The sequence below is a fragment of the Mustela lutreola genome, chromosome 6, assembly GCF_030435805.1.
Source record: "Mustela lutreola isolate mMusLut2 chromosome 6, mMusLut2.pri, whole genome shotgun sequence".
Classification (NCBI taxonomy): Eukaryota; Metazoa; Chordata; class Mammalia; order Carnivora; family Mustelidae; genus Mustela; species Mustela lutreola.
The window spans coordinates 43,943,451-44,015,539 of record NC_081295.1 but is presented as its reverse complement, the minus strand read 5'-3'; positions in this window follow the sequence as shown (position 1 = coordinate 44,015,539).

Genomic DNA, 72,089 nt, shown 5'->3' with positions numbered 1-72,089 from the left:
TGTGGAAAGATAAAATAGTGAGAAAGTAACAAAGTACACATGTACTCTCAATTAATAGCAGAGCCAGGAACTGGGGTTTCTTATCTCTCAAGTCATTTTTTTTTTCTGCCCTCCAGAGGAGTTCCAGGAGGGCCAGAGAATGACTGACTATTCCATCTACAGACTTTCAGTGAATCTCTCTGTTTTTGTCTCACACCTGTTTTCTGTTTGCTGTAGTGCCTGGATCTTTTTTTTTTTTTTTTTTTTTTTTTTTAGTCTAGAGCATTTCCCACATTAACATGCTCTACAACAGGGGTTGGAAAACTATGGTCCATGGGTCAAATAGGACCAGTCATCTCTTTTGTGTAGTTTGGTAGAGTTTAGGAGAGTTTTTACATTTTATTTATTTATTTCTTTCAAATATGTAATATATAAATATATGTGCTCTCAAACTACATATAATAATAGAGATAAATTTTCAGTTTCATTGAGATATGATTTTATTGAGATATAACTGGCATACAGTATATATATAATAGAGTATAAGGTTGAGGTTCTACAACATGATGCCTTAACTTACGTATGTTGTGAAGTGATTACCACCATAAGTTTGGTGAATATCCATCACCTCATATAGTCACAAAAAAGTGATTTTTCCTTGTGATGAGAACTTTTAGGACCTATTCTCTTAGTAACTTTCAAATATACCATATAGCAGTGTTAATGATAGTCATTATGTCCAACAGCACATTAAAAAGATTATCCACCATGATCAGGTGGGATTCATCCCTGGGCTACAAGGATGGTTCAACAGTTGCAAATCAATCAATGTGATACAACAAATTAATATGAGAAGAGAGAAGAACCACATGGTCCTCTCAATTGATGCAGAAAAAGCATTTGACAAAATCCAGCATCCGTTCTTGATTAAAACGCTTCAAAGTATAGGGATAGAGGGAACATTCCTGAACCTCATCAAATCTATCTATGAAAGACCCACAGCAAATATCATCCTCAATGGGAAAAAGCTTGCAGCCTTCCTGTTGAGATCAGGAACAAGACAAGGATGCCCACTTTCAACACTTGTTCAACATAGTATTAGAAGTCCTAGCAACAGCAATCAGATAGCAAAGAGAAATAAAAGGTATCCAAATTGGTAATGAAGAAGTCAAGCTCTCTCTCTTTGCAGACGACATGATTCTTTATATGGGAAACCCAAAAGACTCCACCCCCAAACTACTAGAACTCATACAGCAATTCAGCAACGTGGCAGGATACAAAGTCAATGTGCAGAAATCAGTGACTTTCTTATACACTAACAATGAAAATACAGAAAGGGAAATTAGAGAATCGATTCCATTTACTATAGCACCAAGAACCATAAGATAGCTGGGAATAAACCTAACAAAAGAGGTAAAGGATCTGTACTCGAGGAACTACAGAACACTCATGAAAGAAATTGAAGAAGACACAAATAGATGGAAGACCATTCCATGCTCTTGGATCAGAAGAATAAACATTGTTAAAATGTCTATACTGCCTAGAGCAATATATACTTTTAACGCCATTACGATCAAAATTCCACCGGTATTCTTCAAAGAGCTGGAGCAAATAATCCTAAAATTTGTATGGAATCAGAAGAGACCCCGAATTGCTAAGGAAATGTTGAAAAACAAAAATAAAGCTGGGGGCATCACGTTACCTGATTTCAAGCTTTACTACAAAGCTGTGATCACCAAGACAGCATGGTACTGGCATAAAAACAGACACATAGACCAGTGAAACAGAGTAGAGAGCCCAGATATGGACCCTCAACTCTATGGTCAATTAATCTTCGACAAAACAGGAAAAAATATACAGTGGAAAAAAGACTGTCTCTTCAATAAATGGTGCTGGGAAAACTGGACAGCTATATGTAGAAGAATGAAACTTGACCATTCTCTTACACCGTACACAAAGATAAACTCAAAATGGATAAAAGACCTCAATGTGAGACAGGAATCCATCAGAATCCTACAGGAGAACATAGGCAGTAATCTCTTCGATATCAGCCACAGCAACTTCTTTCAAGATATGTCTCCAAAGGCAAAGGAAACAAAAGTAAAAATAAACTTTTGGGACTTCATCAAAATAAAAAGCTTCTGCACAGCAAAGGAAACAATCAAAAAAACAAAGAGGCAACCCACGGAATGGGAGAAGATATTTGCAAATGACAGTACAGACAAAAGGTTGATATCCAGGATCTATAATGAACTCCTCAAACTCAACACACACAAAACAGGCAAACATATCAAAAAATGCGCAGAAGATATGAACAGATACTTCTGCAACGAAGACATACAAATGGCTATCAGACACATGAAAAAATGTTCATCATCATTAGCCCTCAGGGAGATTAAAATTAAAACCACATTGAGATATCACCTTAAACCAGTTAGAATGGCCAAAATTAACAAAACAGGAAACAACATGTGTTGGAGAGGATGTGGAGAAAGGGGATCCCTCTTCCACTTTTGGTGGGAATGCAAGTTGGTGCAGCCTCTTTGGAGAACAGTGTGGAGATTCCTCAAGAAATTAAAAATAGAGCTTCCCTATGACCCTGCAATTGCACTCCTCGGTATTTACCCCAAGGATACAGATGTGAAAAGAAGGGCCATCTGTACCCCAATGTTTATAGCAGTAATGGCCACGGTCGCCAAACTATGGAAAGAACCAAGATACCCTTCAACAGACGAATGGATAAGAAAGATGTGGTCCATATATACTATGGAGTATTATGCCTCCATCAGAAAGGATGAATACCCAACTTTTGTAGCAACATGGATGGGACTGGAAAAGATTATGCTGAGTGAAATAAGTCAAGCAGAGAGAGTCAATTATCATATGGTTTCACTTATTTGTGGAGCATAACAAATATCATGGAGGACAAGGGGTGTTAGAGAGGAGAAGGGAGTTGGGGTAAATTGGAAGGGGAGGTGAATCACGAGAGACTATGGACTCTGAAAAACAATCTGAGGGGTTTGAAGTGGCGGGGGTGGGGTGGGAGGTTGGGGTACCAGGTGGTGGGTATTATAGAGGGCACGGATTGCATGGAGCACTGGGTGTGGTGAAAAAATAATGAATACTGTTTTTCTGAAAATAAATAAATTGAAAAAAAAAGGATAGTCATTATGTTGTATATAATATGTGTACATTCTTAGTACTTATTCATCTTCTAACAGAAGATTTATACCCTCTGATCACCTTCATCCAATTTCCCAAAATTTAATTTTAAATTATATTTTAGCATTTGTATTTTTAAATGGAATTCTGATAAATATGAAATTAATAATACTTAGTACTCCTATGTTCATATCTCATGTGGCACTATTACTCAGGTTGCAAGATTCACAATAACAAAAAAAAGGTAAATTCTGCAGGGACTGACAATATGGATAACATGGAGGACATTATGTAAGTGACATGAGGAGGTCGTGGAAAGACGAATACTGCATGACTTCACTTATAACAGATATCTAAAATAATCAAATTCAGGGGTCCCTGGCTCAGTTCGTAGATCATATGACTCTGGATCTCGGGGTTGTGAGTTTGAGTTCCATGTTGGGTGTAGAGTTTACTTAAAAAAAAAAAAAGTCAAATTCATAAAGTTCATAGAATCAAAAAGCGGACTGCTGGTTGCCAAGGTCTGGGAGGGAAGGGAAATAGAGATTTACTAATCAAAGGGCATAAAGTTTTAGTTCAGCAAAATGAATAAGCTCTAGAGTTCTACTGTATAACATTGTACCTATAAACAATAATGTGTTGCATTCTTAAAAATTTTTTGAGGTTAGATATCATATTTTTAATCTTAAGTCTTAAATCATAATCTTAAATCATAATCTTAATCTTAAATCATATTAAATAAGATTAAAAATAAATAAAATAATAACATGTTCAGAAGAACCATGGCAGAGGGGAAGACAGTAGACTATAGGGCTCATGATCCCAGTTATTTGAAAAATTTGGAGGATCTCTGTTTTTTAAATGCTAGAAGTGTTTCCAAAAGTCGTTTGGAGAGATGGTCTATGAAAGTAAACTTCTTGGACAAATGTGTGGAAATGAGGTATACCAAATTGCTCTATTGGAGATTCAGAATTTTCATGAGCAAAGTAAATGATCTCAGAAGGGTTTGCATTAAATATTTTTTAGCCCAATTTTAAAAATGTTATTTATTGTTTTGCCTATATAATATCTGTCAACATTTTAAGGAACTAGTCTTCTGTGGGATATACTTTGGCAAATGTTATTGCCCATTTTTATCTATACAGCTAGGATTCAAATTATGGTTACACTGTACTGTGAAGAAAAAAAGTCTTTATGTTAGCTACAACGAATCTCATCTTTTCCCTGAGCTTTTATCTTTTATCTATCTTTTTATCCTTTCCTAAGGAGAAAAACAGATTTACTCAATCTGTTGTCTGGGATAAATAAAGGTCAGTATGATATTAGGAGGGTTTTTTGGCACTTCTTCAGGAAAGATACTTAGTCGGTTTCTTTCTTTCTTTCTTTCTTTCTTTTTTTCTTTCTTTCTTTCTTTCTTTCCCTTTTAAAAGATTTTATTTATTTATTTGACAGACAGAGATCACAAGTAGGGAGAGAGGCAGGCAGAGAGAGGCAGGGTTGGGGGGGGGGCGAGTGGTGGGAAACAGGCTCCCTGCTGAGCAGAGAGCCTGATGTGGGGCTTGATCCTAGGACCCAGAGACCATGACCTGAGCTGAAGGCAGAGGCTTAAGCTACTGAGCCACCCAGACACCCCTTACTTGGTTTCTTGGATGGCCTTCTCCCGTGGCTTGTTTTCTCTGGAGGCATCCAGGTGTGTAGGGAAGAGGTTCCCTGGCTCATGCTGGTCCTAGAGTAGTATCTTGTGGCTAACTGGGTGCTGCTGGCCCTGTTATAGGCAATCTACAACTACTGTCACTTAATTTGTTCTCTCTGCAAGGATCTGTTAATGCTCCTGGCTGACCTGGCCTCACTTTGCTCCTGGTTGACTTCCTTGGCCTTTGTCCAGCTTTGTGCCCCAGCAGCTACTAACCCTCCTCTGTGAGGTCACCTTGCTCTGCCCTGTAGGCCCCTTGGCAGGCCCACTGTCCTTGGCTACACAAATACAGGAACTGGGGAGATTTGAGAAAACTCATCCTTGGAACCTTCCCATTCTGCATATACTGCATAGCCAAGAAGCTGTGTCTGCATGCGAGACTGTTGTATTTGGGGGAAAGGGAACAACTTGAAAGATGCTCTTTTCCCAGACTCTTCCATTAAAAAATGAAATGGGTTACTATAGCCCATATCTTTATCATTGATTTTATCCTCACTTATATAATGCACATCTCCCTGATGTCCAGGGAGGAGAAATGGGGAGACACAAGTTTTATGGCTTCCAATCTCTTTCTCTTTTCTGTTTTCAGACCAGAAACTACCAGATGTCTTTTAAAATTTCCTCTTCATTATATCTTCCCTCTTCTGTACTAGCTGTTGGTAGGGGTTTGGGATGTCCCTTCACATAAGTAAATCCTATATTTTAAGTCATTCAGCCTACTCTTTGCTGAGGTAACATCCTATTGAACAAGGTTAACTTGCTGCATATCCAATTTGTACATAGAGTACCCAAAACTGACTTTTTCTTTGTCCTTTCTTTACATTTCCTATGTACAGATTTAAATTTCCCATAGGCAGATGTGTACCCAGTGTAAAATACGGTTTACTTGGGAAGGCAAAAGAATTAAGCACATTTGTAAAATGGAAACCATTATTTCCATTATCCATGTTCTGTCAGCTTTTACACAGATCCCATTCTAGCTGGTCAATAGTTTTCCACATTTCTTTGATATACCTACCTCTTGAATTTCCTCCTCTTGACTGCTCCTTTATTTTTAAAGCTCATCAACTTTTTTTTTTTTTAAAGACTTTTTTATTTATTTACTTGACAGATCACAAGTAGGCAGAGAGGCAGGCAGAGACAGAGAGAGAGGGGAGGAAGCAGGCTTCTTGCTGAGCAGAGAGCCCGATGTGGGGCTCAATCCCAGGACCCTGAGATCATGACCTGAGCTGAAGGCAGAAGCTTTGACCCACTGAGCCGCCCAGATGCCCCAAGCTCATCACCTTTTGCACTTCTATGAAATGTCATCTCTTTCACAAATTCTATCTTCAGGTCACTGTTCCTCTTACCTTCACAGTAGGTGATTATAATCATACTAATTCTTTTAATTGCTAAGTATGCATCCATGTCCCACATCTGTGATCTAGCCAGAAACTTGTATTCAGTTGGTCTGAAGGTTCCTAAAAATCAATCTGAATCCACCCTCCAGCTAACATTTTCTTCTCTTACATGTGCCATCTCATTTAAGGGCAGGGTGATTCAGCAAGTTCCTTCATTCAGGTTCTCACATGGGCTATTCCAATAGTTTTCTGAAGAATCTTTCTGCCGTTTCCCCTCTCATTTCCGTGTCACTGTTAGAGTGCTCTTTTAAGATCCTCCCCCATCTCCTGTTTAAGTCTTGCCTGACATCTGGCCATTCCCATATACTTGTTTTCATCCACTCAGTTTTCTGGCAGTTCTTGGAATGCTTTCTGCTATCTCATGCCCAGCTACTTTTACACAAGTGATTCCTCTTCTTGGTCATCCTTCTCTCCCGCATCCAAAGAGCTAATTTCTACCTAGGCTTTATGAATGAGTTCCTGCTTCTTTCTCTAGGAAGTCATTTCTTGAAATTCCAGCCTGAATAAGGCTATCTTCTTCTGTGCTCCTTCATGCATACCTTTTATTTACACGCTCTTGTGGAACCATCATGTGTATCTTAATAATATTATCTCTCTTTTTTCTTTCAATTCATTTGGGAGCAGAAACACATCTCGTTGATTTCTTTGTCCCTAGTGCCTTGATGGAGCCAGATACCTAGTAGGGCTCTGTAGATGTTTTTTAATATGAATGGAGGAAGTCAAATAGAATAAAGATTTATTTTAAAGATAAGAGGTCATTGGATTTGCCTAGTTGAATGTCTCTGCTGACCTTGGAGAGAGGGGCTTCAATAAATATTTAGCTTTCATAGCCTGGGCCCTGAGATGTTTATAAGAAAGGCTGCATTCTTGAACACCAGCCTTAGCTCTCTCTGTAATACTTTAAGATAGAAAGAAAAGCTGTTAAGAGCCTCTCAGAGTGAACTGTGGAACAATTAGAATGACAAAGATATGAGTGATTTGGGTGAATATGGCTTTTAGTCACAAAAAAGACAGCCAAACCCATCTGCTTCAATAAAATCCAGAGCAAAACCTTTGTAATCAGTCTGAAAACACCCAAGGCTGTTTTCCTTTCTAGGGAAAAGTAAAAAACAATTTAGCAGCTGGATACTTTATCATTTGAACAGTACTTAATCTTTCATTTTTTGAGTTACATTAAAATCCACATACAAAATTACAGTTCTTTCCTTCATGACAGACATCCCTGGACACAGTGGAGGAAGAGCTGAAACTCATGGTGATGCCCCTCTCTCTGCCTGGATTCTGTGTGAACCCCCAGCCCCTCCTTGCAACATCCCCACTCACTTTTCCAACAGACTTCTAGTACCCCAGTTGCTCAGTGTGGACTATATAAGAGGCTGTCAGCAACCAAATAAAATAATTCCAACCAGAACATGAAGGCCCTAGGCAGGCCATACCATGGTGACTAGGAGTCCGGAGATAATAAATGATTTTCATTTTCTAGTCACTCAGGACAGAAGGCTGGTCAAGGCTGGTGGAGACTTTGGGGAGTGTATAGAGCAGGTCAAGGATGTACTTAACCCAAGAAGGGGTATTTCAAAAATTGTGCTCACAACCAGACTTGGAAGCCCCAAATAGCAGTAACCAGAGATGACTTGAATTAATTTGGGGGAAGAGTATGGGTGAGGGAGGAGGCCTATGGCTTGGGGTTCTCTAGAGAAATAGAACACACACACACACACACACACACACATGCACACACACACACACACACACAGATTATTTTCATGAACTGGTTCATGCAACTGTGGGCCTGGCAAATCTGAAATTTGTAGAGTAGGCTGGCAGGCTGGAGACTCAGGGTGTATTGATTTTTCAGTCCTGAGTTTAAATTTCCACAGGTCAGCAGCCTGGAAACTAAAGCAGGGTTTTTATATTGTAGTCCTGAGGGAGAATTCCTTCTTCTTTAAGAAAACTCAGTGTTTGGTCTTAAAGCCTTCAGCTGATTGGATGAGGCCTATGCACATTATGGGAGGGAGGATAACCTTCTTTATTCAAGACCCACTGACTGTAAATGTTAATCACACATCTAAAACATAATTTCACAGCAATATCTAGAATAGTGTTCGATCAAAAAGTTGGGCATCATAGCCTAGCAAAACTGACACATAAATTTAACCACCTTAAGGACAGAAAAGAGGGACAGTGAAGCTCCAGATGAGGAGCTAGAGCTAGAGCAGTGGCCTAAGAAGGGCCACAGACAAACTCAGTCTGTGACTGGAGAGAAGTAGGATATGTCGGGTTAGTCAGGGCTGGGGAACATGAGATACAAGTTATACCTATGGTGAACTTGGCTCCATGCTGCCTCTTCTGACTTAGTTTCACCCACTGAGTGATGGTACAGTTGATGCAGGTTTCTACTGCAGGCCTTGCTCAAGTGAGCAGAGGCTAAGATTTTGCTTCCCTTGTTTCTCCAGTAAAATGTACCTATCCTGAAAAATCTCATTTTATAGGATGCTCACTTAGTGGGTGGCTTAGCCAAGTTTTGGCAATCTAATAGCTTAAAATAGTAAATTTCAACCTTTTGTTAATAAAAATAAAAATAAAAATAAATTATAAGCTTCTTTGACTGAAGGCAGTTGGGAAAATTCATGCCTGGGTCCAGGTACCTCTGTAGTACCTTTATTTGCTTGAAAAGTATCTCCTGCAAAAAACTTTGAAAGTATCCTCATAGTCTTATCCACCAGTGACACATTTTCTTTTTGTACTGTACTAGCTACTAACCTGTTATTTCTTCTTTTTTTCATTAGAGGATTTTATATATTTATTTGAGAGAGAGAGCACGAGCAGAAGGAGAGGAAGAAGCAGACCTGTCTGAGCAGGGAGTCTGACATGGGGCTCGATCCCAGGACCCTGGGATCATGACCTGAGCCAATGGCAGACACTTAATCAATGGAGCTACCCAGGCGCCCCTAAACTATTATTTCTTAACTCATGCCCATCCTTCTATACATGGCTCTGTGATAATCAGGCTAAGAGTCTGCAAACTACATTTTCAAGACTCCCTTGCAGCTTCAATGGGAGGAACTGATTAGAGACTGGAAAGCCAGTGACAAGTAGAAGAGACCTTCATGTTGTGTCCAAGTCCTATAAACATGCTTCCAGTGGCAGAAGCTGCAGGAACAGCAGACAGCTCTAGCTCCTGCATTTTTTTGTATGCTCAGTAATGGCTGCAAATATCCCCTTCAGAGATATAAGCACCAGATGTGTAGTACCTTCCCTGAGTACTGAGAAATGGCCCCTGAGCAGCTTCAACTCAAAGCTTTGAGCATCATTAAGAGGCACGCACAGCCCCTCCAGTGTCCAATGATTAAATGGGAAGGGCACTGGCAGAGAAACGGGCACTAACAGTTCAAGGAGGCCCGGAGGAATGCAAGATCAGATGAGCAGTAACTTCCTTAGAGTCAGCCATTGTGGCACTCTCCTCAGGAGTCCAAGCACTGGATTGCAGTGTTGTCTCAGAGGTCTGCATGCCAGCTGTGTGGACCCTTCCCTACCCACAGATCTTTGCACCAGCTGGGGCTCTGCTTCACTGGTCAGAACTAAAGCCAGCTCCATGGTAGCACCTCTTCTGAGCTCCTGGGATCTGGCAACACCTCTCTTTTCATTTTTGTTCTTCCAGCCCTAGAGATGAGGGCTGCCTCCCAGAGTTACCTCAAAGTCCAAAGGCAAAAGAGTATGAAAGTCCAACCCCTTTCATACTCTTTTGCCTTGATTAAATTTCTGGTGTTTGAAACAACTAATTTGGGTTTCCTTTCAAGTCTGGACCCTTAACCATATATGTACTCCCTTTCCCACAGCTTTAGTAGCTGGAATGTTCTAGGATTATTGCCTTTAGGGTAGGACAATAATTAGGGTAGGATTTCTGTCAAAGTCTAGAAAGAGAGAAAGTTTAGGGATTAATGGAGTTTTTAAAAATGTTCTTTTGAATCCCAAGACAGACAATAATTTTGAGCTTTAAGAGCTTGAATTTTGGTTTCTCAAAAGCAGGGCTCTCAGGTCATTGTTTTTTTGTTTTGTTTTGTTTTTGGTCTTAAACTGTAAGTACTCTTTTCTTTTTCTCCTAGACTATATAATTATTCTGAATGGTAGGGAAGAAGCATAAATTGCCAGATCCCAGTATGTGGCAGTTATTCACGGTTTCTGAAGAGTAGCCCTGTTTCTTGCCCCTCCCCTTTCAGATGAGCAATACAGCCATCAGTAGCAGTGGGAATCTGAGCACAGAGCGAAGTGAAGCTTCTTGCCCGGAAAGCACTGCATTGGATTTCCTGTGTGGGGACAGCAGAGTGAGACAATCAATGTGGACAGTAAATACAGAGGGCCTCAATATGAGGCACCAAGGGGTCCCAAGACCACTGCATCAGGTTTTCTGCCACTCCAGGCTGAGAAAGAGATTGGGCCAAACTATGGTGGTCTAGAGTTGTTGCTTTTGGTAGAAATAAAGTGGAAGATGTCATCAGAGTCTGCCCCAAAGTATGGGCATTTGTGTAGATGCCAGAGTAGAGAAAAAAATGACTATATCCAAAGGCCATAAGGGTGCTAGTATAGAAAGTGAATCCAGCCTGTACAGGTAATCTGCCCGAACAGTGAATCCAATTCCTAGGACAGGGAATTCAGGACATGTAGGGAATCCAACCTGGACAGAGAGTTCAGCGTGGACAAATGCCCCATCCTCATGCCATGATATTAGATAGTCTCTGCCTCCAGAACTTACAAGTTCCTAAGTGGGGAGAAAAATGGTGATGAGGATCCTATATTAACCTTTTAACTAAACTTTATTGAATTTTTTAACTGGAATGCTTAACTTTAGCAGAATTGACCTAGATTATATTATCTTTCATTAGATGGAATGGGGCTGGAAGGAAATTATTTTATTATATTATAATTTATTTAAATTATTTATATCAACATATAATGTATTATTTGCCCCAGGGATACAGGTCTGTGAATCATCAGGCTTACACATTTCACAGCACTTCTCATAGAACATACCCTCCCCAATGTCTAACCCAACCACCCTATCTCTATCCCCCAACCCCCAGCAACCCTCAGTTTGTTTTGTGAAATTAAGGGTCTCTTATGAGGAAATTATATTACTACTAAGGAATATATAGCAAGGTTGCTTTTTGCATGTCTGAACACATGGGCATCTATCCCACTTGATATGTTTAGAGTATCCCTCCTTTACAAGGAAGTGCTAGTCAAAGACATTTTTAGGCAGGGGTACTTTTTCCTGTATGAAAGAGAAGAATACTTTTGTGACTAGGACCAGAAATGATGTTTTGTTGCTTGCAATACAAAACAGAACAAAGGAATCATGAAGTTTCTGAGTTTGCTCCTCAATTAAAAAGAAAAAGAAGAGAAACAACTGGAGGCATCCAATATAATCTAGGAGGCCAAAAACATAAACCCAAAGCTACTTTTGAGTTACTTTTGAAAGTCCTCAGTTCAAGAATTTTTCCTCTTTTGAAGAGAATATTTTTGTCTACTTAGGTAATATAACTATGCAGTATTTTTGAGTTCCCATGTTATTTTAAGATGTTAGACATTATGAAATTAGATTCTAAAGAAAAAAAATTCCAATGGAAATCAGTTGTAATACTGTGTGATGAGAGGACTCTTAGTCAAAAGCAATAGATTTGGTCCAATGTAACAATCAGTGAGTGGGATCTTGCTTTATGTCAGGTGTTGTACTGGACATTTTGAGGTAAAAACCCTTGCCTTGAATTGCCCACCTTGGCAAATTTTGGCAGATTTGAGATTGAGGAAAATATTATTGATTGAAGAAAAAAACTGTATACTCATAGCAAACCAGCTTTGGATGAAGATTAGGAAACTAGAAATTTAAATAGTATCATATTTCCACATGCATAGAAGAAAAAGAAATGGTTTTCACCTCCCTTCCCTTCAGTTCTTCTGTTTTCAATAAGAATTAAAGAAAGTTGGGTAGGACTTATGTGATGGTTGTTTATTGGTCTTCTAATTGGCCTTCCCTGATAACTCTATTAAAATATGTATGTTTTTATCCTCGCAAAAAAAAAAAAAAAAGTCTTACTGAGTTATACTATATGAAAGCTTCTTAATAATTTTTCTTTAATTTAAAAGGAAGAATTCAAATATCTATGGATAAATACAAAAGTATTTTTAATTGTAATGATTCAGAAAGGGAAATGTTAAGAAGCATTAAGATCAGAACAGCCGTCATTTGGTATTTCACTGATTTATACTAACCAGCATCAGTCTCAGTGCTGATGCACTGAGTGTGAAAAGCTATGAGTAAGTTTAGATCAATGCACACTTGATTGATACAATAATTGCACCCAAATACCCATTTACAAATAGCATCGTTATAATGGAACTTCATTTAGAAATGAACTTCTACTAAAAATTCAATTCATTTCCACAATCATTTCTTTAGCATCTATTACACATATCTGAGGTTCCAAGCAAGATGCTTTTATGGATGTTATAATGAGTAAAGCATGGCCTCAATTTTTAAAGATGAAGTCAGAGACTTCTTCTGTCTTCGTATCCACTGTATTCCAGCGTTTAGATAGTTCTTAATACATAATTGACATTCAGCTAAAGCTATGTATGTTATGTTATAATGTGAAGCTTTATATGTGAAGTACTTCAAGCAGAAAGTGGAATTAGGTCATAGAAGTGTGGGGCAGCAAAACAAATATCTTACCTTGCTTTTGTCTAAGTACATTGAAACCCGAAGATAAAGTATGTGCACTCATGTGTCCTTGCACACAGTCACTGTATTTCACTCTATTCTGCAAGATAGATGAAGCCTTGAGCGCCTTCACTAGAAGCTGATGACTTCCTAACTAAATGCAGATATTAACAGATATGTAAGAACCTTGCAGTTACAATAGTTATGTGGGTAGCTTTATTTCCCATCACTGAGAATTATAAGCAGACTAATTGAAACAATGAGGTTCTTATTAAAAAATATTTAGCTATATCTTTTATTGAGACACCAGTTTTTCTGAGATATAAATATAAAGTTAAAAATAAAACTACTCTTTAAAGCTGACCTTTATTTCTGAGTTTTCCTTGCCCAGTTACTGTGGATCTACCATGGATCCATGAGGCAGGTCCCAGTAAGCTCACCCAACTCTGGGAGTCATTTACCTCGTGTTGTCTGAAATATGCATCTCATGGGCCCCAAGAATGCAGATTTGACCTGTTCAGCTCTCAGAGTGAGTCTTATCATCTGGTAGTTAAAGATTTTACATTCACTCACTCCAATTGTAGATTAAATCTGGTTTTGTTTTTTAAAGCAGCTCTTCCATTGCCTTCATTAGTAGAGGAAACATTGGAATATGTTGTTTTGGTTCTTGATCTTACTATCAAAGATGGGTAAATTCTTTAAGTGTACGATAGAATGATCCAACAATTCTATGCATTACTCAGTGCTCATACCCTTCATCTGTTTTACCCATCCCCCACCCACCTCCCCTCTGGCAACTACCAGTTTGTTCTCTAAAGTTAAGTCTGGTTTTTTTGGTCTCTTCTTTCTTTGTTCATTTTTGTATTTCTTAAATTCCACACGTGAGTGAGATCATATGGCATTTGTCTTTCTCACTTATCTCACTTAGTAGTATACTCTCTAGATCCATCTGTGTTGTTGCAAATGGCATAATTTAATTCTTTTTTAATGGCTGAATAATAGTCTGTTGTGTATGTGTGTGTGTGCACATCTTCTCTTATCCATTCATCTATGGATGGACTCTGTATGTGAATTATACTTTAAAAGTGATAGGGCAGTTCTTTTCCATGGGTGGGAGATAGCAAGAAATCTAGATGACTCTTTATGTATGACCTCGTTGTTTTCTATTGAGAATTTTCTTATTTCCTGGCATTTGGCACACCTCTTTCTGCTACAGGGTCATTAGACTTGGATTATTCAAAGCAGGAATCTTTCTCAACTTTGGGGTTAGCAAGGTATTGTTCACATCACTCCCTGTGCCATTGAATATTTGCCTTTCCAGCTGCTGATAAAATCATCTTTGCTATTTGGTCTCAAGAGAAAAAAAAAGTGTATTCACCTCACAAGCACGGAAGGTAATGAAGAAGCATTTCTGGGCCAAGAAATGTCAAAGCCAATATAGCTTTAAGATCTTCTGCATCTCCCTGATTCTCATGTTCTGCTGCTGCTACTGCTGACTCTTGAGTTTTTAATGAGTGGCAGGTGTGTTCAATTTCAGAGTTCATGCGCTAAAGTCTGATGGCCATTGAACTGTCCCTCTGTCTTGGTTAAATGTCTTTATTATTTTAAAATTAGAAACAAAGAGAACGGGGGAGGAGTCAAGATGGCGGAGAAGTAGCAAGCTGAGACTGCTTCAGCTAGCCGGAGATCAGCTAGATAGCTTATCTAAAGATTGCAAACACCTGAAAATCCATCGGCAGATCGAAGAGAAGAAGAACAGCAATTCTGGAAACAGAAAAACAACCACTTTCTGAAAGGTAGGACCGGCGGAGAAGTGAATCCAAAGCGACGGGAAGATAGACCCCGGGGGGAGGGGCCGGCTCCCGGCAAGCAGCGGAGCAACCGTGCACAAAATCAGGACTTTTAAAAGTCTGTTCCGCTGAGAGACATAGCTCCAGAGGCTAAACCGGGGCGAAACCCACGCGGGGTCAGCGTGGCCTCAGGTCCCGCAGGGTCACAGAAGGATCGGGGGTGTCTGAGTGTCGCAGAGCTTGCGGGTATTGGAACGGGAAAGCCGGCTACAGAGACAGAGCCGACAGTAAGCTCGCAGCTCGGTGTTACCTTGAACCGGTCGCAGGCTCGGTGAGCTCGGAGCGCGGCCGGAGGTCAGGCAGACGGGAGTAACTGGGCGCTGTTCTCTGAGGGCGCACTGAGAAGTGGGGCCCTGGGCTCTCGGCTCCTCCGGGCCGGAGACCAGGAGGCCGCCATTTGTATTCCCGTCCTCCGGAACTCTACGGAAAGCGCTCAGGTAACAAAAGCTCCTGAAAGCAAACCCTAGCGGATTACTCACCCCGGCCCCAGGTAAGGGCGGTGTAATTCCGCCTGGGGCAAAGACACTTGAGAATCACTACACCAGGCCCCTCCCCCAGAAGATCAACAAGAAATCCAGCCGAGACCAAGTTCACCTACCAAGGAGTGCGGTTTCAATACCAAGGAGAGCAGCAGAATTCCAGAGGAGGAGAAAGCCAAACACGGAACTCATGGCTTTTTTCCTGGGATTTTTTTTAGTCTTGCAGTTAATTTGATTTTTTCTTTTTCATTTTTTTTTTTCTCGCCTTCGGGTAAAATTTTTTTTTTTTTTTAACTGCTACCTTTTTCTTTTTTAACGATTTTTTACTAGTTTATCTAATATATATATTTTTTCTTTTTTACATTTTTCTTAGGTGTTTTCTTTTTTAAAAAATTCTTTTCTTTTCTTTTCTTTTTTTTTTTTCTTTTCTTTTTGTTTTTTTTTTTCTTTCTTCCTTTTTGAACCTCTTTTTATCCCCTTTCTCCCCACTCACGATTTTGGATCTCTTCTAATTTGGTTAAAGCATATTTTCCTGGGGTTGTTGCCACCCTTTTAGTATTTTACTTGCCCCTCCATTTACTCTTATCTGGACAAAATGACAAGACGTAAAAATTCACCACAAAAAAAAGAACAAGAGGCAGTACCGAAGGCTAGGGACCTAATCAATACAGACATCAGTAATATGTCAGATCTAGAGTTCAGAATGACAATTCTCAAGGTTCTAGCCAGGCTCGAAAAAGGCATGGAAGATATGAGAGAAACCCTCTCGAGAGATATAAAAGCCCTTTCTGGAGAAATAAAAGAACTAAAATCTAACCAAGTTGAAATCAAAAAAGCTATTAATGAGGTGCAATCAAAAATGGAGGCTCTCACTGCTAGGATAAATGAGGCAGAAGAAAGAATTAGTGATATAGAAGACCAAATGACAGAGAATAAAGAAGCTGATCAAAAGAGGGACAAACAGCTACTGGACCACGAGGGGAGAATTCGAGAAATAAGTGACACCATAAGACGAAACAACATTAGAATAATTGGGATTCCAGAAGAAGAAGAAAGTGAGAGGGGAGCAGAAGGTATACTGGAGAGAATTATTGGGGAGAATTTCCCCAATATGGCAAAGGGAACGAGCATCAAAATTCAGGAGGTTCAGAGAATGCCCCTCAAAATCAATAAGAATAGGCCCACACCCCGTCACCTAATAGTAAAATTTACAAGTCTCAATGACAAAGAGAAAATCCTGAAAGCAGCCCGGGAAAAGAAGTCTGTAACATACAATGGTAAAAATATTAGATTGGCAGCTGACTTATCCACAGAGACCTGGCAGGCCAGAAAGAGCTGGCATGATATTTTCAGAGCACTAAACGAGAAAAACATGCAGCCAAGAATACTATATCCAGCTAGGCTATCATTGAAAATAGAAGGAGAGATTAAAAGCTTCCAGGACAAACAACAACTGAAAGAATTTGCAAATACCAAACCAGCTCTACAGGAAATATTGAAAGGGGTCCTCTAAGCAAAGAGAGAGCCTACAAGTGGTAGATCAGAAAGGAACAGAGACCATATACAGTAACAGTCACCTTACAGGCAATACAATGGCACTAAATTCATATCTCTCAATAGTTACCCTGAATGTGAATGGGCTAAATGCCCCTGTCAAAAGACACAGGGTATCAGAATGGATAAAAAAACAAAACCCATCTATATGTGGCCTCCAAGAAACTCATTTTAAGCCCGAAGACACCTCCAGATTTAAAGTGAGGGGGTGGAAAAGAATTTACCATGCTAATGGACATCAGAAGAAAGCAGGAGTGGCAATCCTTATATCAGATCAATTAGATTTTAAGCCAAAGACTATAATAAGAGATGAGGAAGGAAACTATATCATACTCAAAGGGTTTGTCCAACAAGAAGATTTAACAATTTTAAATATCTATGCCCCCAATGTGGGAGCAGCCAACTATATAAACCAATTAATAACAAAATCAAAGAAACACATCAACAATAATACAATAATAGTAGGGGACTTTAACACTCCCCTCACTGAAATGGACAGGTCATCCAAGCAAAAGATCAGCAAGGAAATAAAGGCCTTAAACGACACACTGGACCAGATGGACATCACAGATATATTCAGAACATTTCATCCCAAAGCAACAGAATACACATTCTTCTCTAGTGCACATGGAACATTCTCCAGAATAGGTCACATCCTCGGTCCTAAATCAGGACTCAACAGGTATCAAAAGATTGGGATCATTCCCTGCATATTTTCAGACCACAATGCTCTAAAGCTAGAACTCAACCACAAAAGGAAGTTTGGAAAGAACCCAAATACATGGAGACTAAACAGTATCCTTCTAAAGAATGAATGGGTCAACCGGGAAATTAAAGAAGAATTGAAAAAAATCATGGAAACAAATGATAATGAAAATACAACGGTTCAAAATCTGTGGGACACAACAAAGGCAGTCCTGAGAGGAAAATATATAGCGGTACAAGCCTTTCTCAAGAAACAAGAAAGGTCTCAGGTACACAACCTAACCCTACACCTAAAGGAGCTGGAGAAAGAACAAGAAAGAAACCCTAAGCCCAGCAGGAGAAGAGAAATCATAAAGATCAGAGCAGAAATCAATGAAATAGAAACCAAAAAAACAATCGAACAAATCAACGAAAGTAGGAGCTGGTTCTTTGAAAGAATTAATAAAATTGATAAACCCCTGGCCCGACTTATCAAAAAGAAAAGAGAAAGGACCCAAATAAATAAAATCATGAATGAAAGAGGAGAGATCACAACTAACACCAAAGAAATACAAACTATTATAAGAACATACTATGAGCAACTCTACGGCAATAAATTTGACAATCTGGAAGAAATGGATGCATTCCTAGAAACATATAAACTACCACAACTGAGCCAGGAAGAAATAGAAAGCCTGAACAGACCCATAACCAGTAAGGAGATTGAAACAGTCATTAAAAATCTCCAAACAAACAAAAGCCCAGGGCCAGACGGCTTCCCGGGGGAATTCTACCAAACATTTAAAGAAGAACTAATTCCTATTCTCCTGAAACTGTTCCAAAAAATAGAAATGGAAGGAAAACTTCCAAACTCATTTTATGAGGCTAGCCTCACCTTGATCCCAAAACCAGACAAGGATCCCACCAAAAAAGAGAGCTATAGACCGATATCCTTGATGAACACAGATGCGAAAATACTCAACAAAATACTAGCCAATAGGATTCAACAGTACATTAAAAGGATTATTCACCACGACCAAGTGGGATTTATTCCAGGGCTGCAAGGTTGGTTCAACATCCGCAAATCAGTCAATGTGATACAACACATCAATAAAAGAAAGAACAAGAACCATATGATACTCTCAATAGATGCTGAAAAAGCATTTGACAAAGTACAACATCCCTTCCTGATCAAAACTCTTCAAAGTGTAGGGATAGAGGGCGCATACCTCAATATCATCAAAGCCATCTATGAAAAACCCACCGCAAATATCATTCTCAATGGAGAAAAACTGAAAGCTTTTGGGCTAAGGTCAGGAACACGGCAGGGATGTCCATTATCACCACTGCTATTCAACATCGTACTAGAGGTCCTAGCCTCAGCAATCAGACAACAAAAGGAAATTAAAGGCATCCAAATCGGCAAAGAAGAAGTCAAATTATCACTCTTCGCAGATGATATGATACTATATGTGGAAAACCCAAAAGACTCCACTCCAAAACTGCTAGAACTTATACAGGAATTCAGTAAAGTGTCAGGATATAAAATCAATGCACAGAAATCAGTTGCATTTCTCTACACCAACAGCAAGACAGAAGAAAGAGATATTAAGGAGTCAATCCCATTTACAATTGCATCCAAAACCATAAGATACCTAGGAATAAACCTAACCAAAGAGACACAGAATCTATACTCAGAAAACTATAAAGTACTCATGAAAGAAATTGAGGAAGACACAAAGAAATGGAAAAATGTTCCATGCTCCTGGATTGGAAGAATAAATATTGTGAAAATGTCTATGCTACCTAAAGCAATTTACACATTTAATGCAATTCCTATCAAAGTACCATCCATCTTTTTCAAAGAAATGGAACAAATAATGCTAAAATTTATATGGAACCAGAAAAGACCTCGAATAGCCAAAGGGATATTGAAAAAGAAAGCCAACGTTGGTGGCATCACAATTCCGGACTTCAAGCTCTATTACAAAGCTGTCATCATCAAGACAGCATGGTACTGGCACAAAAACAGACACATAGATCAATGGAACAGAATAGAGAGCCCAGAAATAGACCCTCAAATCTATGGTCAACTAATCTTCGACAAAGCAGGAAAGAATGTCCAATGGAAAAAAGACAGCCTCTTCAATAAATGGTGCTGGGAAAATTGGACAACCACATGCAGAAAAATGAAATTGGACCATTTCCTTACACCACACACAAAAATAGACTCAAAATGGATGAAGGACCTCAATGTACGAAAGGAATCCATCAAAATCCTTGAGGAGAACACGGGCAGCAACCTCTTCGACCTCTGCCGCAGCAACATCTTCCTAGGAACAACGCAAAAGGCAAGGGAAGCAAGGGAAAAAATGAACTACTGGGATTTCATCAAGATCAAAAGCTTTTGCACTGCAAAGGAAACAGTTAACAAAATCAAAAGACAACTGACAGAATGGGAGAAGATATTTGCAAACGACATATCAGATAAAGGACTAGTGTCCAGAATCTATAAAGAACTTAGCAAACTCAACACCCAAAGAACAAATAATCCAATCAAGAAATGGGCAGAGGACATGAACAGACATTTCTGCAAAGAAGACATCCAGATGGCGAACAGACACATGAAAAAGTGCTCCATATCACTCGGCATCAGGGAAATACAAATCAAAACCACAATGCGATATCACCTCACACCAGTCAGAATGGCTAAAATCAACAAGTCAGGAAATGACAGATGCTGGCGAGGATGCGGAGAAAGGGGAACCCTCCTACACTGTTGGTGGGAATGCAAGCTGGTGCAGCCACTCTGGAAAACAGCATGGAGGTTCCTCAAAATGTTGAAAATAGAACTGCCTTATGACCCAGCAATTGCACTATTGGGTATTTACCCTAAAGATACAAACGTAGTGATCCAAAGGGGCACGTGCACCCGAATGTTTATAGCAGCAATGTCCACAATAGCCAAACTATGGAAAGCACCTAGATGCCCATCAACAGATGAATGGATCAAGAAGATGTGGTATATATACACAATGGAATACTATGCAGCCATCAAAAGAAATGAAATCTTGCCATTTGCAACAACATGGATGGAACTAGAGCGTATCATGCTTAGCGAAATAAGTCAAGCAGAGAAAGACAACTATCATATGATCTCCCTGATATGAGGAAGTGGTGATGCAACATGGAGGCTTAAGTGGGTAGAAGAAGAATAAATGAAACAAGATGGGATTGGGAGGGAGAGAAACCATAAGTGACTCTTAATCTCACAAAACAAACTGAGGGTTGCCGAGGGGAGGGGGTTTGGGAGAAGGGGTTGGGATTATGGACATTGGGGAGGGCATGTGATTTGGTGAGTGCTGTGAAGTGTGTAAACCTGGTGATTCACAGACCTGTACCCCTGGGGATAAAAATATATGTTTATATAAAATAAAAAAATTAAAAAAAAAAAAGAAACAAAGAGAACATCTTCCTTTAAAACAACTGTTGTGTGGTGTGGTGCAAAAATAATGAATGCTGTTATGCTGAAAATAAAAAATAAATTAAAAAAATTACTGTTGTTTGAAAACTGACTAAATGATTAAAAGACATCTTCTTTTTCTGTTTAAAAAACAGTCTCGGGGCGCCTGGGTGGCTCAGTGGGTTAAGCCGCTGCCTTTGGCTCAGGTCGTGATCTCAGGGTCCTGGGATCGAGTCCCGCGTCGGGCTCTCTGCTCAGTAGGGAGCCTGCTTCCCTCTCTCTCTCTCTCTGCCTGCCTCTCCATCTACTTGTGATCTCTCTCTGTCAAATAAATAAATAAAATCTTTAAAAAAAAATAAAAAACAGTCTCACGTTCTAAGCATCCTGGTCCGAATGCCAAAAACTGTAGGGGGAGACCCTAGAGGACCTGGCTGGACTTCCCAACTAATTCACTGACTTTCTTATTTTTTTCTTTCTTATTTTCTTATTCTTGTCTCTGGGAGACTTTCTCAACTTTATTTTCCAGTGTTTTTTTTTTAATTTTAATTTTTTTTTTTTATAAACATATATTTTTATCCCCAGGGGTACAGGTCTGTGAATTGCCAGGTTTACACACTTCACAGCACTCACCAAAGCACATACCCTCCCCAATGTCCATAACCCCACCCCCCTTTCCAGTGTGTTTTTTCGTGAATTCTTCATCTCAGCTATTGTATTTTTTTCATTTCCAAGGGCGCTCTTGTGTTCTTGGAGAGTGTGCTTGTTTTTCAGCCTCCTTTTTTTATTTCACGGGTGCAATATCTTCTCTTCTCTTCTGAGGAGAATTAATTATTATATTTTGAAATTTTCTTAGCTACCTGCTCTGTTCCTTGGAGTTTTTCTTTCTTTCTTTAAAAAAAATTATTCCCATATGTCCATTTTGATTGCTGTCTTTAGTGAAAAAGGATGATATTTTTTAAGATAGAAGCCATAAAAAGCAGACTGGAAACTATATTTGGATAGAGGAGGTTAACCAGTGAGCCTTACTCTAGGAAGGTCTGTCTGGACAGTTTTGTTGGGTGACCACCAACTCAGCATCTTTAGATCTTTTTTCTAGGATTGATCCATTTCTCCAAAGAGAAATCTACCTGTGGAAAGTGCCCAAGCCTGCTTGCTGGCCTCTGCCAGCTGAGTGGGGACTAGGGTTTCAGACTTTTTTTTTTTTTTTTTTTTTTTTTTTAGCTAATCTCTTGTTTTTAGTAAGGCATCTCACACCCACCTTCATACATACCCAAGCGAGAATCTCCTGAATTCAGTTTCCTGGACAATAGTTCTCTAGTCTTCTGGCAGGGTGTGAGAGAGGCCTTTATCTGGCTATAGTTGGTGGGAAAGGGGTTCTAGGGTCCTAGCTCCCTCTTTTATACACTCTTACTACTATTTTCAGACCCATTGCTGTGTTACTTTTGGAGAGATCTGATGCCTTCATCCCTGAGGTACTCTACAAGACTTTGGCAGACTGGTCTGCTTGCCAAATCACAATCCTTTCTCCCTCTATCCCTGCCTCTTTGTTATAAATAAGGCTTTACTGGAACATAGCCATTCCCATAGATGTGTATTGCCTATTGCTGCTTTTGCTTTACAAAGAAGACTTGAGTAATTGTGACAGAGACCCCATGACCTGCAAAGCTTAAATCTGGGCCCTTAGACCAAAAAAAAAAAAAAAAAATTGCGGACTCCTAAACTGCATTACAATGTGAATCAATCTACTTCTTGAACTTCTCTTGTTGACTTGGGCTTCAGTGTTTTCTGATTTGCTAAGTTGATTATCATTTGGTCATCCATTTTCTGGTTTTCAAGATTTTATTACCGATTTATGTTCTGCCATTTTGTTTGTGTTTAATGGTTTATACCTCTCTTCTCCCTTAGAGAAATTTTAGCAGAGTTTTAGGAGTGACATAGAGGTAAGCCTTTGAAGATACTCTCCATATTCAGTTAGAAGTATGAGGTAGAAGTTAGCAACTTGTAAAAGAAAAGCAAGTTTGCAAGAAGTTGACTGCTCAAGGTCACAGGACATAACTGGGATGCAAACCCACATCTCTTAGACCCCCCGAAAAGGTAATTGTGCAGGGGTAGCTATTTTGTTTTGTTCTCTGCTATAGCTTTAGGACCTTGCCTGGCATTTAGGATGTACAGGGTAAATGTTTATTTTAGTAGTTGTTTTAAATTCACATTTGTGACCATACTGTTCCTCTGTTGTCTCCAAGAAATGCTGATCTTAGGGATACTTGTTTCAGTCTCAGGACTCTTCACATTATGGATTTGGATTCATGTAAGCGTGGGTTTGTCACTCACTGCCATATGGTATCAGAGTAGAGGCTATAACTCTTTGATTTTTACTGCTTTTCAGTTTTGTTCTTACACAACTCACTGTGCCATATGAGACATGGTGTCTGAAAGCTCATTGAGAAGTGTAAAGTGTGAAATATAAGGTTCTATTTCCATATGCATAAAAATATTAAGTATCACTAAATGTATAATATAAGATTAGTATCAAATAATTTGTGCTCCTTCTTCAAACACTTATTGACTTGACTTTAGGATATTGGACCCTTGGTCTACTTCTACATCATTGTCTATTTGTTCTCAATCTTCTGAGCTGGCTTTTCCTCTTCACTCCAGTCTCATGGTTGTGAAAAAAAAAATTGTATCATTATAGTGGAGAAATTAGATAACACCTTGAATGGGTAATTAAAATCAACATTATCAGGAGGGCACCTGGTTGGCTCAGTTGGTTAAGTGTCCGACTCTTGATTTTGGTTCAGTGTCATGAGATCAAGTCCCGCATTGGGCTCCACACTCCTGTGGGAAACTTGCTTGAGATTCTCTCACTCTCTGTCCTTTTGCCCCTCCCCCCTAAAATAAATGAATAAATATTTAAAATTAATATTAACAGTAAAGGGCAGATGGGCATTGAGTTCCTCTAGATATGCTAACTTGGGAAGGATACAACATCATTTAGATAGTGTTCTGGCTGGGATCCATTTCCTGAGCCAAATAACTAAGGAACCATCATACAAACCCAAAATGAATTATATATTGTTTGGGACATAACAACTAATGAAATACCTGATCCTAGACAGGATTCTGTACTAGAGGGAAAAAAGGCTGTAAAGATGTTGTTGGGTCAATAGATAAAATTGGATCACAGATGGTAGGTTAGGTAGAAGTACTGTATCAGTGTTAAATTTACTGAAGTTGATTACAGTGGTTATATAAGAGAATATTCCAATTTTTATTATTTTATTTTATTTTTCCCATTTTTAAAATAGATTTTATTTATCAAAGAGAGAGAGCAAGAGTGTACAAGCTGGGGGAGTGGCAGGTAAAGGGAGAAGCAGGCTCCCCACTGAGCAAGGAGTCTGATGTGGGACTAGATCCAAGGACCCCGAGATCATGACCTGAGCAGAGGGAAGATGCTTAACTGACTGAGCCACCCAGGTGTTCAGAGATAATTCCCATTCCCATTATTATGAAATAAATACTGAAGTGTTTAGGGGCAAAGGGCAATGATGCATTCCACTTTCAAATGGTAAAAAAAAAATTGTACACACACATACATACACATACACACCACAAGTGGTAAAGGAAATGGTGTAAATGTCAACAATAGGCAAATCTAGATTAAAGGCATATAAATTGTCTTTGTACTATTATAGTTTCACCTTTATGTAAGCTTGAAATTATTTCCAAATAAAAAGATTTTAAAAAGTAATTTTAAAAACCATGTCCTATAAGGTCTTTTGTTGTCTGCTCTTACTAGTTCCCTTATTGTCTATCTGGTGTTCACTCTTGCCTCCCTGGGACCTGGAATACACCAAACTTGTTCTAGACTTTGGGATTTTATATCAGCTTTTCCCTCAGCCTGGAATGCTCTTGCTGCATCTTTTCAGGGCTGTTGCTCTCACATCACTGAGATTCATGTCTTTGTCCAAATGTCATCCCCTCAGAAAGGCCTTCCCAGAAGTGCTGTGCATTTCTTCTTTATGCTCATCACTACCTGAAATTGTTCACTTTTTAAAAAATATTAGTTATTTATTTGAGAGAAGAAGAGAGGAGACGGGCAGAGGGAGAGGGAGAGAGAGAATCTCAAGCAGACTCCATGCTGAGCATGGAGCCCAATGTAGGGCTCAAACGCACAATCCTGAGATCATGACCTGAGATGAAATCAAGAGTCATACACTTAATCGACTGAGCCACCCAGGCGCCCTGTTCACTTTTTTGTTGTGGTTTTTTTTTTTTTTTTTTTCCAGGTGAATGCACATTCCATCAGAACAGGGACATTGTTTTGTCCTTGATGCCTAGAACACCCACTCGATAAATATTTTTTGAATGAATAAATGCATGTCAAAGAAATTTCTTTTATATTCCCTATGGCCTTCACTTTATCTTTAGTGTTCTGTCAGGTTGGCATTCATTTACGATTCCTCTGGGAGCTAGCTCTGGGTCTTTTGTACCTTAGCAGTGACATTGAAGAGTTTATGCCAGGAGTCAGATGTCTCAGGTTATAGCACTAGCTCTGTCATTCATCTGTCCTTGCCTCTGGTGAAAATGTAATGAGATAATGAATATAAGGTGTTTAGCACAGTGCCTAGCACACAGTAAAGAGTCAGTGAAAAGTTGCTACATTAATTATTATTGTATTCTCCTAACATAAAGCCCACGAGATCATAGGTATGTAAGGACTATTGGATTGCCAAATCTAAGAATGCCATTCTCATCTCTTTTTGTTCTTTTATTTTGGAAAATGCTTCCTAATTTTGGAAGTGCCATCCAGTTGCTATCTTTTGTTAGCAGCGAAACAAACAAGTCAAACATTGAAAACACTTTATGTACTTATGAGTTAAATTTTCAAAACGTTTTTTAGGGATTTATTTTATAATATTGTTTGCAAGATTCTAAATCTTAGATTTTTATGTGTGTATATTGTTCTGATTACAATAGATTTTTTCCACAGTGATTTAAAAGCATAATTTAACTAAACTATGCATTTAGCGATGGTATTATCTTTTGTTTTCCTGTGAATTGCAACAAATACATAGCTAAGTTTACACTATCTTTAATGCTCTTTTTTCCTTTGCTTGTTTTCTTTAGCTTTTCTTCACTAAAATCTCAATAGCTCTTTTTAAAGAGAAAAGAACATGTATTTTATTTACTATTAGTGATATATTATTTTTCAGTTTCAAACAAATCAGTTTCACATTGTGATTAATTGATTGGTTGAATGATTTAGAGAGAGCATGAGTGGGGGTTGGGGAAGGCAGAGGAAGACAGAATCTCTTTTTTTAAGCTTTTTATTTAAATTCAATTAGCCAACATAAAGTAAATCATTAGTTTCAGATGTAGAGTTCAGTAATTCATCAGTTGCATATAACATCAGTTGTACATATAAGTGGACATCACATCATGTGCCCTTAATGCCAGTCACACAGTTACCGTATCTCCCAACTTCCCTCCTCTCCAGCAACCCTCAGTTTATTTCCCATTGTTAAGAGTCAAATAGAGAGAATTAAGCAGACTCCCTGCTGAGTGCAGAACCAGATGTGGAGCTCAGTCTTATGACCCGGAGATCATAACCTGAGCCGAAATCAATTTTAGTATATGTGCTGCCGAAGCGAGCACAACCTGAGCCGAAATCAAGAGTCAGATTCTTAACCAAATGAGCCACCAAGAAGGCCCCATCAGCTGTGATTTAAAATTACTATTGGTATGTACTTTCAAACTTTTAGATAAATTTTATTTTTATATTTTTATAGATCTTTATTTATTTATTTGAAAGAAAGAGAGAGCACAGTGGGAGAGTGAGAGGGAGAAGTAGACTCTGCATTGAGCAGAAAGCCCAGTGTGGAGCTTGATCCCAGGACCCTGAGATCATGACCTGAGCCAAAGGTGGATGCTTAACTGACTGAGCCACCTGGGGCCCTTTAGAGCAATTTCGATATTTTGTTCCGGGTGTGAATAATTTTTTATTAATTCAGTGGTGAATTTATATCTCTTTCCACATATTTAGGTTTTATTTTGCTATCTATATTTTATATATTTTAAAATTCTTCATAAATATGAATTTTACTCCCTCTTATTTATGTGGCCATTACTAATTCTGATTTATAATATATTATTAGTATACTTTTGTTACTTTTTGTTTTCATTACTGATATCATGAATGAGAGAGGAGAGATCACAACCAATACCACAGAAATACAAACAAGTATAAAGGAATATTATGAAAAACTTAATATGCCAACAAACTGGAAAACCTGGAAGATGTGTACAAATTCCTGGAAACATGTAAACTACGAAAACTGTTGAAACAGGAAGATATAGAAAATTTGAACAGATTTGAATCAGTAATCAAAAAACTCCCAATAAACAAAAGTAATCAATAAACTCCCAATTAAAAAAAATTTATCTGTGAGGCCAGGTGGCTTCACAGATAAATTTTTAAAAATATATATATTTTGTTGTCTGATTGCTGAGGCTAGGACCTCTAGTACTATGTTGAATAGCAGTGGTGATAATGGACATCCCTGCCGTGTTCCTGACCTTAGCGGAAAAGCTTTCAGTTTTTCTCCATTGAGAATGATATTTGCGGTGGGTTTTTCATAGATGGCTTTGATGATATTGAGGTATGTGCCCTCTATCCCTACACTTTGAAGAGTTTTGATCAGGAAGGGATGCTGTACTTTGTCAAATGCTTTTTCAGCATCTATTGAGAGTATCATATGGTTCTTGTTCTTTCTTTTATTGATGTGTTGTATCACATTGACTGATTTGCGGATGTTGAACCAACCTTGCAGCCCTGGAATAAATCCAACTTGGTCGTGGTGAATAATCCTTTTAATGTACTATTGAATCCTATTGGCTAGTATTTTGTTGAGTATTTTCGCATCTGTGTTCATCAAGGATATTGGTCTATAGCTCTCTTTTTTGATGGGATCCTTGTCTGGTTTTGGGATCAAGGTGATGCTGGCCTCATAAAATGAGTTTGGAAGTTTTCCTTCCATTTCTAATTTTTGGAACAGTTTCAGGAGAATAGGAATTAGTTCTTCTTTAAATGTTTGGTAGAATTCCCCCAGGAAGCCGTCTGGCCCTGGGTTTTTGTTTGTTTGGAGATGTTAATGACTGTTTGAATCTCCTTACTGGTTATGGGTCTGTTCAGGCTTTCTATTTCTTCCTGGTTCAGTTGTGGTAGTTTATATGTTTCTAGGAATGCATCCATTTCTTCCAGATTGTCAAATTTATTGGCGTGGAGTTGCTCATAGTATGTTCTTATAATAGTTTGTATTTCTTTGGTGTTAGTTGTGATCTCTCCTCTTTCATTCATGATTTTATTTATTTGGGTCCTTTCTCTTTTCTTTTTGATAAATAGAGCCAGGGGTTTATCAATTTTATTAATTCTTTCAAAGAACCAGCTCCTAGCCATCAGACAACAAAAGGAAATTAAAGGCATCCAAATCGGCAAAGAAGAAGTCAAATTATCACTCTTCACAGATGATATGATACTGTATGTGGAAAACCCAAAAGACTCCACTCCAAAACTGCTAGAACTTATACAGGAATTCAGTAAAGTGTCAGGATATAAAATCAATGCACAGAAATCAGTTGCATTTCTGTACACTAACAGCAAGACAGAAGAAAGAGAAATTAAGGAGTTAATCCCATTTACAATTGCACCCAAAACCATAAGATACCTAGGAATAAACCTAACCAAAGAGGCACAGAATCTATACTCAGAAAACTATAAAGTACTCATGAAAGAAATTGAGGAAGACACAAAGAAATGGAAAAATGTTCCATGCTCCTGGATTGGAAGAATAAATATTGTGAAAATGTCTATGCTACCTAAAGCAATTTACACATTTAATGCAATTCCTATCAAAGTACCATCCATCTTTTTCAAAGAAATGGAACAAATAATGCTAAAATTTATATGGAACCAGAAAAGACCTTGAATAGCCAAAGGGATATTGAAAAAGAAAGCCAACGTTGGTGGCATCACAATTCCGGACTTCAAGCTCTATTACAAAGCTGTCATCATCAAGACAGCATGGTACTGGCACAAAAACAGACACATAGATCAATGGAACAGAATAGAGAGCCCAGAAATAGACCCTCAACTCTACAGTCAACTAATCTTCGACAAAGCAGGAAAGAATGTCCAATGGAAAAAAGACAGCCTCTTCAATAAATGGTGCTGGGAAAATTGGACAGCCACATGCAGAAAAATGAAATTGGACAATTTCCTTACATCACACACAAAAATAGACTCAAAATGGATGAAGGACCTCAATGTGCGAAAGGAATCCATCAAAATCCTTGAGGAGAACACAGGCAGCAACCTCTTCGACCTGAGCCACAGCAACATCTTCCTAGGAACAACGCCAAAGGCAAGGGAAGCAAGGGCAAAAATGAACTTTTGGGATTTCATCAAGATCAAAAGCTTTTGCACTGCAAAGGAAACAGTTAACAAAATCAAAAGACAACTGACAGAATGGGAGAAGATATTTGCAAACGACATATCAGATAAAGGACTAGTGTCCAGAATCTGTAAAGATCTTAAGAAACTCAACACCCAAAGAACAAATAATCCAATCAAGAAATGGGCAGAGGACATGAACAGACATTTCTGCAAAGAAGACATCCAGATGGCGAACAGACACATGAAAAAGTGCTCCATATCACTCGGCATCAGGGAAATACAAATCAAAACCACAATGCGATATCACCTCACACCAGTCAGAATGGCTAAAATCAACAAGTCAGGAAATGACAGATGCTGGCGAGGATGCGGAGAAAGGGGAACCCTCCTACACTGTTGGTGAGAATGCAAGCTGGTGCAGCCACTCTGGAAAACAGCATGGAGGTTCCTCAAAATGTTGAAAATAGAACTGCCCTATGACCCAGCAATTGCACTATTGGGTATTTACCCTAAAGATACAAACGTAGTGATCCAAAGGGGCACGTGCACCCGAATGTTTATAGCAGCAATGTCCATAATAGCCAAACTATGGAAAGAACCTAGATGCCCATCAACAGATGACTGGATCAAGAAGATGTGGTATATATACACAATGGAATACTATGCAGCCATCAAAAGAAATAAAATCTTGCCATTTGCGAGAACATGGATGGAACTAGAGCGTATCATGCTTAGTGAAATAAGTCAAGCAGAGAAAGACAACTATCATATGATCTCCCTGATATGAGGAAGTGGTGATGCAACATGGAGGCTTAAGTGGGTAGGAGAAGAATCAATGAAACAAGATGGGATTGGGAGGGAGACAAACCATAAATGACTCTTAATCTCACAAAACAAACTGAGGGTTGCTGGGGGGAGGGGGTTTGGGAGAAGGGGGTGGGATTATGGACATTGGGGAGGGTATGTGCTTTGGTGAGTGCTGTGAAGTGTGTAAACCTGGTGATTCACAGACCTGTACCCCTGGGGATAAATATATATGTTTATAAAAAATGAAAAATTAAAAAAATATATATATATTTTATTTTTAAGTAATCTCTGTACCCAAGGTGGGGCTTGAATTCACAACCCTGAAATCAAGTGCAGCATTCTCCACCAATTAAGCTAGCCAGGTGCCCCTTCACAGGCAAATTCTACCAAACATTTAAAGAAAAGTTAATATCAATTCTCAACTATCCAAAAAAACACAAAAAGAAGGAAAACTTCCAAATTCGTTAGCCTGATACTAAAACCAGATAAAGACTCTAGTAACTACAAGCCAATATCCATGTGAACATGGATGCAAGAATTTTCAATAAAATAGTAGAAACCAAATCTAACAATACATTAAAAAAAAATCATTCACCATGATCAAGTGGCATTTATTCCTGAGTTGTATGGGTGGTTCAATATTCACAAATGAAACAATGTGATATATCACATTGATAAAATAAAGGATAAGAAACATATGATCATTTTAATAGATGCAGAAAAAACATTTGACAAAGTATATTATCCATGATAAAAACCCTCAACAAAACAGATTTAGAGGGACCATACCTTAACATAATAAAAGCCACCTATGGGGCACCTGGGTGTCTCAGTTTCTTGGGCATCTGCCTTCAGCTCAGGACATTATGCCAGGGTCCTGGCATCGAGGCCCACATGGGGATCCCTTCTCAGTGGGGAGCCTGCTTCTCCCTCTCCCTCTGGCTGCTGATCTCCCTGCTTGTGCTGTCTCTCTCTCTCTCTGTCAAATAAATTAAAAAAAAAAAAAGTCGCCTATGAAAAACTCAACATCATACTACATGGGGAAATAATGAGAGCTTTTCCATTTGTCCTTTAATTAAGGCTTTTTGTTTTTTTGATCAGACATTTTTATTGTTAGAGAACATAAGAAGTTTTAATACCTTGTGTTGCATATGTTATAGTACATATGCTTAAAATCTGTGAGGACTAAAGATGTTTAAAAAGAATTTAAGAATCTGTACCCATTAGGTTATTTTAATCTTTATTCTAAGTTAGAAGTCAGAACGTATGTATGACAAAAGATTTCACTCCATCATCCATTATCCATTTTAGGATGTGTGGATACAAATCGATTTTTAAGGATATTAAATATTCAATTGCAGATTTAGTAAATGTAGTGAGCTGGGTAAGGTATTATACATTGGGGTATTCTGATAGCCACACTAGCAAAATCAACCCTCAGATTTGTTCCGTGACCTCTCATGTTCATTTTGAGGATTCAGTAGGATAATACTGTTGAAGCTGTTGGTGTTTCCTCAGTATTTGAGAAATACAGCTTGGTTAATTGCTCTTAGTTCTTTTTTATTTATTTATTTTTTTTTTTTAAAGATTTTATTTATTTATCAGAGAGGGGGGTTGGAGAGAGAGCACAGGCAGACAGAATAGCAGGCAGAGGCAGAGGGAGAAGCAGGCTCCCTGCCAAGCAAGGAGCCCGACGTGGGACTCGATCCCAGGACGCTGGGATCATGACCTGAGCCGAAGGCAGCTGCTTAACCAACTGAGCCACCCAGGCGTCCCTCTTAGTTCTTAATTTTAAAAATATCTCTTAGCAAGTGTTATGGGATGAAATGTATCCCTTCAAAATTCATACACTGGAAACTGAATGTGCCTATATTTGGAGATAAGACTTTCAAAGAAGTGATTAAGTTAAAATGAGGCCATTAGGACCCTAATTCAATATGGCTGATGTCCTTATAAGAAGAGGAGATTAGGATGCACAGAGAGACAACAGGGATGTGCATGCACAGAGGAAGCACCATGTCAGGACTCAGCAAGATGGCAGCCATCTGTAAGCTAAGGAGAGAGGCCTTAGCTTTGATCTGTTGACAGCTTGATCTTGACTTCTAGTCTCCAGAACTGTGACAAAATGTATTTCTGTTGTTGAAGCCACCAAGTCAGTGGTTATTTTTTATGGCAACCTTAAGAAACTAATATATCATGTCTCTTATTTCACGAAGAAATTTTTTGGTTTTAATAGTTGTTGAGAATTTTTCTCATTCCCCAAATTTTGTTAATCAGGGAAGAACAGTCTCTCAGCTGCACATATATACCTGAAATGGAGGACAGAGATAGACTTTTAAAATGTGTGGGCTATTAATTTTTTTAAATTTAACCTACATTCTGTTCTCCCTTTGTCCAATATGATTATATTATTCTCATTTAAGTGAGACTTAGAGCTAGAAAGTATATTAAAAACTTCATTATATAATAAGTAAAGTGAGAATAGTATGTTTCAGAAGGTGTTAAACCGTTTCTGGATTATCCCACTGAGGGCTTTAAAAAATGGAATACAGTTTAATGGGAGAGACACTAGTATGACTTAATATTCCAAAATTTCACCTGTTTCAGGCAATTATCAAAGAAAGTCTCCTTTACCAAGTTCAAGATTCAAGCCACAATCTACAAACTTTTTTTCTACTCTATGATGTGAGCATTATTGTTATTCAAAGTACATACCCAGTTTTACCAAATGAGTTTACTTGATGGACTAAGTTTTAAATATATACTTTAATATTTTTTCCGAGATTCAATTTTTTTTTTTTTAAGATTTCATTTATTTATTTGACACACAGAGAGAGACAGCAAGAGAGAGGGAACCAGCAGAGAGAAGCAGGCTTCCCGCCCAGCAGGGACCCCAATGCGGGGCTTGATCCCAGAAACCCCGGGATCATGAACCGAGCGGAAGGCGAATGCTTAAGGACTGAGCCACCCAGGCTTTCCAGAGATTCAATTCTTAAGTATGGTTGCTTATCATACATTTAAAATTTGAATCTATAAATCATAAATCATCCATTATTAGTCTTCTGGTCTTTTTATTTGGTTATGTTATTTACTTCTATCAACAAGCAGCTTATGGAATTTGCAGAGGAAGCATGGGCAACACTGACATTTTCTTAGAAGCAAACTGAAATGTTCGACAACTTTGAGCTTTGAGTCATACTCAATAGTTTCAATGAGCCCTTCGAGTTCTCATCTTAGAAGCAAATGAGCTAATTTCTCTGAGACATTTATTTGGTTAATAACAGTCCAGTAGACGAAAAGGTAGGAGTGGCTAAGACTGGGACTCAAGTAAGAGATCAGAACCAGGGTTGGATAGGAGAGTGTGGAGATTCGTAGGGAGAGAGAGATTAAGGTAAAGAAATAGATCAACAGGTCAAGAGAACATTTGCTTCAGTTTTTTTTGATTGCTTCTTTATTTCTAGCTCCATGTGCTTTGAGGTTCCCTTTGTTTGAATTAGCTTGAATAATGTTTATTCCTTGCCTCTAAATTAACTTAATTAAAACAACACAAAAAGTTAGGCCCAAGAAATGACCTCAGGAGAGGTCAATTTTGAAAGTAATCAAAACTCATGAAGAGAATTTGACATGAGTAAAAACTCTGTCAGACTATGAGGCCAGCAGGTACGAAACTATAAACAATATTGTTCTCAGAAGTTATTTCACTGAAATATTTTCAGGGTCAGCAGTCAGCAATTTTAGAAATTTCTTGCAGCATATCAGAGATTTTAGCCAAATGTCAAACACTTGGCCAATACTTTTAATGTCTCCTTTTTTGGTATTTTACACCTCCTTAACTGGAGATGTCTGAGGATAGGAAAATGTATTCATAATATTATGGAAGAGACAAAAGCTTTTGTTTATCCATTCTCAGAAAGGATCTTGTCACACACCCAAGTAAAGGAAAAGTCACTTATTCCTTTCAGACTGTACCTAAGAGTTAGGGTTATGGTTGATTCGTCTACTGGTCCTGATATATTTCAGTGATATTTGTGGAATATTTATTTACCTTTGGTGTTATTGGGTACTAGAATTTTGTAGAAAGAAGTGCAATACAGAATTCTGTGTGAGGATTTTGTTTTGTTATTGCCTACTCATACAATTTAATAAAAAAGAGGTACATAAATATATTGTGTGTGTTAACCAGACATTTCTGTTGAAATTTAAAGAAAAGAAAGAAAGAAAAAAGTATCAGCTTGGATGAGGATTTGGAAATGATTTCAAAACAAGAGTTCAAATGGTAGGGGTAGTAAGGTAGATAATGCTACAGCCACTGAAAAAGGCCTTTCTCCCGCTTTATCTAGACTAATGACTCTCATTTTTGGAGAAAAACTCCTGTAGGGATATGCTAATGATCAAAGTTTTTATGAAATTCTCAGAATATTATTGAATTTTATGATATTAAATTTAAAGAAGAAACTATGTCTTCAGGAGAATTAAAAGGGACATTATATGTGAAAGTCTGTATCTCACTGTCTGCTATGTGAAAGGTGTTCCACAAAAGGATTCTCAATTTGAGAAAAGGTGTCAGTAATTAAAAAGCCCAGGCATCATTGTTCTGTGATTGTAGGAGATCCTTAAACTTGGATAGTGAATTAATAGGACTTTGGGAAAGAGAACTGAAGCTTTATCTGAGATCCTTGAGCATTCATCATTGCAGAAATTCAGTATTATTTGATCATTTAAGTGATTAAAGTTTTCATATAATAAAGCTATTTTCACAGCTTAAAGAATGTGAGTTTGTTATCAACAGGTCTTTGTTGATTTGGTAGTGTTGGGAAGGAAGATATTTATTTTATCCTTCAAGATTTTTCTGGCTGGCCTAAGAATTAAACTGACATGAGACGATTAACAGAAGAATATAAAATTTAATTGCTTATGTATAGTGAATCCATATAAACATGAGAAATAGCAAAGATAGGCCAAAAATAGCATATATGTTACCCAAAGCAAAAAGATTGGAGTACATGTTTGGGACTTCAAAAGGAAAGGAAGATAATTCACAGAAAGAGAAAAAAGCAAATGTTTGCTATTGCCGGGCCATAGAGAAACAATGGAACACATGAATTTTATTTTACTTTATTTTTTAATTTTTTAAAAGATTGTATTTATTTATTTAACAGGGAGAGAGAAACAGTGAGTGTGTGCACAGAAGCGGGGAAGAGGGTCAGAGAGAGCAAGGGAGAAGCAGACTCCTCACCAAGCACAGAGACCCTGTGGGGCTTGATCCCAGGGTCCTGGGATCTAAGCCAGAGGCAGATGCTTAACTGACTGAGGTGCCCTGGGACACAGGAATTTTAATAAGCAAAATTTGCTAAGTTCTTCCTTGTCCATACTTATTTCATATAATACTATAGTTATCTGTGGTGATAGCTCCCTTCCTGGAGCAGGTCTTGTATCTAAATTTTTTTAGCCAGTTAGTGGAAAGATGAAAAGTTCTTCCTGAGTTTTCTGTTGTTTAAAAAAAGAATCAGCCCCAAATAATCCACATGCCAAAGATACACATTTTGGGTGGGCAAATTTTGCTCCCCTAAAGTAGCAAAAATTCTCTAAAAGAGGCAGTACACTGCTAATCCTTTCTTTAGTCTCTGCCCATGATAAATTTAGTCTCTGGTGAAAAAAACATGTACCCATGTGTTGCTGGGAAGCTCCTGCTCTTGCTGATTCTTTGAAAGAGGGAAACCATAAAACTTGAACCCAACCCTCTCCAGGCTAAAATGTAAGCTCTTCACAGTGGCACATAGGGTCTTTTTGATCCAGCTCTACTTCAGCCTCATCTTCCCTAAAAGTTTGGGTCTTGCAGACATACTATACTGTATAAGCACTAATGGCTCTCTGGAAACCCAGTTATCTCTCTTACATCCATGCTCCCTCTCTCTGAAATGATCTCTTACCACGTTTCTTTTGTCTGTTCTTCCAGAATCATCCCAGACACCCCTGAGCAGCCCTCCTTGACTCTTTTGGTCCGCAGTCCTTCTTACGGGTATCATTTCGTTTGATCTTCATAGTAATACATGATTTAGGAAAGACAGTTATTAGTCAAGAGCATTCCCATTGGGAAAGCAGATCAAGGGAAGCAAATTGCCTTAGGCCTTAAAGCTGATAAATGATGGGATCATGACTGCTGCCCAGATCTTCTTACACTAACTCTAATGTTTTATTCTGATATTTCACACTGATTTTGGAAGAGTGAGTCCAGGGTAGAATTTACTTCTTGTTTTAGTTGCTGCAGTTGGCAAGTTTAATAAGACAAAGCAATTTTTGGGTGAGAATGAGGGACAATTTCCTGAGAAAAATTGTTTTACTTTATGAATACACATTTATTTTGAGTTTAGTAGTTATCTCCTAATATAAATATAGTTTTAGAATGAATATCTATTCACAACCTTCTTTATAAATTCTTTGGATTAGGGAGTTGCCTGTTTTAAGATATAATCACACCTACCTAGATCAGAGGTTAGCAGAACCTGATTCCTAGAGGAATAAGTGTAATGTTGCCCTTCACCTCTCTCCTCCTCAAAGGCTCTGTATATGTAGCGATTGCTATTGGGCAAAGCTTTATTAGGAGACAGTTTCCCATATGTAGGCAGTGGACATGATAGCAACTAACTTTCCTTGGAAAGCTAAATTTTGATATTTAATTCACAATTATTATTATTAGTGACTATACTGTTTATTTCTTAAGGTTTTTATTTAAATTCTAATTCATTATCATATAGTGTAAAATCAATTTTAGGTGTACAATTTAGTGATTAAACACTTACATTCACCACCTGGTGCTCATCACAGGTAGACTTCTTAATCTCCATCATCTATTTAATCATCCCTATTTATTATTATTATTTAAGATTTCTTTATTTTAGAGAGACAGTGTGGGTGGGAAGGGTAAAAGGAGAGTGGGAGAGAATCTCAAGCAGATTCTGCACTGAGCATGGAGTCTGATCCAGGGCTTGATTTCATGACCCTGAGATCATGACCTGAGCTGAAACCAAGAGTCCAAAGCTCAACCAAGTGTGCCACATAGGCTCCTCTGTTATGTTTTTCTTAATTCAGTTTTGTTTCTCCAAACACTTCTTCACTTCTTTGCCAAATTTATATTTTTAAATGCTCATGGACACTTCTTCTATTAAGTATTTTCTGAGACAGCGACACCTGGGTGGCTCAGTGGGTTAAAGCCTCTGTCTTCGGCTCAGGTCATGATCCCAGGGTCCTGAGATTGAGCCCTGCATTGGGCTCTCTGCTCAGCAGGGAACCTACTTCCCTTCCTCTCTCTGTCTGTCTCTCTGTCTACTTGTAATCTCTGTCTGTCAAATAAATAAATAAAATCTTTAAAAAAATAGTATATTCCGAGACATATAACATATCCAGGTTTTCCCCCCATTAATCAGTCTCTCTATGTTTGTACATAGTTTCATTTTTATTAACTTGCTTTAGATTCTCTTTAAAAATACTAAAAAAAAGAAATCGTGGGCACGATTTTATCAGTCAGATGCAAGGGTAGAGAATATAGGCATTCCCTTCCTTAGTCTTAATTTAATGTGGTTTTACTGCTAATTTGAAGATTATTTATGCCCAAGTACCATAAATTTCCCAGGATGATCCTTACAGTCTCTTTTCATGACAAAGGTGAGGAAAAGGTTGGGGTTTGTTGACAGGTAGTTTGTCTTGGGATTCAACAGAAGTTGCTGGACTAAAACTTGAAATTGTATCCATTGGAGACTGCAACAGAGGTCAGAGTTCTGGCAGTTTTCAGCAAAGAGTTCAAGATGAAGTACCTACATGTCCCTTGAAATGGGCAGAGAGTATTAGGGGGGACTCTGGTGCTGGAATGCTGGAGATCCAGGGCTGAAGTTGGGAAGGAAGGTGACTATGAGCAGGAGCAGACTGAAGACCAAGAAGTGGAAGAGGCAGAGTTGGCACTCAGGAGAGTGGGGCAGGCTGTTTGCACTGGGGTTCCATTACAGTGGGGACTTGGGAATGAGGCCATTATTATAACTGGAACATGGATTAATGGATGGATCAATGGAGGGATAACTCAGTGTTGGACTTTTCTTGACCACATTACATGGCACCTTGTGTTCCATTCTCCTAGAAACTTCCTGGGAAGTGATTCTCTGTGAATGCAAGGAGAGATGACTATAACTTTACTCAGTTTCTTTTCTCTTGAAAACTAAGGTATTTTTGCTATTTTCATTCTTGGGACAATCAGTATTCTGTCTTTGTTGATTAATCTAGAGAAGCAGTTATGTTGTTTAGAATTTTCCTACATGAAGGAGAAAATGATGTCTCATTGGAAAACTTGAGAGCTCTGTTACGGTGAGGAGAACTGATTTAGAGAAACTTCACCCTGTCAATTGAAAAACAAGTGGTATGTCTCTAAGGCTGTTTCTAAATCCTGGCCATCAGCTCCATCTGTCCTTCTCCCCCACCCCTCCATATTTATGTAATGAATAACTCCCTGTCCTTACCATAGGACTAAGAGCACTCTAGTTTCTGAGCAGGTAATAAATTAGCAATTCTATTGCTTATAGTAAATAAGAAGTAGAACTTTTAATTTAATTCTTGTTCCCTGAAGGGCAGATGCTGGGTGCCCATGATAGCAGGATTTCCTTAGACAAATACAAATTTGCAAGACTGTCTCTCTTCAACCATTGAGAGACCCTTCAGTCTTACCCTCCTATGAGGTCCATGAACCACTGGGTCTCTGGGATATTATGGCTCTACCGCTGGGGTCATTTGTGATTGTTTCCTAGTCCCATGTTACCTGATCCTTGTCAAAGATTCTTTCTTACTAGTTGGTATTGCCAAGTTCAGGGATGGCTCATACCTAACACAGTTGCTCATTATGGCAGGTGATGAATATGTCTAAAATCATCGCCATCATGACCATTATCACCACCAAAGCACAACAAAGCAACTGGGAAGAAGTAGATTTAGGTAGAAAATAATAGGAAGCTTGCTCTCTTTGAATGAGAACTTGAAATTTGCCACCTGTTTCTAGAGCAGGTTTATTGGCTGCTTAATCTATATTTGTTTATTTTAGCTAACATCTCCTCCTGGAAATGAAATATAGATTAGAGTAGCACTCATAATTTGGAGAGGAATATGCAATAATGCCTTTGCCTGTGCTCTTAAAACGTAAAAACAAACACAACAAAGAACAACAATAGAAACAGCATAAAAGACCAACACCAACAATAAAAACCCTCGAAACAACCCCCCCCAAACATTTGATTCATGGATTCTTTTTTCATACTCTATGTGAAGACAGGGATATGTTCCAGAATTAAAAATTTACCCTTTAAATGATGGAATTCTTAATAAATTTATATCTTCAAATTTCAAAGGATAATCAATAGAAAAAAATTTATTAAAATTGTGGATGATGGGTCATGAAAAGGACCTTTTACAATGAGAAGATAATTTTATTTTCCTCCAGTATGTTTCAATACAATTTAAAATATCTTGTCAATCTTATCTTCAAATTATTTGGACTTGCAGGCAAATATCCCTGCAGCTCAAACCTTTAAAATGCTCTCAAAAATAAATAACATTGATCTTGATGAAGTCCCAAAAGTTCATTTTTGCTTTCGTTTCCTTTGTCTTTGGAGACATATCTTGAAAGAAGTTGCTGTGGCCGATGCCGAAGAGGCTACTGCCTATGTTCTCCTCTAGGATTGTGATAGATTCCTGCCTCACGTTGAGGTCTTTTATTCATTTTGAGTTTATCTTTGTGTATGGTGTAAGAGAATGGTCACATTTCATTCTGCACAGCAAAGGAAACAGTCAACAAAACAAAGAGGCAACCCAGAGGATGGGAGAATATACTTGCAAATGACATTACAGACAATGGTCTGATATCCAAGATCTATAAAGAACTCTTCAAGCTCAACACACACAAAACAGATAATCATGTCAAAAAGTGGGCAGAAGACATGAACAGACACTTCTCCAATGAAGACATGCAAATGGCTAATAGACACATGAAAAAATGCTCATGATTACTAGCCATCAAATCAAAACCACATTGAGATACATACCTTACACCAATTAGAATGGCCCAAATCAGCAAGACAGTAAACAACAAGTGCTGGAGAGGATGTGGAGAAAGGGAAACCCTCTTACACTTTTGGTGGAAATGCAAGCTGGTGCAGCCACTTTGCAAAACAGTGTGGTGATTCCTCAAGAAATTAAAAATCTCTCTTCACTATGACCCTGCAATTGTACTACTGGGTATTTACCCCAAAGATATTGATGTAGTGAAAAGAAGGGCCATCTGTACCCCAATATTCATAGCAGCAATGGCCACAGTCGCCAAACTATGGAAAGAACCAAGATGCCCTTCAACAGATGAATGGATAAAGAAGATGTGATCTCTATATACTATGGAGTACAATGCCTCCATCAGAAAGGAGGAATACCCAACTTATGTATCAACATGGATGGGACTGGAAGAGATTATGCTGAGTGAAATAAGGCAAGCAGAGAAAGTCACTTATCATATAGTTTCAGTTACTTGTGGAGCATAAGGAATAACGCAGAAGACATAGGGAGATGGAGAGAAGTGAGTTGGGTGAAATTGGAAGGGGAGAGAAGCCATGAGTGACTGTGAACTCTGAGAAACAAACTGAAGGTTTTGGAGGGGTGGGGGGGTGGGTGAGACTGGTGGTGGGTATTAAGGAAGGTAGGTATTGCATGGAGTACTGAGTGTGGTGCATAAACAGTGAATTATGGAACACCAAAAATAAATAAATGAATGAATGAATGAATAAATAAATAAATAAATAAATAACATTAAATCTCTTTAGCAATGTAAATGTGCTTTTGACATTAGTGGAAACATTTTCAATGTGTTGATAAACTGCAATTTAATTAGCAAGCTGCTGTAACTAAGTCACATTTAATGAAAAGTAATGCTGATGTATATTTACTCAATTCCTACCTGTACCTCAAGTAAAAATGCACTGTAGTTAAGTTTTCTCATACAGCTACCATAGCTACATGAAATATATAGATTACATTCTAAAAAAAACCCCAAATATTAAAGCTTTCTGACTAGGCATTTAAAGATGTTAATTGTGAACAGTGAGACTATCTCACTAAATTTTGTATTTAAACTTCAGCATCTCACATGGATGTGCTATCCTCCTCCTAGAATCGTCTGGGTGAAACTCATCCATCTTTTAAAACACAGCTCAGATGTCAGCTCCTTCAGGTGAACTTTCTTATTCTTCTTCCTTCCTTTGAATACTCACCTCCTTTTCTTTTATTTCTCTTAAAATATTTGACTATTTCTGCCTTTCTTGCCTCGTAGACTTGTCCTACTTGTACTACTAGGTAAGCTTCCCGAGAACCACAGAACCACAATTTATTTCCTTCACTTTTTCAAGTCTTATAATGAGGTTATCATAGAAGCTGATCTAAAATAAATGCCTCTTTTTTTTGTTTAAAGATTTTGTTTATTTATTTGACAGACAGAGATCACAAGTAGGCAGAGAGGCAGGCAGAGAGAGAGAGAAAGAGAGAGAGAGAGAGAGACTGGGAAGCAGGCTCCCTACTGAGCAGAGAGCCTGATGCAGGGCTTGATCCCAGGACCCTGGGATTATGACCTGAGCTGAAGGCAGAGGCTTTAACCACTGAGCCACCCAGGTGCCCCTAAAATAAATGCCTCTTTATAAATAAATGCCCCTAAGAAAATGCCTGCATTTCTTCATCGATATTATACCTAGCTAAAATCACTGCATTTTTCTGTGGCTATTCTTAGTCATTAATCATCTAGTAGTCTCAACCTAAGTGAAGCCCCACAAAGAGCAGGGACTTACCTGTCTTGTTCATGTCAGTGTTCCCAGCACTTAGTGTAACTGATACATAGTAGGAACTCAGTAAATGTTGTTGGCTGATTAGGTAATCGAATATAGAGAAGTATGAATTAAGCCGTAATTTGAATAACAGAGGAAAAGCTATGTTAGGGGCCCAGTTATCTTTATGGATTCACAGGTGTACCTCAAACCTCAAGTTCTAACAAGTCATTTTCATGATAATACCAAGGCCATTCTCTTTTTCACCGCATCATGTATTACAAACACTATTGGCCAGATAAGATATGGAATGTACAGTGAAAATATATAACTCACTCATAAAGAATTGATGGGAGAGACGAGATCAGAATTTACAGCTATTGAATTGGGGCCCATAAATCTATTCCTTTGTCTTTTATTTGTGGTAGATCTACTATGAAACTAAAGGAATGTAAGCTTCAGTGTCCCTCCCTTACACAGGCCCCTTCCAAAGACCTGGGCCCAATTTTGTGTTTGTAATTTTTTTTTTAAAGATTTTATTTATTTATTTGACAGAGAGAGAGAAATCACAAGTAGGCAGAGAGGCAGGCAGAGAGAGAGGAGGAAGCAGGCTCTCTGCAGAGCAGAGAGCCCGATGCCGGGCTCGATCCCAGGACCCTGGGATCATGACCTGAGCCAAAGGCAGAGGCTTTAACCCACTGAGCCACCCAGGCGCCCCTGTGTTTGTAATTTTTAATTTCTTTTCTTTTAAAGAGGTCTCTCTCATCTTCCATTATATGAAGCTTATGCCCCACAAAATCTAGATCCATCCCTCCTCCACCTCTGAGTTCTAAATTTTCCCTAATTTTGCACAATCACTACCCCTGTGTTCTTTGGCATCTGGATGCTATTGTTTTCTTCATTTCTTGAGATTTCTGACTTCCTTCTGTGTTGATATTCCACCAAAGCTTTATCTATCTCAGAAATCCTAAAAAAGACAAAGATTTGTGATCCACAAGCTCAAATACACATGTTGATTTTATAATTTTCCCTGGCCTTTATTTATAAGGATATTCTGAATTTTTTTATGTTTTAAGACATATCCAAAGTCTGGATTTAGAGAGGATTTTATTATATTTAGTCTGAAAGCAGGTTTGTTTTTCTCCATAACAAGCCAGGTCCCTAAGTGTAATGAAAAGTGTGTCTCATCTTTAATAAATACCTGAACAGACCTAGATCATTGTTGCAAACACAGAAGTCCATCAATTTTAAGAAAAAGTAGCATAGCTTTGCAGGAATTTGGGAGGCATCAGATTCCCATGATGTTTTAGCTTTTTTTTTTTTTTTAAAGATTTTATATATTTATTTGACAGAGAGAGAGATTACAAGTAGGCAGAGAGGCAGGCAGAGAGAGAGAGAGAGAGAGAGGAAGCAGGCTCCCTGCTGAGCAGAGAGCCCAATGTGGGGCTGGATTCCAGGACCCTGGGATCATGACCTGAGCCGAAGGCAGAGGCTTTAACCCACTGAGCCACCCAGGCGCCTCCTGATGTTTTAGCTTTTAATTCCCCCCAGGTCCAAGCATTGCATTTTCATTAAAAAAAAAATTTCCAGAATGTATTGGAAGCCCAAAACTGTCTTTTCCATCTTTACCATTTTCTCTAAACATCCCCTTAGATTTTAGAATTTGTTCTTTAATTGTTGAAAATTCGGTAGAGAAAAACACCTTTTCTTTTTTGTTCCTTACTTTTATTTTTCAGCTTCTAAAAATAAGGCACATGAGAGCTGAAGCTGTGAGCATAAATAGAAACTTAATATTAAATGAGTTGGAGTGCACACAAACCATTCCAGGCCAGTTCTTGCATCCCCTGTGCCAGCCTTGGAAGCACATGGAAGCAGAGTTCATATGATTAACACATTTGCTAAACACAAAAAGCCTTCTCATTTCATCAGTTGTCCTAAAAAGGCATTTCTGTTCTTTCTCTGAGAATTTACTCCTGTGTATCTCACAGCCTCAGATTTCTCCCTGAACATTCAGCAGTCATACTCAATAATTTTTAATTAATAAGCACATGCACCTACTTAATAATAAACATTTTTGATTTCTAGTTGAAAAAACTGGAGCAGTGAATCTCAGTGCTGCTAAGGGACATACTGGAATAGAAGTTTTAAAAAAGGATATTCAGTATGTAATATAATTTCATCCCTGGAAAAAGATAAAAATAATGATTAAAAATATCAACTACACAAAAGTAAATAAATTGGAAAGTAAAAGTCCACTATAGTTAGAATGGGGGTTCAGGATAGAGCAAGAAGCAGTGAGAGCTGTATTTATTATTTACCCAGTGACCCAAAACAACAATGAAACAGTGATTTTCTGCAATGAAACAGGCAGAGTAAAAATTCTTGCTCCATCTCGGCAAGCTAGAACTTATACACTGTATTTCGTAGACCTTGTCCCAGGTCATATGACTTTGTAAGCATCAGTGACAAATCTCTCTGATTCACAGGCCATGCCCTTTTCAGCTATGTTTTTTTTTGTGCCATGCAGAAGATCTGATACAAAGTGACTAAGGGAATAGCAGCTGAGTACACTCAGCCTCTAGTGCAAGGTGCTGGTATTGACCGACATTGGCTGATGGCCCTGGCTGCACTGGCTGGGGCATGGGTTAGGTTGGGGCTACATGCAGTTCCTGCAGAGAGAAGATGTCCTGAGACCTCGGTTGGCTGATGCTGGTGTTTGTGGAGATACTTGCTTCCTTGGCTGAGGTTTTATGATTCTGTCACTTTTTTTTTTTTTTTTTGAAAATTTTATTGATTTATTTGACAGACAGAGATCACAGGTAGGCAGAGAGGCCCGCAGAGAGAGAGAGAGAGGAAGGAAAACAGGCTCCCTGCTGAGCAGAGAGCCCCATGCGGGGCTTGATTCCAGGACCCTGGGATCATGACCTGAGCCAAAGGCAGAGGCTTTAACCCACTGAGCCACCCAGGCACCCCATGATTCTGTCACCTTGTGGAAGTTTTGGCCGGTGTCATATTACATTGTTATCTATGAGGAAGGATGGAGGGGAAGCGACCACACTTGGCAGAGCTGTTTGTAGTTCTGTAATGCTCGCGCAAAAATGGGCCATTGTCTTAGAAGAAAATCCATAGCAACAGCAAACTGAAATGATATTGTGGTCTGTTAGTCTGTCTGTCCTGCTTAGGGAAAATGATATTTATGGAACGTTCACTCTGCCTCCACCAAAAGATCGCACTTACCAGAGCCTGCTGGGTTTGTATATATTGTAAGATGTGATGTGGGTAATTGCTTCCCTTTTTCTCAAAGATTCCTTTTGTTGTTGTTTAATAAATAAGCAAACCCACTAAAGACTGTAGTCAGTTGATCTGGTTATGGTGAAAATCTTTTCTCTCTCAGCTAGAGAGGCTTAGGGAATTATGCTTTGTATTTTAAGATTATAGAAGCAAACAGGTTTAGCTATCTCTGCTGCCAGAGGTGGAATATATTTGGCAGAACAATTCCATGAAATGATTACAGAAATTCCAGGGACTAGAATTATAAAATATTAGAATTGGAAGGGGAGTTGGAGAGTAACTACTTCTTTTAAAATTCATTCATTCATTCATTCATTCATTTATTCAACAAATACTTATTGACTGCCTACTGTGTACCAACTATTGTTCTGGGTCCTGGCCTACATAAAGCAGACAAAAATATCTTTCAACCCTACTACCATTTTACAGATGAAGAGACTGAGTTCCAGAAAGGTCTTATGCCTAAAAACACACAGTTACCTAAGGGGAGAATTTTATTTAAAGCCCAGTCCTCCCACTTTCAGCTTTGAGCTCTTTCCACGATATCACATTGTCCTAGTTCCAGTATATACAAAATAAGTCACTGTCCACATTGAATAAAATGTGTTTATAATTTGTGGCAAGACTTTTGTTTATTGAAACAACAGAGCTGTGACTGGGACTGTTTCTTTTCTTCCTCTCTCTTTTCTTTATCAAAAATACTTTTTGAGTGCCTAGCCTATACATATTGCCTGGCATGTATCAAATACTCTACAAATATATTTTATGTTTTTTTAAAGTTTTATTTAAATTCCAATTAGTTAACATACAATGCAATTATTACTTTTCAGGTATAGAATTTAGTGATTCAACAGTTACATACAACACTCAGTGCTTATCACAAGCGTACACCTTAATCCTCATAGCCTATTTCACCCATCACCCCCAGCTGGTAGCCATGTTTGTTCTTTATAGTTTATAGCAGTCTGTTTCCTGGTGTTCTGCTTTTCCCCTCTATATTCATTTATTTTGTTCTTAAATTCCACATCTGAGTGAAACCATATGGTATTCATCTTTCTCTGAGTTTTTTCACTTAGCATAATACTCTTTAGCTCTAGCCTCGTCATTGCAGCGGGCAAGATTTCATTATTTTTTATGGCTAATATTTCATTGTATGTATATGCTACCCCTTCTTTATCCATTCATTAGCTGATGGATATGTGGGCTCTTTCCTAATTTGGCTATCATTGATAATGTTGCTATAAACATCAGGTTACATGTCCCTTCAGATCAGTAATTTTGTATCCTTTAGGTAAATACCTAGTAGTAAAATTGCTGGACCATAGGGTAGCTTTATTTTTAATGTTTTGAGGAACCTCCATACTGTTTTCCAGAGTGGCTGCACCAGCTTGCATTCCCACCAATGGTGTATGAGGGTTCCTCTTTCTCCACATCCTTGCCAACATATGTTGTTTCCTGTGTTGTTGATATTAGCCATTCTGACCAGTGTGAGGTGTAGTTTTGATTTGTATTTACCTGATGAAGAGTGATGTTGAGCATGCTTTCATGTGTCTGTTAGGCATCTGTATGTCTTCTTTGGAAAAATGTCTAATCATGTCTTCTGCCCATTTTTTAACTGAATCATTTGTTTTTTGGATGTTGAGTTTTCAAGGTTCTTTATATATTTTGACACTAAAACTTTGTTGGATATGTTATTTGCACACATTTAATGCACTTCCTATCAAAATACCAATAGCATTTTACAAAGAGATAGGATGAACAATCCTAAAATTTGTATGAACCCGCAAAATACCCAAATAGCCAAAGCAATCTTGAAAAAAAACCAAAGCTGGAAGCATTAAAATTTCAGACTTCAAGTTATATTACAAAGTGGCAGTGATCAAAACAGTATAGTACTGGCACAAAAATGAACACAGAGATCCAATGGAACAGAATAGAAAACCCAGAAATGAACCCACAATTATAAGATCAATTAATCTTTGACAAAATAATATCCAATATAAAAAAGACAGTCCCTGAAACCAATGGTGTTGGGAAACTGGACAACAACACGAAGAAGAATGAAACTGGACCATTTTCTCACACCATACACAAAAGTAAATTATAAATGGATGGAAGAGCTAAATGTGAGGAGTGGAACCATAAAAATCCTACAAGAGAACACAGGTAATAATTTCTTTGATGTTGGCTATAGCAACTTCTTTCTAGATATGTCTCCTGAGGGAAGGACAACAAAAGCAAAAATAAACTATTGTACTACATAAAAATAAAAAAACTTCTGCACAGTGAAGGAAACAATCCACAAATATATTTTGAGTAAATGGGGTTCCAGCAATAAGCAAGAGAGACATATTTGCTGCCTTTCTGGAGTTAGTATTCTAGAGTCAGTGTGGGATAATAAACATGGTCACAAATTACTTTATAACTCCTTCTATCAAGAGAGAGAATCTAGGGGTGCCTGGGTGGCTCAGTGGGTTAAAGCCTCTACCTTTGGCTCAGGTCATGATCCCAGGGTCCTGGGATTGAGCCCCACATCGGGCTCTCTGCTCAGCGGGGATCCTGCTTCCCCCCTCTCTCTCCGCCTGCCTCTCTGCCTACTTGTGGTCTCTGTCTGTCAAATAAATAAATAAAATCTTAAAAAAAGAGAGAGAGAGAGAGAATCTATTTTTTCACACCTAGAATCTGGGTTGACCTTATGACTTACTCTATTAGAGGACTTCTGGTCTTCCTTCATGGGAGCTTCTACTCTTCCCTGATTAGAACACTTCTGCTATCCTGTGAAGAAGCTTGTTTTAACTTTCTTGAGGATGAAAGATCACATGGAGAGGGAGTTTCAGCTCTTTCAGCTATCCTAGTCAAGCCTAGTCTCTAAGTTATCCAGCAGCTGAAGGGAGCAGCAAGAAGAACCCTCAGCCAAGCCTCAGGATCATGAGGAATTATAATAATTATTGTTTTAAGCCACTACTTTCACAGCAATAGATAATTGGCATAGGAGGAGCTAGTCATTAATTGAATAATCCTGTAAGTTATGATTATAGATAAAAAATAAATGCTATAGAGAAAAGGAAAATGGTTCTATGGAAGTGTAACAGGAATGGAGAGTCAGGGGTTTTAGGAAGTGTAAATCTCATGTTCAGTTTTGTAAACTGAGTGAGAAGAGTGAGGCTAAAGTGTTTCAAAAACGGAGGAGCACATGCAAAGGCTCTGTGGGATGGAAACTGTTGTGTATTCAAAGATCTGAGAGAAGGCCAAGGCAGCTAGATGATTGAGGGTAAAGGAGAGAAAGGCAGGAGTTTTGTTCTTTTAATACTTTGCTTTTTATCCTAAGAGCAATGGGAAAGTTTTTAAGATGAAGTAGGGGTGGGATGGGGGTGGTGTTGACAGGATTGGATTTACATTTTAAAAAATCAGGGTGAGTGTGAATGGAGAATTGTGAGCAATTAAGACTACACAGAAGAGGACTGGTAATTATAACTACCAGTTAATACAGTAGTGGAGGTGGGAGGCTGTCCCCAATGAGTCAGTAGAGGTGGAAAGAAATAGACAAGTAAAGATCTATTAGATTAGGTGTGGAAGACAACAGGGAAGTCTCAAGGATGAATCGTAGGTTTCTGGCTTGGTGACTGAGTGTGTGGTCGTGCCATTCAAGAGAAAATACAGGAAGAGGACTGGGTTTTATATTGTGTGGGAGGCAGCAGGGAGGCAGGCAGCAGGGAACAGGAGTGACCGTGAGATAATTTTGAAATGTTTAATTTGAAGAGACTTAGTTCTTTTATACCCACATGTAGAAGTCAAGGGAATATTTAAATCTGAAACTCAAAGGAGAGATTGGGCAAGAGATCTATTTGAGAGCAATTGACTGTAGATAGAAATTGAAGTTGTGAGTACAGATGAGGTTGCCCCTGTACTGAGGTCAGAGGGAGAAGTGGAGAGAGCTTGAGCTCGAACCATAGGGAGCTCCAACATTTAAATTAAATCTCAATTAACAGCCGAGCATGGAGGAACATGCTGATGATTTTCAGTTTGCCTGTTCCATCTACTCCCAGCCTTTCTCTGCCCTGCTTGGGAGAGGGGAGTTTCTCTCTTCTGACAGTGCCATCTGGCTTCATTTAGGCCAGGTAATAGGAAGCATTGGTGGACTTTGAGGCTAGGAAGAGAAAGAGGTCAGGGGATTTATTTCCCATCCCCTCTTTGTTCCCTCACTGCGTGGATATGGTTCTGGTGAGGCTGTGCTTCTTTATTATAACTCCTCTCAGGTATCATCTCTTCCAGGGATCCAAGTGGTCTTCAGGACTGGGTAACAGCTTTTCCTCCTCTTGCCCCTTTAAACGCAGAGGTCATGACTTCCTGTCGACTGGTCCCTGGGTGCTCTGCTTTAACCCTGCCGCACCTGGAAAGAGACTTCTGTTAATTTCAGCGTATCATGTGCTTTCTGCCAGGATCCTGGCTATGGAATGCACAAAAGTGCAAAGGAGATGGGGTGGGGGGACATGAGGGTCATTGGTATGATGGAAACCAAAGGAACAAAAAGACTTGAGGAAGCCAGATGATCATATTAAATGATACTGAGAGTAAAAATAAGATGAAGACAAAAAGAATGCTTGCAGTGTTCAGCGACTTTGTTAGTGACCATTGCAATTTGCAGGAGCTATTTGGTGATGTGATGGTGGCAGATGACTTAAAGCAGGACTATCCAAACCATTGCCACAGACCCTACAAGGTGCAGAGTGTGATCAAGCATTGAATAAGTTGACTCTTTAGATAGCACTTTGCAAACATAGGAGGGGCTTCTTTTAATATTTTCTCTGACATTCTTATTTACTTTGAAAAATTAGATCTCTTTTCAGTTCCATACTTCTGTTTGCCAGGTGTGGTGTTGCTCACCACCTGGAAGAGCATACGGGCTGGGTGGGTGGGAAGTGAGAGGAGAGAAGGATATTGTCTTTCTCCCTCTGTCTTTTCTTCTTCTCTTGAAAGACTTCTCCTGTCCCTTGTTATCTTGTGGGAACCTCCCCAGTGTGGCAGCCTCTTCCCAGGCCTCTGGGTTTTGTTTGATGGTGCCTTTACTCTTCCTCAGGTGCTGTGCCTCTGAGCTTAGCCTACATGGTGGACAGGATAAAAGGCAACATGATAGCTTGAACACTTCATGCAATTATTATTTCCTTTTTTAAAAAAAGATTTTATTTATTCATTTATTTATTTGAGAGAGTGACAGAGTGGGTGGTGTTGAGGGGCAGAGGGAGAAGGACCAGAAGACTCCTTCCTCACTGAGTGTGGAGCTGGGCACAGGGCTGTGTCTCATGACCCTGAGATCATGACCTGAGCCAAAACCAAGAGTCTGAAACTCAATCGACTGAACCACCCAAGAACCCCCAATTATTATTTTTGAAATATTATATCCATCCTCCTGATTTTTGTCAAATGTCTAATGATTATCGATTATCTGTTTATATTTATAAATAAAGGATTAAACACGTGATTAAAGGTTGCTGGTGTGGATTTTCCCAAGTAATTCTTTTTGCTGAGGACTTTCCCCTGAATTAAAAGACTGATTTGTCAGCTCTGGGTAAGCGGGCAGAATTTGTCAATCAGGGAAATTTCCTTTTATGGTATATGAGAGTAGAGTAGCTAATCCCTCATAGACTCCTACCGTTGCCAAACAGAAAACAAACAAACATTTCATTTCTTTGTTAACTGCTTTTATACATTTAACTTTTGTTGGAGTTACCTTTATTTTTCTTTTTTACACTGATATGTGGAGTTCCTTCCGGGGGTGGGGGGAACCCAACTCTACCCTTTAGTCATCAACCTGTTTTTTTGGAAAGCAGTTTTCACTGCTTAATCTTGGAGGCGTATACCACATCCGGCCAGTTATCCAGCAAGCAGTGCTTAATAATGATCCCCTGTCACCCTCCCCTATGGCCACTGATGCCACACTTGGTCAGAATGGCTCTCACTGGGGCCCCTGGGTTGCTCAGTTGGTTAAGCATCTGCCTTCAACTCAGGTCATGATCCCAGAGTCCTGGGATTGAGTCCCACGTTGGGCTCCCTGCTCAGTGGAGAGAACCTTCATCTTCTCCCTCTGCTTATGCTGTCCCTCCTCTGTCAAATAAATAAATAAAAAAAGAATGGCTCTCATCTCAGTGGTGGTGCCCCTTAGGCATTTGTTGTTGTTGGGGTTTTGCCTGCTCTGTTTATTATTTATTTATTTTTTAATTTTAAGATTTTACTTATGTGTTTGTGTGAGAGAGAGAGCTCAAGCATTGGAAGCAGCAGAGCGAGAGGGCAAGCCTGTCGCAGGGCCTGATTCCAGGACCTTGGGATCATGACCCGTGTGGAAGGCAGATGCCCAACTGACTGAGTCACCCAGGAGCTGCCCACCCCCCACCCTCATGTTTTAATGCAGTCTTATTTGCTTGTTCTATTCCATGAATTATTTATAGCATTTTTGATTAGATAAGGCAACTTCCTCTGTTTTTCAGAGGAAGAGGTTTTTATCTTTTGTGCATTTCTAGGGGATTTGGGGAGGCAAGAAGACATGTGTGTGTTCTGCTCACCATGTTGAACTCGCCCTTACTTCCTTATGCATAGTAATGAAAGATGGAACTGCAATAGTTTTCAGGCAATCCCCTCAAACTTCTTTTAGTCAGAGCTACTAGTCCTGGACAAATGGATTGATTTAAATATAATTTCTTCCTTTTACTCTTGCAGAGTGAGAAATCAAAAGAACAAACAACAGGAAGAAGTCTGGCCAGTAACCAACAGTGTGTAGTTAATGACCTATGGCACAGACTGCTAGTTATCTAAGTGTATTCATTTAATCCTTCTTTGACAATGCAACATCCACATTTTAGTGGGGCACACAGCCCCAGTTGACAATGTGGATAGATTGTGGGCATGAAGATGTGAACAGATAGCTTCTGTGGTATGTCCCTTGAAAGGACAGCTGCATTTCACTGGATTCTTTCTCGTTTCCTGTTGGCTCAGAGAACCCCTAGCTAGAGCAGCTCCCTTGAATGCAAAATTAAAAGCAGCATATTGAGGATTGAAGGTCACCTCAAGGATTTAGGACCACCCACTCATGAATTATGTGAGAGTTTTTTTTTTTTTTTTAAAGATTTTATTTATTTATTTGACAGAGATCACAAGTAGGCAGAGAGGCAGGTGCAGAGAGAGGAGGAAGCAGGCTCCCTGCTGAGCAGAGAGCCCGATGCGGGGCTCGATTCCAGGACCCTGGGATCATGACTCGAGCCGAAGGCAGAGGCTTAACCCACTGAGCCACCCAGGCGCCCCATTTTTTTTTTTTTTTTTTAAGATTTTGTTTACTTATTTGACAGAGAGAGACATAATGAGAGAGGGAACACAGGCAGGGAGAGTGGGAGAAGGAGAAGCAGTCTTCCTGCTGAGCAGGGAGTCCGATGTGGGGCTTGATCCCAAGACCAGGATCATGACCTCAGCCGAAGGCAGATGCTTAATGACTGAGCCACCTAGGTGCCCTGAGAGAAATAAGTTTGTATCTTATTTAAACTACTGTGTTTTGGAGACTAACTTGTATAATCATTAATATATAAATTTTCATATATAGGTTAATTTCACAGACCAACTGGTAGAATGGGAAAAGGCAAAGGTTTGAAATTAAAGGGTCGGGGCTAAAGTCATGATTCTGTCACTCACTAACTATACAAACTTGAGCAAATCACCTAACTTTTTGAGTCCAGTTTTCTTTTTGGCAAGATGAATATTGTAATTCCACCACTAGTTGTTTTCTACATACACTCATTATACATCATTATACATATATTTGTGCTATACACTGCAAATATAAAGGTAGGACTAATCTTTACTTGTAAAGGGCTCATACACTATGGGATTTATCATGTCTGGCATATATTAAGTGCTCAATAAAATTTTGTTAGATAATTATTTTTACTTATATAACCATATAGTATAGCTTTGGTGTTCCATGACCTTGATATCTTCCCAACTCTTCAACATGTTTCAGTGTCAAAACCAGTGATAGAGAAACTACGCTATGAAAAAGAAAAACTAGGATTCAGTCCTTAGACTTTGGACTTCTGGTAGCTCTATCTATGTCTTTGGTATATAGACTTGATCCTAGAAATGAACCAAACATATCTTTAGTGGTACACTATGATTGAGTCAAAAAATTATTTATTTATTGTGAATCCTTAGTAGGCCTTAGTATAATTTCCTCATAACTCTGTATACAGTAGTAAAACAACTGGAAACAGAAAGGACAGACATATAGCAGTAGACACTGTCATGGCTGATGGCAGAGTCAGAAGAAATACAAAAGCGAATCAAGTGAAGGAAGATGGTTCTACATTCCCTGGTAACTTCTAGATGCTCCTCCATATCACCACTTGTACAGAACAGTAATTGATGTTCATAGGATGAATGTCCACATCATCCAGAACGCATGACACAAAGAGCAGCATTTTCTGTGTAGTGAGGCAGGGTGTTGGTGAAAGCTTTCTAATAAGAATGATTCTAATAACATCTTGCTTGAAGGAGCAGGCTTCAGTTGGCCAGACTCTCTGCTTTGGTGCAGTTCCACTTTCCCCAAAGGTTTTGGATCAATGGGGAATTACTGTTATATATATTGAGATGGAATCAGCTAACGGTATTCTCTTGAGAAAAATCACCACTTTCTGACCTTTTTTTCCCCTCAAAAAGGCATTATGATATTTGAGTTTCTATCTCTTTGTTATTCCAAAATGGTAACCAGTCAGCAACAAGGCCTTGAGAAAACATTCAGAAGCTGATGAACCTTGGGTCCCTCTGTTATATAGTTTTGAGAACTATTTCTTAGCAATATTTAGATTTACCAAGAAGAGGCTTTCAGATATCTTGCCCATTTAATAGGGGATTGCTGAGCTCAGCTTCATATTGACACTATGCTATTTTCTTTGCTTTTCTTTTGTTAATTCTTGATACCTCTGGGAGCCAAGCTCCACATTTTACACTTGGAAAAATTGGATAATTATTTCTAGGGTTCTGGCAGTTCACATTCATGAGCAAAAGCACATAGCTTGGAGGAATTATATAGGTTGAAAATGAATAGATGATTTAAAATTTAATTATGAGTCATAAAGATATTCAAGAGGAGACATGTACTTCAGAGGCAGACAGACACATTGGTTCAGAGAATATACAACACTAAATTTTAGCCTCAAATCAAGCACAAAATAAAGACAGTCAAATTCAAAGGACAAGCTGCATCTTCATGCAAATTCAAGGTACTCATGTGAAAAAAGGGAAATGAGAAAAAATGATTTAAAACTCCCAGTGCCAATTTCTTCCTGACAGCCTTAAGCCTTAAAAAGAATAGAGTCTAGCCATTCTGATTTATGATTTTATAGTTTTACAAATTGAAAATCTTTCATTTGAAATTTAGACAGATATGACTTAATTATATAATGATATGGTACTATTTCTCAAGTTAGTTAATAGGGATGTCTAATATTTCCATATAGGCATAGTTACTAATGCTTCTCTATGACTTGTTTATCTGTAAATATCATCTCCTCTCCTTTTACTCTGATTACTCCTGTGTTTCTTTCACCAGTATTATTTTATCTTCCTGTCTCTTAAATGGAAGTATTCTACAAACTTGACTCAAAATCATCTTCTCTTTTTCCCCATGTTGTACAGTGAAATCCTCACTCACTAAACCTTGCTGTAACTCTTTCCTCTATATGCACAACACATGCACACACACTGACACCTCCACAACCCTTACCCTGACCTCTAAGTCAAGTGCCTCTGAGTTCTCAATCCCTTAGTGAACATGCCTCTTATAGATAGAAGGGTTGAAGGGTTGCTAGGGGTCACCTACTTGAACCTTTATCCCACAACCCAGTTTTCTAGCCTCTGCTTGAATTCTTCAGTGACAGAACTTTTGTGTCTGATAGAGACAAGTTAGAATTTTAGCTCATCAGTTACAAACTGTATCACTTAGAGTAAGTTACATACCTTTTCCCAGCCGTAGTCTCCTCTTTCCTCACTGGGAATGAGGATAGTAACAGTACCTACCATACAGGTCCTGGCAAGCAACTGGCATGCCACAAGTCATCAATACACATTAACCGTTCCTAACTTGCCTTTCTTTTGGCAGTTCTTGTTGTTTACAACCAGCATGTTCATTTAATTTTTTGTGCCTTGCTCTTATCTCTTTCATACATTTTAAATTTCTTTAAGGCAGAAATGGTATGTTACTCATCTTTTTACCCCACAAACCAGGGTTTTATCAAGGACAATTTCCCTGACAAGTACTGAACTGGGACAAAATTTATTCCAATCCTGAGCCAAATAAGAAAAAAAAATTTTTTCCTTATATCTGGTGATACAGAATTTTAAAAAACTAATTTATTCTGAGACAATTTTTCCATATTTTGGCCAAAATCTTCTATTTTAAACATGAAATGATGTTGAAATTAGATAGTTATTCCTTTCAAATTTTTGTCTTTACTTAGATAAATAAAGAGGTGGCAGGCAGTATCTTGTCATTCTCCACCATTTAAAGAAAAGATCACTAGGTTTTTAAAATTAAACACGTTTGAGGATGGCGCCTTACAGGTAGTTGGCTCTCAATTGATGTCAGTTAATATCTAGTTTTCTTGATGCTTACTTGGTGGTCATTTGCTTCTTCTGTTGCCTCCACTAGAGGTCAGGGATGAGAAATAAAGACTATGAAGCAAAAAGAGACTAAAATATTCAATACTTCCACTTAAAGACTTGGTTGGAAAATTGGAAGGTGAGAAAAGAAAAAAAAAAAAAACCAACTGCACCAGTGATTAAAAAACACATTTTGGAATTACCTGTGTATTTCAGTTTTTAAAATTATTATTTCCTGGTAGCAAAATTGCTTGATTTGTAGTTAGAAACACATTTAAAAAGCAGTGGATAATTTTTCAGTGACCATCTTTCAGTGACCATCTGTCTGTGGTATGATAATAAAATGTATTTAAAGGAAATGCCAATATATTAAAAAATGATTTTAACAACTCAAATAGTTTAAAAGTTCATTCATAATTATGCAGGATTTAAAATAAATAAATAGCTTACAGAAGTTAGATAAAAGAGGGATTTAATCCCTTGGAGAAATATGATGTAAAGTTTCTGAGGTCTGTGATTATCATTTTCTTTTCTTTTTTTTTTTTTAAGATTTTATTAATTTATTTGACAGACAGAGATCACAAGTAGTCAGAGGCAGACAGAGGGAGAGAGGAGGAAGCAGACTCCCCGAGGAGCAGAGAGCCCAATGCGGGGCTTGATCCCAGGATCCTGGGATCATGACCTGAGCCGAAGGCAGAGGCTTAACCACTGCGCAACCCAGGCGCCCCTGTGATTATCATTTTCAATGAAAAAAAAAATGATCTAGTCATGAGACACTAAAGACTAATTATGGTATTGTCTTTTTTGACTGTGTGTTAGAAGAAAATGTTGCTTATGATGAGGTTTGTTTCACTGATGATAAACACAATAAGAAAAAATTTGTGTCTTTTCCACATTCTTCTTTATCTGTCAAATACTTTTCCATTAAGATTAAAGGAATTTTTTTATTTAGAAATTTCTTAAAAGTTGGGAACGTGCGTTTTTTTTCTTAAGGATTTATTTATTTATTTATTTTCTTTAAATTTTTTATTTTTTATAAACATATATTTTTATCCCCAGGGGTACAGCTCTGTGAATCACCAGGTTTACACACTTCACAGCACTCACCAAAGCACATACCCTCCCCAATGTCCATAATCCCACGCCCTTCTCCCAATCCCCCTCCCCCCAGCAACCCTCAGTTTGTTTTGTGAGATTAAGAGTCACTTATGGTTTGTCATTTTACCAAAATTTACCAAATGGTCACAGCTAACTTATGGAAGGATACTATCACAGGATAAGTACCAGTCATTTTCCCAGCCACTTCTCATTTCCATAGATCAGAAATCAAAAGGTGATTATATGAAAACTAATTTGGATAAAGTGTTGACTTTTCAAAGGTTGACAGTCTCAATCAAGACATATTCTTGAATGCCTTGTATAGAGCAAACATTGTTAAGCTACTTAAGCTTCAGTGGTGGTCAGTATTAGTGAAGAAAAGCACAAAAACTCAAGCAGAAATTTTGAGTTGCACAGAAATTGTCTTTTGTTCAGACAGGCATTTCTTATCTTGGAATGATGACTGCACTTGTGGTCGTAACTGCAATATTTAAAAATCTGACCCCAAATCAAGTTTTCCATCAAGAATATGAGGCACAGGGGCACCTGGGTGGCTCACTCATTAAGCGTCTGCCTTCCATTTGGGTCGTGATCCTGGGTTCCTGGGATCGAGCACCACATTGGGTTCCTTGCTCAGCAGGAAGCCTGCTTCTTCCACTCCTGCATCCCCTGCTTGTATCTGCTTGTGTTCCCTCTCTCGCTGTCTCTCTCTCTGTCAAATAAATACATAAATAAGAACCTTAAAAAATTATATGAGGCACATATGTGTTCTTTCTCACACCCCGTCTCTTCCTTCATCCCTTTCTTTTTTCTCTTCTTCCTTCCCTCCCTTCTTTACTTCTTTATTTTTTTTTTGCTATCAGAATGTATAAAACCTCTTCTTCCAAAATGATAATCTTACTTTTATTTGTTGTTTGCAAAGGGACTTAACATAAACCTTGAAGATATATTTCATGTCAGCAGAAGTATTAATAGTTATAGTTTTCCTTATATCAACCCCAATGATCCATACCTTTGATATGTGCATGAAAGTACAAATATCTCCTCAACTCCGTGGAAAAATCACAGGCCCACATCTTTGTAGCATACAGATTGGACTGAAGACAAGAGAAGCCAATACTCACTACCATCTCTACCATCTCTACAAGACAAGAGAAGCCAATACTCACTACCATCTCACATTTCAGAGTAATTAACTTTCTTCTTCAATACAGCTTGAAAAAAAAAAGTAGAAAGAAAAGAAAAGGACTCAGGAAAGGTATGAGTTTGAATTACTGCTTCAAGCTAAAAAATAATCAGGTATTCTTCAAAGTGAATAAAAACATAATGGATTCAGTCAGATATGGATTTCGATTATAACAATGATTAAAACTATATCTGATATATCATTTTCACATTTTGTAAAAAACTGAATTTTTCCTGCCTTTTGGATGAGTTACCATCAAGTATTGGTTATTTATATCACAAAACATGTAAATTAACTCTTTCTTGACATATTTATTTTGTGTGATTCTCTTTTATCCTTGAAAACCACTGCTGATTCATCACGCTAGGGTTTTATTGTTAATGGAATAAAAACTATGTCAAGCTCTGACTCAAGATCCAGTTTTTCTCTTGAGTTAATGCTGTTTCTCTTTTTTTCTGTCTTGACCTGGAAACAGATTTTTTTTTTTAAAGATTTTTATTTATTTATTTGACAGAGAGAGAGATCACAAGTAGGCAGAGAGGGAGGTAGAGAGAGGTGGGGAAGCAGGCTCCCTGCTGAGCAGAGAGCCTGATGCGGGACTCGATCCCAGGACCCTGAGATCATGACCTGAGCTGAAGGCAGAGGCTTAACCCACTGAGCCACCCAGGCGCCCCTGGAAACAGATTTTTAAAATTTGTAATCAAAAGTAAGCTTAAGTGGGTACGAGAAGAATAAATGAAACAAGATGGGATTGGGAGGGAGACAAACCATAAGTGACTCTTAATCTCACAAAACAAACTGAGGGTTGCTGGGGGGAGGGGGTTTGGGAGAAGGGGGTGGGATTATGGACATTGGGGAGGGTATGTGCTTTGGTGAGTGCTGTGAAGTGTGTAAACCTGGAAAAAAAAAAAAAAAAAAAAAAAAGTAAGCTTTACCTTGTGTTCAACCAACATGTTAACTTTGATTTATAATATTTTGTGACAATTTTTGTGTATGTTAATGATATTTGATATTATTCACTGCTAAAATTTTTTTTCTTACAGATAATGTAAAATAATTAAAATTAGAGTCTGCAAACCTGAGGAAATCTGCCCATTTAGTATCATTTTGGTATGGACTCTTAAATCTGTTGTTCACTGAAGGTCAGAATGATAGCCACAGCCATAGCCAAAACCAGGTACTGTATAGTGGATATGAAGACTGTATGTAATTTTCTTAAAACTGATAAAATGTATGTCACATTTTGCATAATAATTTTGGAAATTATAAAAATCTAAACAAATATGTTTCTCATTACATTTACCTCCTAGTGAAAGATTAACAACTTATACTTTATGTGAAAAAATAAGAAAATATAATCAATTACATTGTCCTACCAATTTCGTTTTTCTCTTTTATTTCCATTCAGATACAATTTCAAAAGCAATAAATCAATTCTTACTCTCTTATTCTTATGTTTTCCCCTTAAGTGATAAAGCATGATCTTCTCAAAATTCAGAAGAGTTAGAATAGTCTTCTTCCCAGAGAACTGCAGAATAAAATGCGGGTAGTTTTGAATGTTATTTGCTGGTTATTACTCAGTTTATGGTTTTCTTTCAGAAAATGCTGGAAAAGTGAATCAGCGGTAAACTTCTAAAGACCACCAGCCTTTTCCTAGCCCTTGAAATTGCCGCGTTTGTCAGTACCTCTGAATGTAAGGTGGAATTCATTAACAAAGTTGTCTGTACACAACAGTCTTCACGTTGTGTTAAAACCCTTTTTTTGAATTTTGTCATGCATTGATAATTTCAAAAACAACCACAAAATTAGGTTTACACTTGTAGAACTAGAAAACTCCTTTCTCTATTTTAGGATAAGGAAACAGAGGAAGATTATGATGACACTGATTTTAAAAAATTTAAGTTGGTTCCACAAAAATTAATGGTAATCAAAAAGACTATCAGGTATTCTGGCTGCCTTTCATTCCTCTGAGGTGAAACATTGACAGCTTCTGGCACTGCCAGAGTCAGACTTGCTTGGGTGATAAATCAGTTGTAGAAATGAAATGTTAAGTTTAGAGAAGAGGTGGTAGTTTCTGAGACCCAGAGTCAGTACATTTAATGAAAGACCAAGGGCCAACCCCACTTGATTTTTCAAAATCAAGTTTTGGGTAATTGCAGTTGAATGATTTTGGAATTGCTAGGTTTTCTCTCTTTTTACTTTACTCTTAATTCTGCTTATACTCAAATAGTCATAGAACTATTTTCTCATCCAATGAAAGTCTTGCCAATAGATAGTGGTTCTGAAAATGTGGAATTTGTATCACTTACTTCAATTAAAAAATTCTAACAAAATGATTAAGATCAACCCATATATTTGCCTCAGTGTTGGTAATTTAGAGTCATTGGTCTTGAATTATCCAATAGTGCACTTACCACAAATGTGGAGTCAATAATGGTGTATGCCAGCACCCTTCATACATGACATCACAGAAGGTTGTGATTGCTTTTTATGCTGTTAAAAGTAAAGGAGGAGTTCCACAGAAAATCTGGAAAATATTAAAGGGGTCAGAAGAAATTATTTGTTCTTCGGGTGTTGAATTTGATAAATTCTTTATAGTCTTTGGATACTAGCCCTTTATCCAATATGTCGTTTGCAAATATCTTCTCCTATTCTGTCAGTTGTCCTTTGGTTTTGTTGACTGTTTCCTTTGCTGTGCAAAAGCTTTTGATTTTGATGAAGTCCCAATAGTTCATTTTTGCCCTTGCTTCCCTTGTATTTGGCGATGTTCCTAGCAAGAAGTTGCTGTGGCTGAGGTTGAAGAGGTTGTTGCCTGTGTTCTCCTCAAGGAGTTTGATGGATTCCTGTCTCACATTGAGGTCTTTCATTCATTTTGAATCTATGTTTGTGTGTGGTGTAAGGAAATGGTTCAGTTTCATTCTTCTGCATGTGGCTGTCCAATTTCCCCAACACCATTTGTTGAGGAGACTGTCTTTTTTCCCATTGGACATTCTTTCCTGCTTTGTCAAAGATTAGTTGACCATAGAGTTGAGGGTCTATTTCTGGGCTCTCTATTCTGTTCCATTGACCTATGTCTGTTTTTTGTGCCAGTGCCATACTGTCTTGATGACAGCTTTGTAATAGAGTTTGAAGTCTGGAATTGTGAGGCTGTCAACTTTGGCTTTCTTTTTCAACATTCCTCTGGCTATTTGGTGTTTTTCTGGTTCCATACAAATTTGGGGATTATTTGATCCATTTCTTTGAAAAAAAATGATGGTATTTTGATAGGACTTGCAGTAAATGTGTAGATTGCTTTAGGTAACATCGACATTTTCACAATATTTGTTCTTCTGATCCGTGAGCATGGACTGTTTTTCCATTTCTTTGTGTCTTCCTCTATTTCTTTCATGAGTACTCTATAGTTTTCTGAGTACAGATTCTTTTCCTCTTTGGTTAGGTGTATTCCTAGGTATCTTATGGTTTTGGGTACAATTGTAAATGGGATCGACTCCTTAATTTCTCTTTCTTCTGTCTTGTTATTGGTGCCTAGAAATGCAACTGATTTCTGTGCACTAATTTTATATCCTGACACTTTACTGAATTCCTATATGAGTTTTAGCAGTTTTGGAGTGGAGTCCTTTAGGATTTCCACATAAAGTATCATATCATCTGTAAAGAGTGAGAGTTTGATTTCTTCTTTGCCAATTTGGATGCTTTTAACTTCATTTTGCTATCTGATTGCTGAGGCTAGGCCTTCTGGTACTATGTAGAATAATAGTGGTGATAGTGGAAATCCCTGCCATGTTCCTGATCTTAGCAGAAAAGCTCTCAGTTTTTACCCATTGAGAATGATATTTGCTGTGGGTTTTTCATAGATGACTTTGATGATATTGAGGTATGTACACTCTATCCCTTCACTTTGAAGAGTTTTGATCAGGAAAGGATGCTGTACTTTGTCACTAAGACTTGTAAATTTTACTATTGGATTATGGGTTGTTGACCTATTTTTATTGATTTTGAGGGGGGTTCTCTATGCCTCCTGGATTTTGATGCTTGTTCCCTTTGTCATATTAGGGAAATTCTATGCTATAATTTGCTCCAATATACCTTCCACCCCCCTCTTTCGTGTTCTTCTGAATCCCAGTATTCTAATATTGCTTTGTCTTATGGTATCACTTATCTCTCGATTTCTCCCCTCATGGTCCAGTAGTTGTTTGTCCTTCTTTTGCTCAGCTTCTTTATTCTCTGACATTTAGTCTTCTATATCACTACTTTTCTCTTCTGCCTCATTTATCCTAGCATTAGGAGCCTCCATTCTTGATTGCACCTCATTAATAGCTTTTTAAAAAATTTCAGCTTGGTTAGATTTTAGTTCTTTTATTTCTCCAGAAAGGGATTTTATTTCTCCAGAGAGCATTTCTCTAGTATCTTCTATGCTTTTTTTGAGCCCAGCTAGCACCTTGATAATCATCATTCTGAACTCTGTATCTGACATATTACTAATGTCTATATTGATTAGGTCCCTAGCCATCAGTACTGCCTCTTGTTCTTTTTTTTGTGGTGAGTTTTTCTGCCTTGTCATTTTATACAGATAAGAATATATGAATGAGAGAATAAAATACTGAAAGTTTGAAAAGACCCCAGAAAATGTATGCTAACTAAATCAGAGGAGATCCCAAACTGGGGGAAAAGAAAGGGAGCAAATAGAAATGAAAAAAAGAAATACACACACACACACACACACACACACACACATGTGTATATATATATATATTACTGGTGAATAGAACAGAGTCACCCACTTGATTTTGGGTATATTGGTCTCTTAGAAGAAACTACCTCCCAAAATTTTATAGAAAGAAAAACTTATATATGTCCAAAAATAAGGTAAACACAATGAAGAGATAGAATATGAGTGTAAAGATGAAAATTAAAAAAAAATTCTAAAAAAGGAATCGATAGGATAAGTTGGCTGGGGAAAGAAAGAAGGAAAAAAAAGGGGGGGGGTGGAGAGAATATGCTTAGGCTAGAGAATAGAACAAATCCCTGTGCTATATTTAGGGTATATTTTGATCTATTAGAATAAATTGTATCCCCATTTTTTTTTTAGAAAAATAAACTCCATATGTATACAAAAATAAGTTTAAATACAATGAATGATAAAATATGACTATATTAATGAAAGTTTAAAAGATTTTTTAAGAAAGGTATTGTTAAGATAAAATAGTTAAAAAAAGTCAGAAGAAGAAAGAGGAAAAGTTAAAAAAATTAGAATAAGAAAAAAATTTTAGAAATTTAATTTAACTTTGCAAGACTAAAGGGTCATGGGGAGAAAGCCATGAATTCCATGCATTGCTTTTTCCTATCTCTGGAGTTCCACTATTCTCCTTGATCCGTGAGAATGTTCTTGGCTGGATGTTCTTGCTGATCTTCTTGGGGAGGGGCCTGTTGTAGTAGTTCTCAAATGTCTTTGACTGAGGCGGAATTGCACTGCCCTTGCTAGGGGCCAGGCTAAGAAATCTGCTCAAGTTTGCTCTCAGGAGTTTTTGCTCCCTGAAAGCTTTTCATAGAGCTCTGAAGGGCAGGAATGGAAATGGCGGCCTCCCAATCTCTGGCCCAGAGGAGCCAAGAGCTGGGGCCCCACTCCTCAATGCGCCCTCAGAGAAAAGGGGTTAGGGGTCAATCACTCCTGTCTTCCTGGTCTCCCACTGCGCTCTGGGCTCACCTGGCCTGTGACTGAGCTTTTCTGTCTTTGAACCACAGCCCCATTTGGAGTCTCCAAACCCAGCAGATTCCTGCCTTTAGAGGAGGAAAGTGAGTCTCCCTGGATCTGCCACTTGTGGGGTCGCTGCTCAATGAGCAGTGGTCTGACTGTGCTGTGGATCACAGTTTGAGGTAACCCCAAGCTGAGAGCTCATTACTCAGCTCTGTCTCTATAGTTGGCTTCCCCGCTCTGATACCTGGGATCTCTGCCACATTCAGACACCCCCAATCTTTCAGTGGCCCCACAGGTCCTGAGACCACAGTGTCCCCAGGAGGGCTCCACCCTGCTTAGCCTCTGGAGCAATGTCCCTCAGTGGAGCAGAGTTTGAAAAGTTCTGATTTTGTGCTGCACTGCTCCACCACTTGCCAGGAGCTAGCCCTTCCCCTGGGGTCTATCTTCCTGTCACCTCAGATTCACTTCTCTGCAAGTCCTACTTTTTAGAAAGTGGTGGATTTCTGTTCCTAGAATTGCTCCTCTTCCTCTTTTCAATCTCCTGTTGAGTTTGTAGGTGTTTGGAATGGTTTGATAACTATCTAGCTGAACTCCTGCAACCTGATGTCATTTCAGTCTGCCTCTCCTCTGCCATCTTGCATCTCCTCCAAGATTTGCCTTTTCTAAATTGATCTAATTTGTATGGATTTTACTTAAACTCAATATTTTAAATTGATTTTTGGTCAGTTTTCTGAAACCACTGCATAGTATAGACACGTGGCCAAGCAGCATGTGTTTTTTAGGTAAATAATGACATTGCCTTCAAATGACATTTGCTTATGAATGTCATTATACCTCTTATTTCTTTTTCACTTCATGTCATCGAACAGAACTTCCAGGAAAATGTTGATGAATTATGACATTCTTGAATCTAGTGGTAATACCTACTTCATTTTACCATCAACTTCAATGTCAGCATGTTGGTTTAAGATAGAATTTTTTTATTACTTCAGGAAAATATTTACATTTTTTGGAGCTTTTGGTTTTATTACAAATTGGCATTGGAAATTTTACATAACATATTTTTGGAAAAATGAAGTTGGATTATAATTAGTAAACCTAACATAAAAACCATCTGTCAGAGGAGAAATGTCTATAGGGCACTGAAGTATCACAGAGCAGGACAAAGAAAATGGAATTACAGCTAATAGGAGGAAAGTTGTAACTGCTCCAATCTATTCACTTCACTCCTTAGCATCATTTGTATATCTCTACATTTATCTGAACTTCCATACAACCCTCTCTACACTTCTACCTTACAAGAGGCAGCCTTCCATCATATAAGAAAGAATCTTTTCACTCCTCTCAAAATGAAGAGTTGTATCATCCCAATGGGTACTGTGCTAATCAATGGTTATATTATAACCTGAACTGAAATCGAGTCAGATGCTTAACAGGACTGAGCCATCCAGGTGTCCTAAATTGTTACTATTCATTGATATATTTTGCCTTTTTTCTAATATCTTGATGCATGCTTTCTGTTTTTATGTTCTTTGTTTTCCTTATATGCTCTCTTTGTATTGTGTAATATATTTTATTTTTTATCATATCCAGTACCTCATGAAATTTATATCCAGTGTCATCTTTTGAGTGTTTTAAAATAGTTTATTTAGTATTAAATCATCAATTAACAAAGTCAAGAATGTAGAGCTGGCACTAGAATGTAGAATGCCCCTTAGCTGAACCACTGCATAGAATAGACATGTGATTTGGCTCTGTCAGGAGAAGTCAGATGAGGGTAAGAGTCTGATTTCTCTATGTATAGAAGTTCTTACTTGCCTCTCTTTTCATTGCATGCTCATTGCACTTAGATATATATCAGTATACTAACCATTAGTTAGAAATAACAATTTAAATATTCCCCCCTTATTTCCTTTATAGAATTCATGTCACCCTCCTAACCCTAAGTCCACTTCCTTCTTGATGCTCCCAAAATATTTCACATCTAGTGTTAGAGTCTATTGTAGTTTTCCTGTGGTAATGGCCAATATTACTCCTCCCAGTCTGTTGAAATACTAACTTATATCACATTTACCAATTTTGAGGTGTTCTTAAAGATGAGGAAGGATTTATTTCCAACCAGTATTATTATTTATTAAACTTCTCCTATGTACTTGTGTATTTCAGTTTTTATAAAGATTTTCTTTGAAGAAGTTGAGACAAATTCTCAATCTGTAGATGTATAAAATACTCAGTTGAGAATTCATAATACTTGTCCTAACCAACTGTGAACCAGTGACCCAAGAAAAAGCCCAGCTACACTGACTTTCTCCTGGTTTATCGATAGTTAACAATTACCCTCTTCCTCAAGAGGTTGGGAAATACCATATCCTGTGTGTGTGTGTTTAATGATTTTATTTGTTAGAAAAAGAGAGAGCACAGGCAGGGAGCAGAGGGAGAAGGGGGCTTCCCACTAAGCAAGAAGCCTGATGTGGAACTCTATCCCAGATCTGGGATCATGATCTGAGCTGAAGGCAGATGCTTAACCACTGAGCCACCCAGGTGCCCACCCAAAGCTTTCTTTCTTTTTCTTTTCTTTCTTTTTTCTCTTTATTTTCTAAATTTTTAAAAAATTTTTATTTTATTTTGAGAGTGAGAGAGAGGGAGAGAGAAGGAGGGACTAGGGGCAGAGGGAAACGGAGAGAGGGAATCTTTTTTTTTTTTTTTTTTTTTTTTTTTAAAGATTTTATTTATTTATTTGTAAGAGAGAGAGAGAGAGTGAGAGCAAGCACAGGCAGATAGAGTGGAAGGCAGAGTCAGAGGGAGAAGCAGGCTCCCTGCGGAGCAAGGAGCCCGATGTGGGACTCGATCCCAGGACGCTGGGATCATGACCTGAGCCGAAGGCAGCTGCTTAACCAACTGAGCCACCCAGGCGTCCCGGAGAGAGGGAATCTTAACCAGACTCCACAACCTGTTCATAGCCTGATGCAGGCTATAAGGCTTGACCTTATAACCCTGAGATCATGACCTGAACCAAAATCAAGAGTTGGATGCTTAACTGAGTGAGGCATCCAGGCACCACCCCCCCCCCCCAACCCCCAAGACTTCTTTACTCTTTCTCTCATCAGAGCTGATGTGTTCTAGTGTAAGTAGTAGGCCTAGATGTTTGCCATGACGTTTTAGCACTTCTAAATCATCACTCAGGTTAGATTACCCTCACTCAGATTGGGTTAGGTTGGTTCACTGCCTAACCTTACTCCCTCTTCCACCTGCCAAAGGATCTTTTAGTTCACGTAGATGACATTACTAAGGGGTGAAAAGACCGATCACAGAGAATATTCTTACCAATTTTGCTGAGGAGTTGGAAGATTAACAAAAATACCTTCTGCATATTTAATCCCAAACTTCTATTAGGATCGGAGATACACTTTGGTAACTTCTCTCCTTTTAAAAATCCCTTTCTATTGAAGATTTCTCTGCAGAGCAAAATAACATATATTAGAATTTTCTGACTTTTGAAGAATTAATTATTTATCTAGTGGATACATGAAAAAAAACCCACATCATTTCTATTAGTTGATATGTATCCAAGAAATCCAAAATAAGAATAATAACTAAATAAGTAGTGATAGAAACCTGTTATTCTACTGAAAATTTTATGTGTTCTATATTCGAATAGCAGTTTTTTTTTTAAATCATCTCCTGTATCCGTTTATTATTCAGCTTAGATAGTGGATATCCTAATGAGCAACTGACTTTCTTTCTTTCTTTTAGAGATTTTATTTACTTATTTGACAGGAGAGAGAGAGCACAAGTTGGGGAGCAGCAGAGGAAGAGGGAGAAGCAGGCTTTCTGCTGAGCAGGGAGCCTGATGTGGGGCTTGATCCCAGGGCCCCTGAGATCATGACCTGAGCTGAAGGCAGATGCTTAACCGACTGAACCACCCAGGCACCCTAGTAATGAGCAGATTTCTTAAAATTCTCTTTGCAAGAATCATTTTGGAAGATGACAAAAAGGAAACCCTATAACAATTTCTATAGGAATAATTCACTGAATGTTGATATGATCATGTACCCTAAGGAGAGAAATAAAGTTTGTGTTTAGGATTAAATATAAAGCATGGTATGGTCACAGAAACCTGTCTATAAGAATAAATTGATTCTTAAGTGCTATATTCTGAATTCCTACATAAGAAATTGAATCAGTTATAACTCTCACTTCCCAGACTAGGTCTTAGGCAGAAAGAAGCCAAGGAAAGTTTAAAACTTTGTTTCTGCTAAAACTGAATTTGGGGAGAAGGTCTACCCTCAAAGTATAAGAGAGGAAAGGAAATGGCATTATAGAAGGGCAGAATGCTAGCTGTAGGAAAGGCTTTCACTGGGCATGTTTTGCTTGATGATCTCATTCCTTAACACTGAATTATAGAAAACTGAGTGAAAAAACAAGATTGCAGATCAGCTCCAGTGCAGCCACTTCATGGTCCAAAGAAGTTGGGTCATTAATACTACATTTGTCATCTGCTCCAATTATCCTGGCAGAGGATGCCTAGGAAACAAAAGCATCCTGCCTGTCATGGAACAAGGGGAAGGAAATAGGATGGAAGATCATTGCTGTTTATTTTCTTTTATAATCCATGGCATGTGGTTCCTAGTTGAACTAAGTTGATGGTGTAGGAAAGATTTACATAAAATATTTCCTGATTCCTCAAGCTTGTCCAAGAGCATGTCTGCAAGCCTATTGTTTCCCTGAGCTTTTATGTCCAGCTCTCCTGTAAGACTGTAAAACTGCTAAGGACAGCCAGGTCTCACTGAGATTCTCTAAGTCTTCATATGATGTCTCTGCTGTATAAGCCCAGTAAAAGGATAATCAAATTTCCATGGTCTTATTTTCAAGACAGGTGAAATTTGGGTTTGTAAGAGACTTCAAGTTTGTAGAAATAATAAAACAAAATAAACATAGAACAAGGCTATACTGAGAAGCTTTCATATAACAAAATGCAATAAAGAGTGATCAACATGTGGTTTGGAGCCCTAGAGCATATAAATCAGTAAGTAGTTATTGACACTTAACAGGATGAAGATGTCCTGTAAAAGAAGTACAAAAGCAAAACAAACAAAAATACCAAAGCAAACAACAACAACAAACCAACAACAAACCAACAGGCCACAAAACATCCACTAAACAAATAGGTATAAACATTGGGGTATAGATGGCCCTTCTTTTCACTACATCAGTATCTTTGGGGTAAATACCCAGTAGTGCAATTTCAGGGTCATAGGGAAGCTCTTTTTTTAATTTCTTAAGGAATCTCCACACTGTTTTCCAAAGTGGCTGCACCAACTTGCATTCCCACCAACAGTGGAAGAGGGTTCCCCTTTCTCCACATCCTCTCCAACACATGTTGTTTCCTGTCTTGCTGATTTTGGCCATTCTTACTGGTGTGAGGTGATATCTCAATGTGGTTTTAATTTGAATCTCCCTGATGGATAGTGATGATGAATATTTTTTCATATGTCTGATAGCCTTCATTGGAGAAGTGTCTGTTCATGTCTTCTGCCCATTTTTTAAATATGATTATCTGTTTTGTTTGTGTTCAGTTTGAGGAGTTCATTATAGATCCTGGGTATCAACCTTTTGTCTGTACTGTCAATTGCAAATATCTTCTCCCATTCCGTGGGTTGCCTCTTTGTTTTGTTGACTGTTTCCTTTGCTGTGAAGAAGCTTTTGATCTTGATGAAGTCCCAAAAGTTTATTTTCACTTTTGTTTCCTTTGCTTTTGGAGACATATCTTGAAAGAAATTGCTGTGGTTGATATCGAAGAGGTTACTACCTATGTTCTCCTCTAGGATTCTGATAGATTCCTGTCTCTCACTGAAATCTTTTATCCATTTTGAGTTTATCTTTGTGTACAGTGTAAGAGAATGGTCGAGTTTCATTCTTCTACATATAGCTGTCCAATTTCCCCAGCACCATTTATTGAAGAGACTGTCTTTTTTCCACTGTATATGTTTTCCTGCTTTGTCGAAGATTATTTGACCATAGAGTTGAGGGTCCATATCTGGGCTCTCTACTCTGTTCCACTGGTCTACGTGTCTGTTTTTATGCCAGTACCATACTGTCTTGGTGATCACAGCTTTGTAGTAAAGCTTGAATTCAGGTAATGTGATGCCCCCAGTTTTGTTTTTCTCTTTCAACATTTCCTTAGCAATTCAGGGTCTCTTCTGATTCCATACAAATTTTTGGATTATTTGCTCCAGCTCTTTGAAAAATACCTGTGGAATTTTGATCGGAATGGCATTAAAAGTATAGATTGCTCTAGGCAGTATAGACATTTTAACAATGTTTATTCTTCCGATCCAAGAGCATGGAATGATCTTCCATCTTTTTGTGTCTTCTTCATTTCTTTCATGACTGTTCTGTAATTCCACGAGTACAGATTCTTTACCTCTTTGGTTAGGTTTATTCCCAGGTATCTTATGGTTCTTGGTGCTATAGTAAATGGAATCGATTCTCTAATTTCCCTTTCTGTATTTTCATTGTTAGTGTATAAGAAAGAAACTGATTTCTGTAGACTGACTTTGTATCCTGCCACATTACAGAATTGCTATACGAGTTCTAGTAGTTTGGGGGTGGAGTCTTTTGGGTTTTCCATATAAAGTATCATGTCATCTGGGAAGAGAGTTTGACTTCTCCATTGCCAATTTGGATACCTTTTATTTCTCTTTGTTGTTTGATTGCACTACTGGGTATTTACCCCAAAGATACAGATATAGTGAAAAGAAGGGCCATCTGTACCCCAATGTTTATAGCAGCAATGGCCACAGTTGCCAAACTGTGGAAAGAACCAAGATGCCCTTCAATGGATGAATGGATAGGGAAGATGTGGTCCATAATACACTAAGTATTATGCCTCCATCAGAAAGGATGAATACCCAACTTTTGTATCCATGTGGACGGGACTAGAAGAGATTATGCTGAGTGAAATAAGTCAAGCAGAGAGAGTCAATTATCATAAGGTTTCACTTATTTGTGGAGCATAACAAATAACACCAGGACATGGGGAGATGGAGAGGAGGAGGGAGCTGAGAGAAATTGGAAGGGGAGATGAACCATGAGAGACTATGGACTCTGAAAAACAATTTGAGGGTTTTGAAGGGGTGGGGGATGGGACGTCAGGGGAGCCAGATGGTGAGATTATAGAGGGCACCTATTACACGGAGCACTGGGTGTGGTGCATAAACAATGAAATCTGTTACACTGAAAAGAAATTTTAAAAAAAGATGGTTTTGAGCTTTCTAATTATTTTTCTCCCCCTTAACACTGTGGTAGTGGTAGATAGTTTTTAAAGTTCTGTTTGTGATAGTCTTTCTTTAGGGTTGGAGTGAAAAAGTTAAGACAAGATTCAGGTAATGTTTGGGAACTTTCCTCTGCAAAGGTTTTGGCAACTGTTCAAAAGCAAAAACTAATCCATAGTAATGTTAGGAGTTCAGAGTATAAGTATGTTCAAATATCAAAGTTTGTATTGTTTGATAAGACCCAAGAGAAAAATGATCTTAAAGATGTTTGCTTTGTTAGTTGATCAACCCTGCTTAGAATGCCTTTTTCTCTGAATTAATTTTAGTAGGATGCAAATCAATGGGAATGGCTCTCTTTTATTATCACCTCTCCCCACTATTTTATTTAGGTGCTTTTAGGGTTGAGGGAATGTGAAAACCATCTCCAGTTTTGATGAACAATAAAGTCAGGAGTTTTACTGTTCAAGTTGGAAATCTTGATACAGACTGAGGCTGCTGCCATAGTCATTTTAGCCAGTCTGATGGAACTATATGCTGAGAATCAGCCCTGTTATTTTAATTCTCTCCAGGATGAGAAAAATGGGGGATTTTTCTGTTTAACCATGGTTCAGGAGGACACATTAATATTATGATCCAAGTGGAAATACACACAGACCTGTGACAGTCTTCAGTGAAGGTGAGGGAGTGGGATGGATATGGGGCTGCTATCTTTCTTTTCTTTTAGCTTCATACTCAATGAATATGTCTTTATTTTTCAAATGCATGACATTAAAAAGTTTTGGGGTCAGCCGAATCAATTGGAACAAGGCTCTCAATTATTGACATTAAT